Source organism: Bos grunniens, chromosome 2 (genome assembly GCF_055505025.1).
Source record: "Bos grunniens cultivar Pamir isolate PY7600 chromosome 2, Bosgru_T2T1.0, whole genome shotgun sequence".
Taxonomy (NCBI): Eukaryota; Metazoa; Chordata; class Mammalia; order Artiodactyla; family Bovidae; genus Bos; species Bos grunniens.
This window is the reverse complement of record NC_141166.1, coordinates 96,930,705-96,991,652: the sequence shown is the minus strand read 5'-3', so window position 1 is coordinate 96,991,652 and position 60,948 is coordinate 96,930,705. Positions and strand designations below refer to the sequence as shown.

The window sequence follows — 60,948 nt, the reverse complement described above, 5'->3', positions numbered from 1 at the left end:
CATCTGGAATTTCACAGTTCACGTACTGCTGAAGCCTGGCTTGGAGAATATTGAGCATTACTTTGCTAGCATGTGAGATGAGTGCAATTGTGCAGTAGTTTGAGCATTCTTTGGCATTGCCTTTCTTTGGGATTGGAATGAAAACTGACCTTTTCCAGTCCTGTGGCCATTGCTGAGTTTTCCAAATTTTCTGGCATATTGAGTGCAGCACTTTCACAGCATCATCTTTTAGGATTTGAAATAGCTCAACTGGAATTCTATCAACTCCACTAGATTTGTTCCTAGTGATGACTCTGCATTCCAGGATGTCTGGCTCAAAGTGAGTGATAAAACCATCGTGATTATCTGGGTCATGAAGATCTTTTTTGTATAGTTCTTCTGTGTATTTTTGCCACCTCTTCTTAATATCTTCTGCTTTTGTTAGGTCCATACCATTTCTGTCCTTTATTGTGCTCATCTTTGCATGAAATGCTCCCTTGTTATCTCTGATTTTCTTGAAGAAATCTCTAATCTTTCCCATTCTATTATTTTCCACTATTTCTTTCAATTGATCACTGAGGAAGGCTTTCTTATCTCTCCTTGCTATTCTTTGGAACTCTGAATTCAAATGGGTATCTGGTCCCATCACTTCATGGCAAATAGATGGGTAAAAAGTGGAAACAGTGGCAGACTTTATTTTTTTGAGCTTCAAAATCACTGCAGATGATGACTGCAGCCATGAAATTAAAAGATGTTTACTCCTTGGAAGAAAAGACAGCATATTAAAAAACAGAGACATTACTTTGCCAACAAAGGTCCTAGTCTAATTAAGGCTATGTTTTTTCCAGTAGTTATGAATGGATGTGAGAGTTGAACTATAAAGAAAGCTGAGCACTGAAGAATTGATGCTTTTGAACTGTGGTGTTGGAGAAGACTCTTGAGAGTCCCTTGGACTGCAAGGAGATCCAACCAGTCTATCCTAAAGGAAATCAATCCTGAATATTCATTGGAAGGACTGATGCTGAAGCTGAAACTCCAGTCCTTTCACCACCTGATGCAAAGAACTGACTCAATGGAAAAGACCCTGATGCTGGGAAAGATTGAAGGCAGGAGGAGAAGGGGATGACAGAGGATGAGATGGTTGGATGGCATCTTCGACTCAACAGATATGAGTTTCAGTAAACTCCAGGAGTTGGTGATGGACAGGGAGGCCTGACGTGCTGCAGTCATGGGGTCGCAAAGAGTCGGAGACTGAGAAACTGAACTGAACTTCCTTTTGTCCTTTGTCTTTCGCTTCTCTTCTCAGCTGTTTTTAAGGCCTCCTGAGACAACCATTTTGCCTTTTGCATTTGTTTTTCTTGGGGATGGTCTTGATCGCTGCCTCTTGTACAATGTCATGAAACTCCGTCCATAGTTCTTCAGGCACTCTATCAGATCTAATCCCTTGAATCTATTTGTCACTTCCACTGTATAATCATAAGGGATTTGATTTAGGTCATACCTGAATGGTCTAGTGGTTTTCCCTACTTTCTTCAATTTCAGTCTGAATTTGGCAATAAGGAGTTCATGATCTGAGCCACAGTCAGCTCCCAGTCTTGTTTTTGCTGACTGTATAGAGCTTCTCCATCTTCAGCTGCAAAGAATATAATCAATCTGATTTCAGTATTGACCATCTGGTGATGTCCATGTATAGAGTCTTCTGTTGTGTTGTTGGAAGAGGGTGTTTGCTATGACCAGTGCGTTCTCTTGGCAAAACTCTGTTAGCCTTTGCCCTGCTTCATTCTGTACTCCAAGGCCAAATTTACCTGTTATTCCAGGTGTTTCTTGACTTCCTACTTTTGCATTCCAGTCCCCCATAATGAAAAGGACATCTTTTTTGGATATTAGTTCTAGAAGGTCTTATAGGAGTTCATAGAACCGTTCAGCTTCTTCAGCATTACTGGTCAGGGCATAGACTTGGATTACTGTGATATTGAATGATTTGCCTTGGAAATGAACAGAGATTATTCTTTTATTTTTGAGATTTCATCAAGTACTGCATTTTGGACTCTTTTGTTGACTATGAAAACCGCTCCATTTCTTCTAAGGGATTCTTGAATTCTTCTAAGGGATTATATCTAGTAGATATAATGGTTACCTGATTTAAATTCACTGATTCCAGTCCATTTTAGTTCACTGATTCCTAAAATGTCAATGTTCACTCTTGCCATCTCCTGTTTGACCCACTTCCAATTTGCCTTGATTCATGGACCTAAAATTCCATATTCCTATGCAATATTGCTCTTTACAGCATCAGACTTTACTTTCATCACCGGACACATCCACAACTGGGTGTTGTTTTTGCTTTGGCTCCATCTCTTCAGTCTTTCTGGAGTTATTTCTCCACTGATATCCCATAGCATATTGGGCACCTACCGACCTGGGGAGTTCATCTTTCAGTGTCCTATCTTTTTGCCTTTTCATGCAATTCATGGGGTTCTCAAGTCAAGAATACTGAAGGGGTTTGCCATTCCCTTTTCCAGTGGACCACATTTTGTCAGACCTCTCCACCATGACCCACCCGTCCTGGATGGCCCCACAGGGCATGGCTCAGTTTCATTGAGTTAGACAAGGCTATGGTCCATGTGATCAGTTTGGTTAGTTTTCTGTGATTGTAGTTTTCATTCTGTCTGCCCTCTGATGGATAAGGATAAGAGGCTTATGGAAGCTTCTGGATAGGAGAGACTGACTGAGAGGGAAACTGGGTCTTGTTCTGATGGGTGGGGCCATGCTCGGTAACTCTTCAATCCAATTTTATGTTGATGGGTGGGGCTGTGTTCCCTCCCTGTTATTTGACCTGAGGCCAAACTATGGTGGAGGTAATGAAGATAATGGTGACCTCCTTCAAAAGGTCCCAGGCATTCACTGCTGCACTCAGTGCTCCCGACCCTGCAGCAGGCCACCATTGACCCATATCTCCGCTGGAGACTCCTGGACACTCACGACTCCTGGACACTCATGGGCAAGTCTAGGTAAGTCTCTTGTGGAGTCACTGCTCATTTCTCCTGGGTCCCGGTGTGCACCAGGTTCTGTCTGTGCCCTCCCAGAGTCTGTTTCCCAGTCCTGTGTAAGTTTTGGCGGCTCTATGGTAGAGTTAATGGTGACCTCCTCCAAGAGGGCTTATGCCATACCCAGGTCTGCTGCACCCAGAGCCCCTGCCCCTGCACCAGGCCACTGCTGACCCATACCTTTGCAGGAGATACTCAAATACAATTCTGGCCCAGTCTCTGTGGGGTCACTGGGTCCTGGTCTGTTTAAATTATTTCCTGATAATAAGCCAGGTTGCACTTCATAAGGATAAATTAACTCTTTAGGACCCCAGAGTGTAATATGTTGTACCTTGCTAGTAATCTGCTGCTGCTGCTGCTGCTAAGTCGCTTCAGTCATATCTGACTCTGTGCAACCCCATAGACGGCAGCCCACCAGGCTCCACCGTCCCTGGGATTCTCCAGGCAAGAATACTGGAGTGGGTTGCCATTTCCTTCTCCAAGCATGAAAGTGAAAAGTGGAAGTGAAGTCGATCAGTCGTGTCTGACTCTTCTCGACCCCCCGTACTATAGCCGTCACTGGGATTCTCCAGGCAAGAATATCTAGGAGGCAATGGCAACCCACTCCAGTACTCTTGCCCGGAGAATCCCATGGACAGAGGAGCCTGGTAGGGTGCAGTCCATGCGGTCGCTGAGAGTCAGGCACGACTAAGCGACTTCACTTTCACTTTTCACTTTCATGCATTGGAGAAGGAAATGGCAACCCACTCCAGTATTCTTGCCTGGAGAATCCCAGGGACAGAGGAGCCTAGTGGGCCACCGTCTATGGGGTCGCACAGAGTTGGACACAACTGAAGCGACTTAGCAGCAGCAGCAGCAGCAGCAGCAGTAGTAAATTGGGCCCTAGGATACTGGTTTATTGCTTATAACTTGTAAGGTTTCTGTTTTACTGATAACAAAAGAGATGGTGCATATTTCACTTGATCTTAGTGAAGAAAACCACAAAAAATGGTTTGGTTCAATTAAAATACATTGGTGTGAAAACCTATCTTTTTCTTTATTTAAACCATTTCTTTTATATTTTATTTTGAACTTTTTATTTTATATTGGGATATAGCCAATTAGGAGAAGGCAATGGCACCCCACTCCAGTACTCTTGCCTGGAAAATCCCATGGACGGAGGAGCCTGGTAGGCTGCGGTCCATGAGGTCGCTGAGAGTCGGACACGACTGAGCGACTTTACTTTGATTTTTCACTTTCATGCATTGGAGAAGGAAATGGCAACCCACTCCAGTATTCTTGCCTGGAGAATCCCAGGGACGGGGGAGCCTGGTGGGCTGCCGTCTGTGGGGTCACACAGAGTCGGACACGACTGAAGTGACTTAGCATAGCATAGCATAGCATAGTGATTATTATATGCAAAGTCTTAAAGAAACAAAGCCTTACATATTCTTGGTTTATTTAGTTATATTTATATATAACCAGTATTTGAGATTAAGAAAAATCAACAATTTAGAAGAATATGTTATATATTAATAAATGAATTATGCAAATAATAATAGCAGTTCCCAATTACTGAACTTCCACTATTTCTCAACATTATAGTAATAATTTTATATGCATTCATTTACTTACTTCTCATTTACATTTACATTCATTTACATCTCACTTACATTCATTTACTTACATCTCACTACAACCCTAAGGGATTGGTATCCCATCTTAAAGACAAGTAAATTATGACCAACAGCTAATAAGTGTCAGAGCTTAGTTTCAAAATTAGATCCATTTGACTGCAAAGCCCTTGCTCTTAATCTGTACCTCATTATGCTTCAAAAACACACATTTTAGGCTGGGTAGAATCAATAAGTAAAAGCCGGTTATTGTAGGATATGGATTTTTGCCACTCTTGACAGACAGAAAAATGTGACATTTCTACTGCTGGCAATAGGTCTTCAAGAGTTCCTCTTAAAAATGCAAATCTGTACTCCTAGAAGGATAACATGGTAAGAAAATAAATATTTTTAAGCTCTTAACATGTGTGTCCTTGCAAAATCTTAAAGAATGGGACAAAGGGCAGATAAGTTTTGATAAGGTTGAGGAGTGACAGGTATGGAATAAGGGAGGAGCAAGCCTGAGCAGGGGTTTGGGAGCAGTACCACCAGGAAACAGGGAAGCATAAAAGAACAGGAGGGTGGGGGTGGATGGTGGTGTGTGTGTTGTGGGGCTCCTGTTGGGACAAGAGAAGAGAACATCTAAGACAAGATTTCATAGCTCCATAATTTGTACTACGCCAATATTGCTGCTTCTATTAAAAAATTCCACAGCATTACATTAGCAAGTATGATAAAATTGAGTTGCATGAATTCAAAAAGTATAGTAGTTGCTTGAAGCAATGACTGAGTTATAATTGCTATTGTCAAAGAGCTTACAATCAAAGAACATTTTTTCCCTCTTTCACACCTATTTGCTCCACCATTCTTTACATAATATCAGATGTTACCCATAATCTCTTGCAACATGATTCTGAATTAGTCTTATACACAGAATAGGGATGCTAAGAGAATTGATTGCTGATTAGTTCTGTTGCTTCTTTTCATTGCAGTCATATTCTTAAGTTAGTATACTCGTCAATATATGACTCACAAAACTTAACTGCAGTTTTAGTTAAATACTTAGTTACCATCATTGTAATGCTAATATTTGTAAGGATGAGAATGATGATAATAACAATGAACTGGAGTGGTTTTAGGGTTAGAAATGTAAGTCTAAAAATGCTATCCTCATGATCTGCGTTTATCCTACATCAATAATTTTGCATCAGATTTGCTCAATTTACAAATCAAAAATAGATTTTTCTGTCAGCAAAGACTAGGCTTATATCTGAAAATCAAGCACAGCTTGTACATCATCATTAACCATAAAGGCTCTGAAATCAGAACCTAGCTGCCAATTTTGTTGATGATGCATAAGATGAAATCGAGTACAGCTGGCTCTTCTGTCCCATGCTAGCTCTGCAGTACTGACATTAGTGAAAAATCTGTTTGTTTTTTGTTTCAGGAAATTAAATAGCTATGACTAAAATGAAGCAGAGGGAACAGATATATCTGAGTAATAAACAGGTGCTATTTTTAAGTTTATTTCACTTCCATTAGGTGCAACACTACTTTGACAAACTGCAATGACCTCAAAGAAAATATGTGAATCTTAAAAAAAAAAAAAAACTAGAGGAGCCCCTTTATTGATAAATGGGAACCAAATTACAGAAATAATTTATAATTTAAAATCCACCATAAGTAAATATAATTCTCTTAATGATTATTCCTCCTAATAGAGTGTCTATGGACTGATTACACCTTCAAAAAGGAGATTTTATTTCCTGACATGTCAACTGCCTTAGTAGAATAGGCACTTCATGATTTAGGTCCAAGGTGAGTAACTTAGTGGTGGAGAAATAAACCAATTTCTAAATATTTCCTTAAAATGAGGAAGTGAGAGAATTTTCAATGAGGCAATATTAAGTTAATGGCATAAAACTTATTTCCAAATCCCTAAATTTATTGGAAGCTTGTTGAATCAAGGAGATCCTTATCCTCTTTTTCCAGGCAAGCATTAAATATGCTGTGCCAGTGTGGGGTAGAAGGAAGGACTGAACACACACATTAACTGCCAACACTTCAGGAAATCCGGTGAAAGAAATCTTTTTAAAGACACACACACAAGGATAGGGGGAAGGGATAGTTAGGGAGTTTGGGATTGGCATGTACACTCTGCTCTATTTAAAATGGATAACCAACAAGGACCTACCGTACAGCACAGGGAACTCTGCTCAACGTTACGTGGCAACCTGGATGGGAGGGGGTGTAGGGTGAGAATGGATACATATATGTGTAGGGCTGAGTCCCTTCTCCTGAAACTATTACAACATTGTCAATTGGCTATATACCGAAATGCAAAATAAAAAGCTTAGAAAAAAAAAAAAAAACAAGGAGGAAGAGAGGTGACAGCAACATACTTTTGAAAACTGGAAAATAGGTGAATGAAATCTGACAGACTTAGCAGATCTCAAAGAGAGGAAACTAAGTTAGTTAGGGAGAAAGCTGAGAAACACTCCCATTAACACAACAGAATCTTCCAAGAAATGACAGCCCTAGAGAATTCTGAAACTGAAAATGAAGGAGGGACGGTCTCCTGGAGGACTGGGTGAAAGCTGACCAAGGAGCAGTTCTGTCTGTGAATTCCTTTTCAAACTGATGCCGAAGGAAGATTGACTCTCCCCACTTTGGAATAAGTCCCTCGTGTTATTTTGGACTTATAGAGGCCAGGCACAGTTGAAGACCTAATATTCCATTGAAAACATCCCTTCAAGCCCCTTTTCCGCTCAGCTCCCAGGACACTGGCAGCCAAATCTTGACCCTCCACAAACCAGAAAGGTGGACTAATACCTGGCCATTCCACCTGGAAAGATCTAAAACTATAGCTAACCAGGATATCCAACAAATAGTCTTTCCAGATCACCTTGCAATAAAGCTCATGATCAGTGAGTTCCATATGGGTGTATGCATTCAGAGCTCCCAATCAGCTTTTAGTCTTTCATTCTTAACTGGAAGCAGAAAATCTAGGATTATAAGACATCTGAGAAAATCTCTAATGCAGAGGAATGGGGAAGGAAGGAATAGGAGTTGTAATTTAATGGGTACAGAGTTTTAGTTTAGGAAGATGAGAAAGTTCTGGAGGTGAATGGTAGTGATGGTTGCACAACAATGTGAACTTACTTAATGCCACTGCACCATACACCTAATATTGGTTAAAATGGTAAATATGTTATATATATTTTGCAACCATAAAAATAAATTAAAAATTAAGTTTATGAGACTGTCAATTGGAAAATACAGGTATGGAATTTCTTTAAAAATATAACAGAAACAAAATTAAATAAAAACAAGTATAAAAGTGATAAGAAATTAAAGCACTAGACCAGAAGATCTAATGTATAATATATAATTAAGATATTTCCAGAAATGGAGAAAAAAGAAAACATACAAGAGGAAATCATTAGTGAAATAATCCAAGAAAATTCCCCATAACTGTAAGACATTAATTTCCAAATTGAAAGCCCTATTCAGTGTTCAATATGATGGATGAAAACAGAATCACATCAAAGCGTTAACACTGGAAAATTTTAGAATAATGAAGACAAAGGAAAGATCACCAAAGTTTCTAGAGAGGAAAATATCAGGTCAAGAATCACAATAGTGTTGCGTTTCTTAACAGTAAGACTGGGACTGGAGCAACGAGTTTAAATTTCTGAAAAAAAGTATTTCCCACCTAAAACTGTATTATCAGCCAAACTGTTAATTAGGTTATAAGAAAGAATAAAGAGATTGTCAGAAATGTAGGATCTTTAAAAATCTACCTCCTGGACACTCTTGCTCTGAGTCTACTGGAAGATATACTCTGAGAGAAAGAAAATGTATGTTGGCAGGGAGGAGAATTTGGGGGAGAACACTAAGAAAAAGAGAAGTACATGGGCAGAGAGAACAGAGAATCTAACACAGAAAAAGGGGCAGAGAAGCCCTAGATACGAGTACAGGATTACAGGGTAACTATGGCTCACCATTCGCACAAGTCAAACTCCATACCAGATCTCCTTAGACAGTTTTTGGCTGAGGACAGTGCAAGGCTCTTTATTCCATATGCTTCCTTCCCTCCACACAGAACAGCTGTGCACAGATAAAAGTGGTAGAATTACTCTAAATGCTGATGGTGCATGAGGCAATAAAAGAATATGTCCCTGACTTAAATGGTTACACTGAATGCTGTCAGCCATATTAGCAAGAGTCTTATGATCTCTGCAGACTACAATTTTGAAGAAAATACGTATTTTCCTAAATACATTAAATTCTCTCAGGTGGACATTCTCCTGCATAGGAGTCTTACATGTGTGTGCTAGGTGTGTGAGTAAGTCTCTGAAGGGATACACAAGAAGCTGATGACATATTTGTTTCTGGGGAAAGGAAGTGTGGGGTTGGGCAAAGGGGGCATGAGGAAGACTTACTTTTCAAAATTTATCCTTTTGTTCCTTTTGAATTTTTATCACAATTCAAAAAAATGAATAAATTACATTCTTTAAAAATTTATAGTTTTAAGCAAGAAATTCAATGTCTAGGAGTTTATACTAAAGAAATCTCTATCCTTAAAGCAAATGATGTAGGTGCAGGGATTTCTTTGTGTTAGCAAAACTTTAGAAACAGCTTACATATTCATTTACTAGGTACTGATAAAATAAATTATGTATATTCCTGCAAGGGAATAGTATGCAACCAGGAAAAAGTAAAAGCCCTTTATGTATTGATACAATACTATCTCCCAAATAAGCTATTAAGGGAAAACAGATAAGAAACATACTTAAACAAATGTGCAAACTCACATTTGGTTGTGTACATGTAGACTATCTCTGGGAGAAAACACAAACATTTTAAAACATTGGTTTAGCCTGAACTTCATGGCAGGGGAACAGGGATATGATGGAAATTATTCTCTGGATGTAATTTTACCTTTTGAATTTTGAGCCATTTGAATATGTTACCTTTGAAAACCAAATGGAATTACGGTTTTGAAAATGTGGGGCATTTTTAAATAGCCTAGATTCTTTTCATCTCGATTCTTTCTTTTTTCCGTATTGCAAAGCCAGTATGAGATCTTTCATCTAATAATAACACTCTGGTTGTAGTTCTGCAATGTTTAAGAAATGAAATCTGTTACTCCTGCTGGGATCAGAAGAGTTGTCAGCATACGTGGGCAGCAGTGGGCGAAGAAGAGCTTTTGGATTTAAGGCACATAAACTAAATATCAAAGCTGAATGTATTATAACAACATTGTTAATATAGGAGAAATTTTTACCAATGTCACGTATGAAGACATCAGTGATGTACTTCTCTAAGATATAGATAGATCATTCAAGATAGACCAAAGGGACTTTGCTGGTGGTCCAGTGGTTAGGAATCCACCTTCCAAGGCAGGGACACAGGTTCGATCCCTTGTCAGGGAACTAAGATCTCACATGCCATGGGGCAACTACCTAGCCTGAGCTCTCCAGCGCCTATGCAAAGTTAGAGTATTTCAACAAAGACCCAGCATATTAAAAAAAAAAAAGACCAAAGATAGGAAAAGAGAGGGATAATGGGAGCTCCAGACTGGATTTCAAAGCTATGTCTGGGTCCCTTTTCAATAGTATGACTTATTGGGATAGAGGAGCATATTTTCTGTTTCCTTCTTCCTCTTCCATGTTTTTATAAACCATCACACATATTAGAAATGTGGGTATGAATTTAACTTCATAGAAGACTTTTGAAAATGCTATAAATAACTAACTTCCAGGAAATTAAGTGAGCTTTGTGTATAATAAAGCCCCAGATATAATGTGATAAAGACAAGATGTAGTGATAAAGATCCTTGAGCCCCCAAATTGGTCTATTTGTATTCAAAATCTGTGTTCAAAGATCCCACCATGGTCTCTAGCACGCCCACATTACCATCTATAGATTTATCTAGGACCAAAAATATTTGATGAGATTATGGAATTATCTAAAAAACCTTTGACTATATGAACATTTACTTTCCCAAACAAAACTGACAGATTTTCTAAGACATCACATCAAGCTTCTACTGTGTTGCCATCTGTCTCAATACTGAAAACTTGAGTAATCTTTAAGTGGGTAAATCTTTAAATGAAATCCTCTTAGCATGACAAATGACTCTAATGGCATCTCTTAATGAACAAACGGCTACCAGCTTGAAAAACCTATGTCTCTGAAAGAAAAGTGCAACTTTCAATAGAAATCCCAAGGACAGTAAACAAGCAGAAAGAAGGTTTTTACTGGAGGTATTGGCCAAGCACTGGGGAAGGTCAAGGGCCAACACTCTTTAGAAAGACAACCACGGCAGTCCCATGGCAGTCTTGTGGAGCAGAACCTGACTAGGGCAAGGAAGCACTAGTGGTAGGAAACAATATAGGCAGCTGTTGTCAGAATTCAAGTAAAAAATGATAAAAAGTGAAGGAAGAGGGAAGAGATACTCAGATTTTGAGGGGAAGGAAATATGGGTGAGGGGATACAATGTTTAGAGTTAGAATGGACAAGAAGCTCTGACAGCTTTGGCAAAGAAAGTTTCTGCCCCCCTCTCCTGAGTTACCTGTGCATCTACAGCTCTTTCAGGGCCTTGTTCTCCTCTTCTGCCTTCAGAGGCCACCATTCACTTGCCTGCTACTTGCCAGACGTTGGGATCACAATCCTGGCCTCAGGGAAGTGCGATGTGCAGAAGGTTATAATTTGCGGTGCTCTTCTTTGCTTTGATTGTCCCATACTCCCCTCTACGCCCACCACCACTCAAGTCTGTGCAGATGTTAATACTGACTGAAGGTGAGAAACAAATGAAAGAAATTACAACACAAAGCATAGATTATAAACTGTCCATGAAATAAAACTTTCCAACAGTTTAAAGGAAAAGAGCAATAAAAACCTTACCACTTACAGAGATCCCTTTAAGAGCACACCCTGATTCCTAGCCTCAAGTCCCACGGTAATTGATTCAGCTCTTAGAAAATGTGCTGGTGCTTAGTTGTGTCCGACTCTTTGTGACCCTTTGGACTATAGCCCGCCAGGCTCCTCTGTCCAGGGGATTCACCAAGCAAGAATAGGAGTGGGTTTCCATCTTCCTGACTTAGGGGTCAAACCCACACCTCCTGTGTCTCCTGCCTTGCAGGCGGATTCTTTACCACCAAACCGCTGGGGAGTGCCTGTCTTCAGGTCTCTATACTACACATCTTTACCATGGTTTGCCTTACTCATGGTAGTTTAATTTCATGAAAGATCCAGCCCTCTTTCCAATCAATGCAACCCACAGGATATTATTATATTTGCATATTTGCAGCAACACCTTTCCCAAGCCTGAGTTAAGCATTATGAAATAACACTATAGAGGGTCTCTAACAGCACAGCTCCTTGTAGAGTTTGCATTTCAACTTGTGCCCACTGGTAGCAGTGAAGATTTGCCACCTTATTCTTCTTGGTTATCCACTGAATTCTACACAAGCATATCTCCCAAAGGCAAAAAATAATTATCAAAGACAATTCATATTAAGGAAGAGAAAAATTTCCCTAAATATAACATAATCTGCACCGAGTCTACCTTAAATGGAGATAACTGGCTACATTTTTATTCAGTTATGTTGATTCTCACTTTGTTCATCCTCCTGCTTCTAACTATGCCCAGATTCCTATAGGTTTGTAAGAAACAGGATGCATCACAGTAACCTTTTCAAGTGACAGCAACTCCCTTCCTACACAAAGATGTTGAAATCATGGAATTATTAAAGAGTATAGATATAAATGTCATGTGTTTGTGTGTGTGCATGTGTGTTTGTGTGTGTGTGTGCAAAGTGAGGGAGGGTCTTTTTCCAGGTATAATTAACTTGGCTCTTTTAAGTATCTGATTTCATTTGCTATTTGAACTAATGTTTTGGTTCTTGGCTATACTAAAATATTCTATAATCACAAATATTGCATAGTTCTAGGGAGCAATTTTATACCCTGGAGTATAAAATACTTACAGGTATAAAATACTTAAAGGAAAAGAACGTCTTAAATTTTAAAAAGAGAAGCAACTTAGCCAAAGTTTAAAAAGTGAGAATTCTTAAACTTTGTAATATATGGTTACCATTTGCTCAAGAATAAAGAATGCTATCATGTGATGGGTTCCAATAAAATTAAACCTTTCAGTCTCTTAGAATTTATTTCTTTGCTATTCTTGTTACTATGGTAAATGTTTTCATTCACAAGGATAAGGTGGACTCTAAGATCTCAGCTGTAAAAATGTATGACTATTTCTGCTTCCATATTCGTTTATTTAATGTAGTCTATGATTTCCACTATTTACAAATAACTGTAGATAGCCTAATGGGCAGGTCCTAAAAATTTCAAGATAAATTAGAGAGAATTTTTGCCCTTATAGAGGTAAGTTTAAGAGGGGAGATAGAGAAATAAACAAAAAATTGAATACGGGTCACAACAGAAAGATGTACAGAGTATGACAAGTAACTGATCAATTTTAGAGTGTATAGGTGGGAGGTGTAGGGAGCATGGCAGTGTTGGTGTCAGGCAAAATTTCACAGAAGCTAAAGCCCCTGATCTGAGTACTGAAGGGTAGACAGTATGGGAAGTTCATTCCAGCCTGAGGAAGGAGCTTGTGCAAAGGTACTAATACATGAAGCAACACAGGCAACTTGGGGAACCAGTCTTCATTGACTAGGAAAGGGAGCTGAGGCTGGGTGCATCAACAAGTAAAAAGATGGGAGATACATAGGGAACAAAAAGGTTGCTGTGTTTCCTGTCTCCAGGTTTTACCACTATACTCTCTGTTGTGATGGTAGAAGGGTTTAATGTCTCTGTGACAAGAAGAGTCTCATCCTCCCTGGAGTTAGTCGCTCAGTCATATATGACTCTTTGCGACCCCATGGACTGTAGCCCGCCAGGCTCCTCTGTCTATGGAATTTTCCAGGCAAGAATAGTGGAGTGGGTAGCCATTCCCTTCTCCAGGGGATCTTCCTCAACCAGGGATTGAACCCAATGTCTCCTGCATTGCAGGCAGATTCTTTACCTTCTGCTCCCCAGGGAAAGAGGTTTAACCCAAAATGGGCATTCCTATTTGATTTTGACATGCCACTCCCTATGTGACAATATGAAATGCTCCCTCCCCCCTGCCCAGTAACAGTAACATAATAAATTCTATCCTATGTGTATTCATCAATATTAGTCATCGGGTAAGTTCTGTATGTGCACTTCTGTCCCAGCACTAAGGCCTTGAACAGGTAGGTATTAGAGACAAGTATATCTCTTTCCAATTCAAATGGCAGAAAATTCAGTCCCAATTGACTGTAGCTAAAAGAGAACTGATTTACTCACATGAGAATCTGATAGGTCTCATGAGCTTCAGGAACAGCTTGATCCAGGCTTGAGTCTTGAACTCCCAATTCCCCTCCATCTCTTGGATCCATTTTCTCTGTGTCAGCTGCATTGCTAGCAGTTTTGTGGCATTGTACCATTGCTGCATTTGTGGCAGTTTTCATCTTTTCATGCTGAAGTGCTAAGAACAAAAAAAAGGAAGAGATCATTCCTGGTGGCTCCCACACATATCCTGACTGTCCTTGTGGCTACTTGGGGTGCCAATTGGTCAACATAGGGAATAACTAAGGTAAGCACTGGTACAGATGAATGAGGTCCAGGTGGTATTTGTGTGATGATTCATCTGCCACGACACATCTGGATACTAGAACCATGACCTCAGGGGACTCGTTTGCCACCTACCCTGGATTCCGTACTTCCACAACTCCTCCAGTATCAGCTCCCAGCTCCTTGTCTCTTCCTCAGGAGACATCCATCACGCTGTTTCTCTCTCCCCTTCTATGTGCCTGTGGGTATCCTCTTCCTACTTTCAGGGAAACACTAGTCCCCTCTGAAGCTCCGTCAGGATATTTAGTTCTGTCCGGAAACCCTTTTCCCTGAGAATTTAGGATTCTATAAAACAAAGCCGGAAGCATGAATAGATTATTTTGTTTTGCCTTTCTTTTTTCCATGTCTTGGGACAGTGAACATTTAGCAGGAGACCTGCTTACAGACGTGGGAAGGGAAGAGAGAAGCAATAGCAGAAAATACAAGGAGGAAAAAAAGTGTAAACATAATTTAGATTTCAAAATATTATCCCAAGGACTCACTCACATGGCATTTCCAATTGGTAGTACAGAAAGTTCTGGGTTTTTTCCTTTCCTTCTCTCCCCTTCCTTTCTCTCTGATGACAGACCACTGGCAAATAAGCTGGTAAATGAGTAGCCCTTATATAGAATGTGTGATGTAATTGTCCTGACAGGTATCACATGCTACTTTTCTTTTTAGGATGGAATTTATATATCAGTCTCAGCTAAGTATAGCTCCGATCTGACTTATATAAGCTTATAATATTTTGTGTTTATAGTTTTGAATATTGTGACCACGGAAAATTGATTTTTTTTAATGTGTGGGGTTTCTGCTTTTTTGAGGACTGAATCCTTCATTAGTACTTTTAAATAGCACATTTAAAATAAAGAATTTCCAGCAAAAGAAAATCAAGGAGTAAGTTTTTCATGTGTATCATTGATGCCTTTCAACAGGATGTAGAGTCAGGCTCCAAACAGAAACTGCTCTAAGAAGTCAACACAGGGAGAATTTAACTTAAGCAATTTGTAAAAATAGGCGATGAAAGGGAGAAGAGAGCCCCCAAAGAAGGCAGTGACTCTAGGATAAAACAACTATCCTAAAAAATAGGATAAAACAACTATAATTCTTAAGTGGGAGGAATAAAGGGAAAAGGCGATGTTACTGGAGCCCAGGGTCAAGGGTCACAAGGCATTTGGGCTTCCCTGGTGGCCCAGAGAGTAAAGAATCTGTCTGATACCTGGGTGAGGAAGATCCCCTGGAGAAGGGAATGGCTACCCATTCCAGTATTCTTGCCTGGAGAATTCCATGGGACAGAGGAGCCTGGTGGGCTACAGTCCATGGGGTCACAGATTCAGACAGGACTGAGCAACTAACACTTTCACTTTTCAGAGCAGGGGGCAGATGAGGAATATTATGCTTGCCCCATCCTTCAGCTGTCTCCTTTCCTGCTTCCCACTGGTCACACCCAGCTGGCACTAGTTCCTCAGGGAAGGCAAGGCAATGCTGCTTGCTGCTTGCAGGATCAGCTCCTCTGTGATTACAGACCAGAGACGGGGAAAGAAGAACCAGGAATGAATCAGAGAGCACACAAGCCAGGGACCCTGAAGCCTCCACTAAGAATTTTTAAAAATTCACTGTTAACAAATCCAGGTTTGATATAATTTATATTATATCAAATTTATCCAGGAAAAACAAAGTTGTCTATAATGGGTCCCATCAAGGAGTTACCAAAGGCTCTACAACTTGGGGATAAATCATTGAAATCAGAAGAAAAAAAAAAAGAACCAGTTATATATGTATGTTCATATTTTGAACTGACGTTGGAAGCCCTGTTAATTTTGCTGAATTTAGTCAACCTTCTTTTAAGAACACCACCTACCTTTATTTTTTGGCTTTTTAAACGCAGAAAGCTCCTAGATCTATAACCTTGCTTGCCCCTTTCATTTGGAATACTGAGAATCCAGTAGCTTTTTATTGTTAGGCTTCTGTTTATCCATTTAAAGGTTACTGCATTTGCTTATACTAGGACTTCAATGATAGTGTCCAAAATGAATTTTCTATCACCCAAACTATTTTCTATCTCTACTGCACTACCGCACGGGAAACAGCAAATGTTGTGCTCATTTCTTTGAAGCCTCAACCTGGCTGGCACGCCTCTCTAAACATAGATCAGGATTAACTGAGTAATAAGGCAAGACTGCACAATAGTTTCTCTAATAAATTCTTCAATATTGTTACCTTAGAGAAGTCTTTTCAAAGGATTTAATTTCAGGTACACAGAAATTTTGGAAATATTGAGAAATGTCCACATGCTAAAACATTCAGTTTTAAAAAACTGTAACAAGCTTTATGGTGTCAAATTTTCAGTCTCCTACTTTTATTTTTACAAATTTCAGCATGATGGTTCTGGGTTTTTTTTTGCTTTTACTTTGAGAAAACTGTTTCACTTGTACTTCTACCGGTCCTAGAACTAAGCTTTTTTTCACCTCTCTAAAATTGGGCATGTTTCTGTTTTAGTCTGGATACTCTAATTCTCAGTCTGTTAAACTTTTTTTAAAGTTATAATTTATTTATTTTTAATTGGAGGATAACTGCTTTACAATATTGTGTTGGTTTCTGCCATATATCAACATGAATCAGCCATAGATATAGGCATGACCCCTCCCTCTTGAAGCTCCCTCCCACCTCCCACCCCATCCAACCTCCCACCCCATCCCACCCCTTAAGGTTGTCACAGAGCACAAGGTTTGAGCTCCCTGCATCACACTGCAAATTTCCACTGGCTATCTAATTTTACAGGAGGTAATGTAAGATCATGGCATCTGGTCCCATCACTTCATGGAAATAGATGGGGAAACAGTGGAAACAGTGTCAGACTTTATTTTGGGGGGCTCCAAAATCACTGCAGATGGTGACTGCAGCCATGAAATTAAAAGACGCTTACTCCTTGGAAGGAAAGTTATGACCAACCTAGATAGCATATTCAAAAGCAGAGACAATACTTTGCTAACAAAGGTCTGTCTAGTCAAGGCTATGGTTTTTCCAGGGGTCATGTATGGATGTGAGAGTTGGACTATAAAGAAAGCTGAGCACCGAAGAATTGATGCTTTTGTTGGAGAAGACTCTTGAGAGTCCCTTGGACTGCAAGGAGATCCAACCAGTCCATCCTAAAGGAGATCAGTCCTGGGTGTTCATTGGAAGGACTGATGCTGAAGCTGAAACTCCTCATTGGAAAAGACCCTGATGCTGGGAGGGACTGGGGGCGGGAGGAGAAGGGGACAACAGAGGAGGAGAAGGGGACAGAGGATAAGATGGCTGGATTGCATTACCGACTCGATGGACAGGAGTTTGGGTAAATTCCGGGAGTTGATGATGGACAGGGAGGCCTGGCGTGCTGCAATTCATGGGGTCGCAAAGAGTCAGACACGACTGAGCGACTGAACTGAACTGAATGTAAGATGTATGTTTCAACGCTACTCTCTTAATTTGTCCCATCTTCCCACCCCCCCCAATCTATTCTCTTACTCTAAAAGTTTAAGTTCCATTCCATGGCTGCATGGAAAAAGGATAAGAAATAAGCAAGAGAGTTTAAAACTATGTGAGAAATTGGAAGTTTCAGAAAAGTAGCAGTGAAAGAAAAATACCTCTTTATAAGCTCCAGAAGAAAGAACTTTAAGATGGAATTAAATCAGAGATACAGAACATTTTATGGAAATGGGAGACAGATGTGCTTTTGGAACCGGGAAAATACTGGTTAACTTTTAGTTGTGATCACACTTTGGTGGTGTCTATGTGAAGCAAATGCTTTGGCTCTAAACTTGTTTCTTCTGCTTTTATGTTTTCTGCCTTCACCAACCTGGAGACAGGAGAATGAGGTAAATTTTGAGTCTCTGGTGGTCAATGAGATAACTTTTGCTTATCTCATAAACACTGCTGATAGATAAACAATTTAGTGTCTTTCAACTGAAAACTTCCTCCTAAAGACCATACAACCCAGGTTTGAGGGCAAAATTGGAGAAAGCGGTCCTTGAATATTTGCTACTCATAATTTATTCGCTCACGTGGTGTTGGGCCTAAGACATCATCAGACCTTAACTGTGTTTGCTGTCATTTGAACAAAGCAAATAGTGACAACTATTTTTTCCTCTTAATATAGTTTTAGTGGTAGAGATGAATTCATTCTTTTTATTTAGTAGTCCTAATATATTTTCTGTGTACAAAATAATAATGTACAAAATAATAAACTACAGAAGACTGAATAATTCTATATTTGGTTACCTTTTTTCCATAAGACACATTAGTAACTTTACACCTGAACCCAGTAATAGCCTTTAGAATCCTACAATGCTAGTGTTGAAAGGGGCTTAGAAACCACTTGTCCTTCATTTTGGAGATGAGGAATCTGAAGCAGAGACAGACTAATTTCTGCAAGAAGGCATAGAGAGAAACAATGAAAATATAATTAAAACCTGAAAACCGGCCCAGGCAATTCTTCACTATAATATTTGGTCCTGATTGTGAGCCAAGAACCACTTTCTCAGCCCCTTTAATTCACTCTATCCATGCCTGGTCACTTAAAAACTTTGCTGACTTCTGCAAATTACATATCAGCATCCCAGAAAATGTGGAGTTCATACACCTGAGATCTTTTGCTCAAGAAGAACTACTGTTCTTACTAGTCTATTAAATGGTGGTTCCTGGAACAAACAGACTGCCTCCAGTTGTATGTGGGCACCATAATAGAAAGGAGTGTCCGGATGTGGGACAGAATGGCCTAAATATGGTAGCTAAAACACAAAGTCCCGAGGGCAAAAAAAAAAAAAAAAATTACTTATAGAGAAAGCCCCCTTTACATGGCAGCACTGATGAAAGCTAGGACATTGAAAGATTATAGACTTTGGAAAATTCAAATGTTCTATGTTCAAGGCCTATGGTATATTCAGGCCAAAAAAACACGTACAAAGGCTCTAGGACTAAATGCGTGAGTCATGGAATTCACGCCCACGCTGATTCTACTGCACACTTTATACAACTACCCAAATCAAAACAGTAACACAGGCCTGGCCCCATAAAAACATATTTAAGTAATCCCTGTGGAATTTAGGGAAAAAAGCATACTGTCCAGATAGGATGTAGGCAGAACTCAATAAGATGCAAACATACGCGTACACTTTAAAATATGCTAGATGAGGACGTTTAACGGGTAAGTTTTTGTTTTGAATAAAGGATTTATTGCCCTAAACACACCGGACCTGAACTAGAAAGGGGTGTGAGAAAGCGGAGCAAGCATCAAGTTGTGTAAATCAATGTGGGAGTAACTCAGCGACCTGTTAACTCGTTGCCAAGTTCTCGGCGCCAGCCCTTTCCCGGGTGGAAGGAGGCCTCCTCTTGCCCCGGAGGAGAGGCATGGGTCTCGACCCCGGGTCTTCCCGCCGGCTCTGCTAGGTCCTTCCCACTCGCGTGCGCCGCTCCGAGCAGGGCAGGCCGGGGCGGGGACAAGAGAGTACTGAGGGAAGGGCCGAGGGCGGTCAGGGAGGGCGGCGGGCGGTTTTATTGTTTCCTTTCGCCCTCCTCCTCCCGCGCCTCGCCCCGGCGTCACTGGAAAGCAGCCCGGGCCGCCCGGCGGCGGGTTATTTATAGCGCGGGCTGCGCGCGCGTCACGGAGCCCGGCCCGACTGACGGGGCCGCTGACGCGCTTGGCCGCGGGGCCGAGTCCGCGGGGCTGCGCGCCGGGCGCCGGCGACAATGGGGTTCTGTGTGTGCAGCTGCCGTCGCCGCTGGGGGCCGGGGGAGGGGGGCGGGCAGCCGCTCCCCGACCCCCCTTCCTCTCGCCCGCGACCCCCCGAAAGGTAACCGGCCTCTTCTGCCCCTGGCCGGGCCCCGCCAGCTGCTTTTTTCTTTTCTTTTTAAAAAATTTAATCAGTTAAGTTTCCCTCGCCCCAACCGCTTCCATCTCCCCCGCTTTCCCTTCTGGCCCCCCAACATGACGAGACAGGGGGCTTTAGCCGGCCGGGGGCGACCGCTTTGTGCGTCGCGGGGAGCGGGACCCGCCCAAGGCGCGCCCAGCGGGGGACGCGGTGACCGAGGGGCCGGGAGCGCCGGGCAGGTAACGTATCCTGGACCAGGAGCTGGGGCTTTGTTTGGGTCGGGGGAAGGGAGGGGACCTGGGGTGGGTGTGGACGCCGGGCAGCCCTTCTGGGACTCCTGTCTCCCCTCCACTCCCCGCTCTCCGCCCCGCGGGCCGGCGCGCAGGAAGCCAACCTGAGTGTGTGGCGCGAGAAGCGAAAGAGAAACTTCTGCGTGACTAGCTGAGGCTCCTTCGAGAGGCCAGGACGCTAGAGGCCCCCACCCCCTCCCCGCCGCCGCCGCCGCCGCCCCTCCCCCTCCCGCTCTCTCTCCTCGCCGGGGACTTTGGAGCCCTCCCTTCGCCCGCCCCCGCCCCGCGGAAGGAGGGACTGGCGAGGATTTTAGGGACTTCCTGGGACACGGAGACCGGCTCTGAACCATCCCCTTTCAGCTGTCGGAAGCTGGGCAAGCTAGCTCTGGAGCCTCTCGCACGTGGCAGGCAGGCAGAGAACTTGCTGTGCCTTCTAGGAAATTGCAATCGATTTGTAATGCAGTTTCGCTAATTGGGAGTTCAAAATTAAACTTTAATAAAGCATTTGTGTCGTCTCGTCTAATTGTGAAAGCTTCCATCCGTCCTGGTAGATAGACTCTGAGTCTCAAGTTAATGGCGCTAAGCTAGATTTCCCCCCAAGTACAATTCCGTCAGCCGGCGTCGGCGCAGCTGGATTTCCGTTAGGTACAGATGTTGCTAATGGCATCTTAAGCACGGATGGGCAGATAGCATACGGAATGCAACATGTTGCCATATGGTTCCGTTAGCCTTTCACCTCCAGGGATATCAATCACATATATTCTGGGAGGAACTTAATGACTCTCTGAACGGCAAAATGAATTACCTGGTACAATTTATATCCCTTGACCTGATACGTTATAACAACAGGAAGATAGCATCCCACAGTTTCTGTGGTATGAACTGAACTTCAGAGCTACATTTCAAATTTTATAACATCTATTTGTAGTGTGAGGGGCCCTGTCAAACCACTCTGGCTGAAAAATCCCTTTCTGTATTGTCCTTCTTCCCCTCCCCGCCCCCCCCCCCCCCCAACCTCTGGCTTATAGTTATAAAAGTTTAGCGAAACTGTTGTCTTGGTAATTGCCAATCAGCTGACCAAATACTAATTGAAGAGAGTATGGAGAAATAGAAAATACGATTTCCAGAGCTAGTGACTTAAGACCGATCATCAGGAACACCATACTTTAAGAACTCCCCAAATTAAAGGACTCCCAAGAAAAATCTATTTTGTGAATCGTTTCACTATAACTCCTAAAATCCATTTATTAACTCTTTGAAATTTTGTTTTTTTAATACTTCATTCTTAGGAAAGTAACTTACAAAAATGTACTCAGAAATATGAAATATAAGGACCTCCTTAGCAAAATAGTTTCTCTTCCCTCGGCAACTCACCTGAACTTGAATTCTGTATGTGGTGGTACTGGTGGTTTGTTTTTTTTTCTTTGGAACATGTCAGTGACAGCATACTGAAGTCACTGTTAGATCCTAGTAGAATGATCCTGTAATATTTCCCAGGTCTTTTTAAAAATATCCTGGTGATTAATAAAATGTTTGGCTCTAATTTCAGATTATAAACATGGTTGTCTTTTGCTGTATCCCTCCTTTTTCCTTCACTAATACAGAGATGCAACATTGCAAGACAAGAAACTTAAGTGTAAAAACAGTAAAATACTACAACTTTTTAAAAACTTTTTCCTATTAAGGGATATATGAAAGCTGTGGGCATACTATCTTTTAAAAGATTTTGCTTCCAACAATACATAAACCACATTAATTCATGTGAACTGATAAACTAGGGTAATACACAAAATAGACCTGAAAACATTTTCAGTCATGAAAGTTTCATAATTCATTTTTAAATTACAAGATAACGTCTCCTTTTTTTCTTTTTGTAATAGATGATTTTTTACCTAGTGCTTGAGTCCGGGCAATGATTTTGATAATTATGAAATAATATAAGATCTTTTTAGAAAATTTTATACAGAACAAAATAAGATATATCTGAGTTATGACAACCCTTACTGGAGACTGTTTTTGGGTAATCTTTTAATGGCTGAAATTGTATTTCTCTGTAGCATCAGCATTCAATGAGTTTTAACCTTGATCTGTAGTGAGGCTGTTAATCATGACTACATCTCCATGACTTCTGAATAGGTTGTGAGTGTGTCCTTTAATCAGTCACACAGAACTCGCCTTATAAAGCTGTTATTGTCATGAGCAGATACTGCAGGCTTTTGTCAAGCCCGGTGATTATTAACGTTTTCGTTCTTCAAAAGCCAGGCTGAAAGTCCTGCTGTGCTTTATTTCACAATTCAAGTCCATTAGTACGTAAAATCCTAAGCAGCAATATTTGCCTTTTCTCAAGTTAAAGTATTACGTACATCGTTCATAATTTCAGGCCCATTCATGGACAAAAACTATGTGTGTATTTGGTATACATATATAATAACAAAAACAAGATATGCGTCTTGCATCATGACTTATTTGAAGTGAAGATTTGATGGATGTCCATTGTTACTCTAGATGAGGTGGCTGGCTGCCAAGGCAATCCCTCTAGCTTTGAAAGTACTGGCATTGTTATTGTCTATCAGGGAATCACTTTCTAATTTTTAAGCTCCCAACTTCACCTCCCTCTTTCAGTATGGCCCTTCCATACTGCTAATCTGAGAATTTGTTTGAATGTGAAAACTTTTGAAAATGTGTTTGTTTTGGCCAAGATTTTCATCAGTATTTCTGGTTGCCTGCTGGTTTATCTTGAGCTGGCAAGTATGTTTTTAATTGAAAGTGAAGAAATACTATCAGGACAAGGTATATTCCCCATGCTCTGAGTAATTTTAATTGTGATGTAATCCTTGGTGCTTTCTTATCTTTTTTACTTATGAATGTATTTTAAATTATTTAAGATAGGACAGATTTACGCCTTTCTCAAGGTAATATGAGACAAGTCATGGATAGGCGTTAGGCCTCTATTAGAACACGTCATTCGAGTGGGTGGGGGTGGGGAGGAGAGCCCTCAGGAAAGAGTATACAGGCCCACTGCACTGGCCCTGTTTGCTTTTCAAATTTAAAACCCATATTGCTGTGTTGGAAACTTGTTTCTCTTTTATAACCTTTCATTTAATTTTTTTTTTTTTAAACTGTCAATCTGTAAATATTTAACCAGCCAAGCAGGAAACAGTCTTTTATTCTCAACTATATGCAGCTTTGTTTTTATCTGAGTTAGTGTGAGGGGCATGCAAATACATAAAAATTTGATTTGGTTTTCCTTACTTTGAAGATTGACAGAGGCTTCTTTAGTTAATCTTGTTCTATTCCATGTTCTGTATTCAGATATTGAAATACAGTATTTTTATACATTTATAAGATTGTGTTTGCATTTATTTATTTATTTTTTTTTTTAAAGCATGTAGCCTTGAATGTTTGTTCTACTTTTTTTTTTTTTTTCTTCACATCATTACTCTGGTACTGCTTGATGTAACTTGATTAGCTCCCTCCCCAGTCATGATTGGTAATTAAAATAGGCATTAAAATTAGTCACTTAGCAATTTTGCTGTTCAATTGGCAATTAAATTACTTAATTGCAATTAAAGTCCTAATTTTAATTGGCAAAATGATAGATGTAGATTTAAGATAATATGTATAAATACTTTAATAAGTGTCTATATAAGGATTACTTAATTACTCAACTTCAAGTTTATGCTGTTAACTTTAGAACTTTTAAGTGAGCAATGAAATTTATATTACATCTATTCAAAGAATATGGTAATTAGATTTATTACTTATCACTATAAGGGTCCTTGCTATAAGTTAACTTTTGTAATGTTAAAATTGTAGACTTGTTAATTGCAGAATTATGTTGAGAAAGAGGGCATATATGTCTTTGTCGTAATATATCAATAACATGTCTTCAGTTTTTATTAAATTGAAAAGTTGGTGAAAAAAAGTGGTTATTTTATCATTAAAGGTAAAATTAAAAACTAGCTAGCTGTTATATATAATGAAGACTCTTGCAAAGTGTATGTATTTTATCTACTAAAAGAAAATCCTACATAGTACTATGATGGTTACTGATGTTATTAGCTACTTTTACAATTTCAAATGCCCTTGGTGTTTTCTTAGCATATAGCACCTTATTCTCAGAACCTTTAAAGCATTTTTCAGGACTTTGTACTTTTTAATGACTCCCATGTTTAGTGAAATTAGCAATAAAATCTAAAACCAAAGTAACCCTTCCTTGCTTAATCAAAAAGAAGTCTTACATAAGAAAATATTGAAGATTGCTAGGTGTGGGAGGAGGGGAGAATGGAGAATTATTAAATGGTTACAGAGTTAGAGTTTTATAAGATTAAGAGTTACGGGGGTAAGTAGTGGTGATGGGTGCACAACAGGATGACTGTATTTAACACGATTAAACTGTACATTTAAAATTGTAAGATGGTAATTTTTATGTGTGTTTTACCACAGTAACAAAAAAAAGTATTAAGTGGTTAATTTAAAAGTATTTAGGAGATAGTTACTGAGAGTCAAGAACTAGAGAAAAGATGAAGGATTTTTATTATGCAAAATACTTTTTGAGTGGCATGAGGTTTTACCATATGTTCAGTTTTATAATTTTAATTTACAAGTAGATGCTTCTAGAAAAAATGAGAGCTGTTTTCTTCTGCACATCTTTACACATTTCTAGAACTGAGTTCTGTATCAAAGAAACAATTTTTAAAATCTTTGGATTAAGTGATTTGGGATGAAAAACGGGCTGGGTAAAACTGAGTAAAAGCCACAACTACCCAAAATGTAAATTACCAGCTAAGCATTTTACTTATTCTCTAGGCATCTCATAGAAAAGGAAAAAATGATTGGTTGATTAATATCTTTTTAATGCAAGTGAAATGGCAAAGTAAATAACTGGAAACCATCCATATTAAAAAATGATTATGTATTTTCAGAAACTGAGATTTTTTTCAAAGTGAAAATTTCTATCACTAATATAAAACTGAATGACAATAAATTACATGAAATTTGTCCAAATATAACCTAAAATAAATTTCATTTTTATGCTTAACATAGATTCCATTAACTAATGTTATGAAATTTCTTCAAGTTACCTTGATTCTTATAGAATAACAGTTGTGTTTGTTTACTATATTTTAACTGTGAGAGCTAAGGGCTACTCTGAGTACATTTGGGGGGAATAGTGAAATAAATCCCTGAAGATCCCTTTCCCATGCATTATGATAGAAAATCCTTATGGAATTAAGGATTCCATAGAATTAAGAATTAAATCCATATTTGCTTTCTAAATCATACCAAAAATCTCAATTTTATTAAGTATAATCTGCTTAGCCTTGCATAAAATAAAATGCTTAGATTTAGATTTGAGTATGTATTATTTACATTGTTTTTTATGAAAATGTTATATATATATATACACACACACACACCAATATGTTCTGCTTCATACTGGCTAATATCATAAAAGATAATATTATTTTCCTATGTGCTTTTTCTGAGGTCATCTAATACTGTATATTGACAAATAATAATATTGTAATTTTAGTTGGTTTCAAAAAAAGGAGCTCTTACAGGTAGGATCAGTTTTTATTCCCATTTATTTTAAATTGTTAAAAATACTGACCTTCATTTGGGGTAACTTTATGTATTTATACATAGCAGTAATTTAAAGTTATATCAGATTCTGGGCCCTGAAAGAAACATTATTGTCATTTTAATTGAGTTATAAAGTAGTTTATATTCAAGAATCTATTTACGTTCAAGAATCTTATAGGATTGCAGTCATATAAATGCAGAATTTCAGTTTCTTTTAGCCTAGAGCATCATTTGAACATTTTCTAAAAGGTTGTTCAATTCTACATTTTGATTCCATTATATGTGTAATTAAACCTCTGTGCACAAAAGCATTCTCTTATGTACTAGCAAATACACCCACAGGAATCCTCTTATAAACTATAATTTATTTAAACATGTAATCATAGGATTTTAAAACATGCTTTCATTTTTCCAAACTATATGCCAATTTGAACTGCTTGGTGATAAAATGAAAGATTTTATTACCATTTTGATTTTTTTTTCCTCTGTGACCTGACAGTTAAATATGGGTGGGCGGAAATAAAGAAAACCTATTGTGAACCTAATTTCAGTGTTAAACTGTTTCCCTTTTTGAGAAAAATAGAAGAGAATCAAAGATTTGTAGTTATTTATGAATTCCAGCAGAATATGAATGTCTGGGCCTGCTGCAAGATCTCCTGGAGCTTTACCCAAGTAGTAAATAGCTAGGGGTGGGTGTGTGTGTGTGTGTGTGTTCGCGCGCGCGCTTGTGCGTGTATTTGTATGACGGTGTGTGCTTGTGTGTGTTTGTGTGATGGTGTGTGTGTGCTTGTGCATGTATTTGTGTGATGGATCATCCTGAATGTTGTGGAGTCAGGCCCCCTACTGACAGCATCAGTCAATTACAGACATTGGCCCTTCTACTGAGACCTGCCTTTCATGAGAATCTGTTGGGGACACAAGAGTCTGGTGTTTTGAGCGTGGTGGTTCTTTTTTACACTTTCTAATGTCTACCGGATCCTTTCCACCCGGAGCACATGTGAGCCCTACCAAAAACGCCAACCCAAAAAACAGCTTACCCAATAATTGGTTTAAGAGTCTATCGGTCTTTGATTCTGATGTGTCTTAATAAGAAGACACACTTCCTAGCAGCTATTGTAGAATAGGGATTTGAGGAAGAGAGAACTCGTATGGATTGTAGAAAAGAAGGCCAAAAAGCCACTTCTTTCCCCTCGCATGTTGATGTTATATCCGATTCATTCCCAGTTGCTAATAATTGTTAACAATAAGCTCCTGTGAAAACTGCGTTTCGATCTTGGGTGCATAAAAGACTTGAACGAAGGCTCTGTTACCAAGAAGCCAGACTCGACAGGTTGCTGTGACAGAATAATGCTTCATATTACAGTGTTTGTCTTCTTGGAGTTCACTTTAAGAACTCCAGCACACCTTTTCCATTCACTGGGAGAGAATTTTCAAACTGTCCCCAGACTCACCCCGGGCTAAAGCCAAATGTTTTTTAAAATGGTTTAAGGGAGGAGGGGCGTGTTGAGGGAATGCACCTCCTTAAGATCTGCATATTTGTGTTTGGAGAGTGGTGGTTACAACCTTAAAGTTCTCCTGGCCCCCGCCTTCCTAGAAATATATTAAAAAATAATAACTGCCACCCCAGCATGGCTGCGCTTGAGTTTCCGACTGCCTGAAAATAGCTGCTGGGAGCCTGGCCCACCGCTGGGATCAAGGAAAGCACCCTCAGGCCGCGCCCTGCTCCCTTGCGGAAGGGGAAGGGAACCCGGGAGGGCGCCACAGAGCTAGCGCTGCTGCTATTTTGGGCCCAGCTGGGCGGGTGCGTCAATGCCTGCGCCCCTGCGTCACCGCCACCCCCACCCCTTTCCTTCTCCCCGGCTCTCCAAACTCTCACTTTTTCCCTTTCGTTCGCGTGGAATCGCTTCTGCCCACAGGGCGCTGACGCTACCCAGCTCATGCTAATAAGCTATTCTTCCCCCTCCTCCCCTCATCCCCCTACTTGCACACCCTCACCCGCCACCACAACACGCCCCCTCCAACAGACACACACACACATTCGCACACACTTCCTGGTTTTATTTTTTCTCTTGCCCGCTAGGGCACCGCCGAGCCGCTACGGCGGCAGCAGCGGCAGTCGCAACATCTGGGGGAAACTTAAGGTGGTCACGTAGGTTTTCCCAAGGCTGCAGCGTGGAAGAGCCTGTGGCTTCTCGGGGCAGCCTCGGGGCACTGATGGCAATGCCTCTCCGGCCGCCGAGGAGCAGGAGACGGCGGGAGCGGGCAAAGGCGGGGGCTGGGGGTGCAGATTAGGACTGAGCGGCTCCTGGACTTGGAGAGCTCCCAGGCACTCTCGGCCCGCCTGTACTGGGAACCTCAGGATGAGGGGTCCAAAGGGGTCCCGCAGCCTGGAAGTCAGCCACACCAAGAGGGAGGGGCGGCTGCAAATCTTCGCAGGCGGAGGAAGGGGACGCCCCCTCCCTCCCCGGGTGACTCCCCCCGCTCCACTGGAGAAGTCCCAAAGCCCGGCCAGCTCTGGTCCAGGAACCAGGAAGCGAGCTGACTCCCGGGAGAAGCTTGTTTCTTTGCTGGAGAGCGCCTTGTGCCCTCAGTCTGGAGGGTGGATTGCCTTGCGAATTGCAGTCGGCCGAAGCTAGGGCGACCGCGGGGGTGCGGCGAGCTCCGGCCGCCCTCCGGGCCCTCTCCTGGGAGAGCTGAACCCACACACAGTGCGCTTCGGAGAGATCCAGCCAGCTCCGTCCTCTGTGTCCCTGGGTTTAGTCTTGCCCCCTTGGCTCTCAGATTGTGGCTTCCAGAGCCCTGGTGCTTCAGGGGAGGGTCGATTTATTTTCCTAAAACTCGTGAAAAGGAACGAGTTGATGGGCATCCAGGAGCGTCGAAGTATGAGAGTTGGTAAAAGGTGAGACTAAAGCACCTTTTTGCAGAACACACCTGTTGCCCGTTGCTCGGCTGCATTGTCTGCGAAAGGAAAGAGGGCGACGCCTCACTCTGACTTTTGGGGTCCCTGAAGGGCTGGGTCACGGCTACCCTTTCCTTTTCCCTCCCCTCCCCACGCACCACGTCCTCCCTCGCACGTGAGCCCTGCGAGGAAAGAAGGAAACACAGAAAATAGGCCCTCCTTACTCTCTTCCACTTTGGAGAGGGTGTGTGTTGGGGCGCGGGGGTGGGATATGCCAGAGGAGAAGGCCAGGGACAGGAAAAGAGAGAAAAGGGGGATGCACTGGACTAGGGAAATCCCATGCCAATTATAGGAGCCCTCTGAGCGTCTCGTGTCATGGGACATCTGCACTCGCTTCCGCTAACGGGGGTGGCAGTCGTGGGTGGATGAGGTTAGGGCGCTGCCAGGCACGCCCCATCTCGTGCAATTCCAGGTGCTGGTACCTGGCCTACGCTTGGGTTCCCTTCCGCCGGGCTTTTGTTGCACCTTCTCCCACGTGTGAGCTGCTGGGCGGCAGCGGTGGCGCGGGGGTTTGGTGGGGGGAAGGTGAGGTGAGATGTCGAGGCGCTGCGGGTTGCGCGGACCTGAGTGGAGAGGTCACACCTCTTTCGGAAAAAGAAAAAAACCTAGCTGGCTACCAAGGTGAACCCTGAACAGTTCCCACCTTAAAATCGGCCCTGCTCGTGACGTCAGGTCGGAAATATACCAAAGCGAGCGCTGGCCAGGAGTCTGGGGAGAGCGGCCGCGCGGCGATTGGGCGGCGGGCCGCTGACGCGCGCTGACGCGCGGAGACTTTAGGTGAATGTTGGCAGCGGCAGCGCGAGCCACATAAACAAAGGCACATTGGCGGCCAGGGCCAGTCCGCCCGGTGGCTCGCGCTAGGCTCCGCGGTCCCGCTCGCCTGCCCAGCCGGCCGCCTTCCCCTGCTCCCTACCCGCTCTCGGTGCCGCGATTCCCTTCGCCCCTCTCGCCCACCCCTCCCCGGCCCTGCCACCCAGACTCCCGGAGGGAACTACACTTCGGCCGAGTTGAATGAATGAAGAGAGACGCAGAGAACTCCTAAGTGAGTAGGTGCGGCTGACACAGCTCGCATTCTTTTATCCTTCTTTCTTCTTTTGCACGTCTCTTCTTTCCGTTTGTCTGGTGCAGGTTCTCTGGAATTGGGCGCCGGAGGCGCGGAGCGCGAGTGGGGCCGAAGGATGGGGAGTAGGTGTGCGCAGCTCCAGAGGGCATTTTGTCGAAACTCCTGCTTTGCCACCCCGCAGAGGCTTCCTGGCTCCTCATTGGTGGACGTGGAAGGGAGCTTGCACAGTTTGGGGAGCTGCGGACTTGCCCGCGGAAATGTGCGCAAAGTTTGCTCTTAGTGCGGAATTGATTTAGGTCTTTGGACACGTAGACTCCAAGTCCTGTGTATAAGAGGGGCCTGGACGCGGCCCAGAAAGTGACAGGAAGAGAGAAAGTTCTTCAGTTTATGTGTTGCTTGGGAACTGTGTCACCGCGGCTGGACAGCGTGCCCGAGTTTCCTGGGTATTGTTGAGTGAGGAGAGGTGGTTGGTAGAGTGACCTGTTACTAAGTTGCTTGAAAATTTCTGGTTTTCACGTGTGCCGCGCTTGTTTGTGAGTTTGACAGAGAGAGAGAGACAGAATATTTAGAGTAGTTGTGAAGCTGCAGAGTTAACAGAGGGTTAATATCCAGTACAGGCATATCTGTCAAGGGCTGGGAGTTGGGGGTGGTCAAGAGTCCCTTTCTTTCTACTTTTTTTGGTTACCCTCCCTCCTCCATGAAGCAAGACTGTGACTGGGGTGGGGGGTGGGGGAGGAAAAGAGACTTGGATGTTTGGCTTTCTGTTTCATTAGTAATAAAATTGTCTATGCTCTAGAATGCCTTCCAAGTGGGAACATCTGAAAATTACTCGGACAGAAGAATGCCTTGTTCCAGCAAGTAGGCAGATTGTGCAAGGCTGGATAGGGAAGGTGCTCAGCTTGTTATGCTGAGAGGTACTTCTACCACTGGTGCCAATATTGGATAAGCAGTATTTCCCTCTCTCTGCAACTCACCTAAGATGCTCTTGACAAAATATGGTCCCCTCTTTCCGCTCCTTGGCCATTAAAGATGAAAGACATTTCCTGGAAAAGTGAATGTCAATTCACCTGTATCCCCAAACCCAGTGCTCAGTCAGAAGCTCTTAGGAAATCCAGATGCTTCCATTCAGATTGCCTTCAGGGCTCCCCAGGCCTTACTAACATTTTGTACCTTCCTAGGTGTGGAGGGAGAGACTGTTTTTACATTTTATATTCTTGACTTCTACTTTCCTTACCCTGTACTAGATGAAAAGCCAATTTCACCACAGGGGGGAAAAAATCAGGAGAAGGTTCCAATGCTGTATTTTATTAAATCCTAGTTTCTTCTTATTTAGTTCTGAATTAAACTAAAATGGAAATGACACTCCCTCCCACTGTCCCACACATACGCAGCAAAGGGGCTAGTTTATTTCATCATAAGTATTAACTAAGTACATGGAATAACTTTCCTCCTTTAGAATCTTCTCTCTGCCAAGACTGATACAGTCCATGGGTGAAATTTTCTGTTTCCAGCCATCTCTTCTACACATCCATTTTAACTGCTAAGTTTGATAAAGGCTACACACTAATTTCTAATTAAACAATCAAGAAGGGCACAGAGGGGCCTGCCTAGTGATACAGATGTCCAGCCAAATCAGTCCAGAAATTCACCCTAAGGCTTCCTGTGTCTTCATTTCAGGGAGGCGATCTGACAGGCTGGGCTCTCCACTGCTCTTCTAAAAATCTTGGAAACTTTGTCCTTCATTGAATTACGACACTGTCCACCTTTAATTTTCTCCAAAACGCCTGTAACTCGGCTGAAGGTTAGTGCCACTTCATTTCCCCCCCTCCCTTGAGTTCCTTAAACGTCAAGAAACAGGGCAATGCGAGCGATCTTTCCCCGCAAACCCTGTAACTTAAGTTTTTCCCCAACCCATCGCCTTCGGGAACAAGTTTCTCATTGTGCAATTCAACTTCATTTCTGGATTGAGCTTGCTGAACCCGAGCTTCAGAGGAAAGGCTCATGGGAACGGGAATGCTCCTGAAAAGGGTGAAGGGGGAGGCGTTGGAAATATCCGGGAATGGAGACCCTAATAACTTTCCAGTTCAGGGTCTTTATTGGGTCAGCCTTTCCTTGCTCCGCACTGTTCCGATCCGCAGTAATCGCGCTCTCCGCCGTTCCTCTCGCGCCCCTTCTTGCTCTCTGACCGCTGCGGGCTGCCGGTGTAGCTCCAGGTGTACCCGAGCCCGGGAGAAAGTGTTCACTTGACCAGGCTGAGTGTATATTACCCTGTTTCATTTCCAGCCATGCCTTGTGTTCAGGCGCAGTATGGGTCCTCGCCTCAAGGAGCCAGCCCCGCTTCTCAGAGCTACAGTTACCACTCTTCGGGAGAATACAGCTCCGATTTCTTAACTCCAGAGTTTGTCAAGTTTAGCATGGACCTCACCAACACTGAAATCACTGCCACCACTTCTCTCCCCAGCTTCAGTACCTTTATGGACAACTACAGCACAGGCTACGACGTCAAGCCACCTTGCTTGTACCAAATGCCCCTGTCCGGACAGCAGTCCTCCATTAAGGTAGAAGACATTCAGATGCACAACTACCAGCAACACAGCCACCTGCCCCCACAGTCCGAGGAGATGATGCCGCACTCCGGGTCCGTTTACTACAAGCCCTCCTCGCCCCCGACGCCCACCACCCCGGGCTTCCAGGTGCAGCACAGCCCCATGTGGGACGACCCAGGCTCCCTCCACAACTTCCACCAGAACTACGTGGCCACTACCCACATGATCGAACAGAGGAAAACGCCGGTCTCCCGCCTTTCCCTCTTCTCCTTTAAGCAGTCGCCCCCCGGAACCCCCGTGTCTAGCTGCCAGATGCGCTTCGATGGGCCCCTGCACGTCCCCATGAACCCGGAGCCAGCGGGCAGCCACCACGTGGTGGACGGGCAGACCTTCGCCGTGCCCAACCCCATCCGAAAGCCCGCGTCCATGGGCTTCCCTGGCCTGCAGATCGGCCACGCGTCGCAGCTGCTCGATACGCAGGTGCCCTCCCCGCCGTCGCGGGGCTCCCCCTCCAATGAAGGGCTGTGCGCTGTGTGCGGCGACAACGCGGCCTGCCAGCACTACGGCGTGCGCACCTGTGAGGGCTGCAAAGGGTTCTTTAAGGTGAGCCAGGTCGGGGGCGGAGGAGGCAGCTAGGGGCCCCCTACTGCCCAGAGCCTCAGAGTGCTTGCTCCGCTGGGGCGCAGGCTTCGGACTCTAACTGGTCTCCAGCGACTCCCCGGGTCCCTGAAAGCTGCCTTGCCGCCGCCCCTGGGCTGTGGCGGGGGTTTCTGGGTGCCTGAGAAAGGCAAGTAGGAAGGCGGGGAGACCCGGGGTCGCATCTCCTCACGAGGCCGACCCTGGCCGCCCCCCGCCTGAAGTTGCTGGAGCTGAGGTGGAAGAGGGTCATTTGCATGTGCTAGGAGCTGTCTTCTTGGTTCAGATTGAAATTGGTTAGGACAGAGAACCGTGTCTGAGCTAACCAAGTGGAACAGAATTCCCTGTGGTCAAATTAAGTGATCTCTTTATTTCGCCATCCTGATTGAATAATCTTATCATTTTAAATAGAGAAGGTCTCTAAGGAATGTAAATAATATGAATGCCCACGAATTTGTATTTACTGAGCGTCTCCTTCTCCTTCTCTTGGCATATAAAACACAGCAAGGAGCGGAAGGTTAGCTCAAATGTTAACGCTATCAATTTTCTTCTGTTAAATGCCCTGGGGGAGGGGAAAGAAAAGAGAGAGAAAGGAAAAAGGAAAAAATAAAAAGGAGTTGTGTATGTGTTTGTTTATGGTGAGGGAGTGTGGACCCTGTCCTCTCAGAAATTGTCCCTGGATTCCCTGAATTGTTGGATTTTCAAGAGAAAAAAAAATTTTTTCCCGGCCTATATTGTCTCCTTTTGCAGCGCACGGTGCAAAAAAACGCGAAATACGTGTGTTTAGCAAATAAAAACTGCCCAGTGGACAAGCGGCGCAGGAATCGCTGTCAGTACTGCCGGTTTCAGAAGTGCCTGGCTGTTGGGATGGTCAAAGAAGGTAGGTTGGGACAACAGCCCACTCCCCAGTCTTCGCCTTTGGGAAACTGCTGCCCCTATCCTAACCCCGCTTTCTACTTCCCAGAGCCGGGCGAGGGGAAGTGGAGGGTGTCTCCGGCTTTCTCCCACCCGCCTCTGGCCTCTATGACCAGGCAGCTGCATGCCAGCCCATTCTGCCCAAGAGAAAGCCGCCAGGCCCTCCTCGCCTTTAACTATACGACCCATTTGGAAGAAGACATAAAACAACCCCGCATTTTTTATGCTTCTCGTCAGTAAAGGCTTTACAAGCAGTGGGGCCCGGGCGCTGCCCGATGCAGGGGCGCCCCCGGCGGCTGTGGCCTTCCTTGGGGAGGGGTCTAGGCGGCAGCTGGGTCCTGCTTGGGAGAGCCGCGCTCAACCGACTGTTCCTTTGCAGTGGTTCGCACCGACAGTTTAAAAGGCCGGAGAGGTCGTTTACCTTCCAAACCGAAGAGCCCGCAGGAGCCCTCTCCCCCTTCGCCCCCGGTGAGTCTGATCAGTGCCCTCGTCAGGGCCCATGTCGACTCCAACCCGGCTATGACCAGCCTGGACTATTCCAGGGTAAGAAGCTGGAGGGGGTTTCATTTGGACAAAGCGACAGATGGGCAGGACCCCTTCCCCACACCTGTCAGTAACCCCTCAGGCCCAAGGGACAGAGGAGGCATGCAAGGGTCTGGCTTCACTGCTCTGGGCAGGGCCACAGAAGACGGATGGTGTTGCTGGGGGTGTGGACATGAGGACAGGGCAGGGGAAGAAAAAGAAGATGAGCCACAGTGGTCAGATCTCTTTAAGGCCCCTTCCCAGTACCTGGGTGCACACCAATACTCAGCACACCAATGCCTCTGATGCCCAAACCAGAGGCGATGCAAAAGCTCCCACTTGGGTTCTACCCCAGTCCTCCAAGGAGAAGCTTTAACCCCCACCTTCTCTGGTGCTGTCAGGGAGAGGGACAGCTGCTTGGGGTTGGGGAAGGGGAAGCGAGGAGGTGTCAGGAATGGCAGTGGGTGGGGGAATCAAGTGGTCAGATTCCTCTTTTACCCCAGCTATGAGGAATGTGTGGACTTTAATTGGAGGAAGTATGTCAGGCAACCTAGACGGCACTGCAATTTTATGAAGATTTGCAAAGGGTGACTCTGCTCAAGAACCACTCCGGCACTGGCATGAATACTAACGTGTCAATTGTTTTGTGGAGATAAGAGTGAACATTTCCCAGGGCTGGTTGGCACTGTATTTAGTCTGTATGAAAATGGTAATTTACATATTTAAAGCAGCGACCTCATAGCACCATCCCTAATTGAATTAATTGCCCCGGAACATCTAATTTCCTTACTGGTCAGAGAGAGGTTTAATTGTTATAAAAACCTGGCTCCCCTACTAGAAATGAGGTTAGCAATTTCACGGGTTATATATTTTAGAGAACCTCATTAAGTGCTTTTTAAAATGAAATTCCAGTTCCAGGCGAACCCTGACTATCAGATGAGTGGAGATGACACCCAGCATATCCAGCAATTCTATGATCTCCTGACTGGCTCCATGGAGATCATCAGGGGCTGGGCAGAGAAGATCCCGGGCTTCGCTGACCTGCCCAAAGCCGACCAAGACCTGCTTTTCGAATCGGCTTTCTTAGAACTATTTGTGCTGCGATTAGCCTACAGGTAATGGAAGGCTGGGAATGAAGGAAGAGAGGAATCAAGGAAAAGAAAGAGGAAAAGGGGGAAAAGGGTGGAGGGAGAAAGAGAGGAGAACAGATGTGAAATAAAAGAGAAGATAGGAAGGAAAGGGGAATAGATAAAAGGAAGAGAAGGGAAGCAGTGAGCATAGAAGCCTTGTATGAATAGAATGGAGGTGGGATAGGGGGCGTTCTTGATTGTTATGAAATTAGACCCTTTCAAGGTCCACTGGTCTACGTTTTATTAACTCTTGGGTAATTAGGTGCCTCTTAAATCCCTCATTTATTGCTCTTCAAGTAATTAGTTGTTTAGCCTTTTTTTTTTTCTCTCTCTCTCTCTCTTTTTCTCCCCTCTCTCTCTTTGGTATTAATTGCAGGTCCAACCCAGTGGAGGGTAAACTCATCTTTTGCAATGGGGTGGTCTTGCACAGGTTGCAATGTGTTCGTGGCTTTGGGGAATGGATTGATTCCATTGTTGAATTCTCCTCCAACTTGCAGAATATGAACATCGACATTTCTGCCTTCTCCTGCATCGCTGCCCTGGCTATGGTCACAGGTCAGTACCACAGGCACAGGGCATTTCTCCTCCTGAACTTTCCTTTCCCACCGATACTCCCTGGTCCTGTCAGCTAGCTAACTGCTTAGTGCATTCCTCTTTTGTTTCTGATTGTGTTTTCTGCAGAGAGACACGGTCTCAAGGAACCCAAGAGAGTGGAGGAGCTGCAAAACAAGATTGTAAATTGTCTCAAAGACCATGTGACTTTCAATAATGGGGGTTTGAACCGCCCCAACTATTTGTCCAAACTGTTGGGGAAGCTCCCAGAACTCCGTACACTTTGCACACAGGGGCTACAGCGCATTTTCTACCTGAAACTGGAAGATTTGGTACCACCACCAGCAATAATTGACAAACTTTTCCTGGACACTTTACCTTTCTAAGACCTCCTTCCATGCACTTCAGAGAAACTGGAAAGAAACCTAAAACTGTCCAGAGGGGGCAAGTGACAAGGGCAGAGAGATCCCCCTGAGCTGTCTCAGCTCTAGTCAGCCCCCTCCCCTTCCAAACACCCTGACCCTTGATCCCTAAAGAAAAAAACAGAAACAAAAAAACAAAAAACTGTTGCTATTTCCTAACCTGCAGGCAGAACCTGAAAGGGCATTTTGGCTCCGGGGCATCTTGGATTTAGAACACGGACTACACACAGTACTGTGGTATAAACTTTTTATTATCAGTTTAAAAATCATTTTATTGTTCAGAAGGAAGATTGCTAATGTATAATGGAAAACATTTGGCCACATTTGGTTGTTGCAGTTAAAATAAATGTAATACACATACACACACACACACACACACGTTGTAAGAGGACCCACAAGTATTGCCCTTTAAAAGATTTCAAAGTTTTCTGCTGTAAAGAAAGCTGTAATATATAGTAAAACTAAATGTTACGTGGGTGGCATGAGTTGAAGAAGGCAAAGGCTTGTAAATTTATCCAATGCAGTTTGGCTTTTTAAATTATTTTGTGCCTATTTATGAATAAATATTACAAATTCTAAAAGATAAGTGTGTTTGCAAAAAAAAAAAAAGAAATAACTACTCAAAAAAGGGACAAGCATGTTGATTCTAGGTTGAAAATGTTATAGGCACTTGCTACTTCAGTAATGTCTATATTATATAAATAGTATTTCAGACACTATGTAGTCTGTTAGATTTTATAAAGATTGGTAGTTACCTGAGCTTAAACATTTTCTCAATTGTAAAATAGGTGGGCACAAGTATTACACATCAGAAAATCCTGACAAAAGGGACACATAGTGTTTGTAACACCGTCCAACATTCCTTGTTTGTAAGTGTTGTATGTACCGTTGATGTTGATAAAAGAAAGTTTATATCTGGATTATTTTGTTGTCTAAAGCTAAACAAAACTTGCATGCAGCAGCTTTTGACCATTTCCAGAGTGCTTATAATATACATAACTCCCTGGAAATTACTGAGCACTTTGAATTTTTTTTTAACGTCTAAGATTGTCAGTTAATATATTATTTTATGTTTGAGTAAGAATTTTAATATTGCCATATTCTGTAGTATTTTTCTTTGTATATTTCCAGTATGGCACATGATAGGAATCACTGCCTTTTTTTCTATGGTGTATGACAGTTAGAGATGCTGATTTTTTTTTCCTGATAAATTCTTTCTTTGAGAAAGACAATTTTAATGTTTACAACAATAAACTATGTAAATGAACAGAATTTTGTCTTCTTTCTGGGTTAGGTAAAAATGATTACTAAACAGCAATATACAATAGACAGAGTTGGAGATTGATTTGGGATAGGTCATTTATTCAACATTTGAGTTTCAAACTGACAGCCTAGACCTATTCTGGCAAAAGGAACTGGAAAATTGAACTAATTATCCAGAGAATTCAGAACAACATTTTTCCTTAACCAGAACTTTCCAGTGTGGCAGCATGCATTTATCAGAATCAGGTGAGAATATCTCAACTCTTCTATTGACTTTGCTCTGAAAGCTAAGTGCAACTTTCATAGGAGAAGTTCAGAAGACCCAATAGCATTTGAACTTTTCCAGTTTTGAAGTCCTGTTGGGTTTTTTGTCTTGCATGATGTTTAGAAAGTATCTTTTTAAGACTCTGTCTACACAGATTTGAAGTGTATTGTATATAATCTCTGATTTTTTCCAATTCCTTGTAAAGGGTCTTGGAGGAAGAGTCAAGCATTTTGGTCCCTTTGGGTCAGTGGTCTTTGGCATAGAACAGAACTCAGTTAAAGACATTTCTTACAAATATTTTCCTCCTTCAGTGAATAGTGATGAGGTTCAATTTGCTGTCTTAGAATAATATAGCTGTCTTAAAAGTTTCTCGGATAAAGAATAAAATATCAATTTGTCAGGCTCTGGTTCTTTTTAGGTACAAACAAACTATATCACAGTATCTAGGCTTCCACTCAGTACTAACTTTTGGCAAAAAAAAGTAGTAAAGTCACTTTTGGTCTCAGCTTCCTCTCAGTGACCTGGTCCAGCTAGTCGTAAATTCTGGGACGTGTAGGACGGGGATGATTTTCTTCCTTGATCCTAGTGAGTTACAGATGGACTCCTGGTCACTGAAATTGACAAAAAGAGTAATTATTTTTTTAAATGCAGAGTTAGTAAATTGCCAGGAGAGTTCTCAGGTTTTATTTTTAGTTTACCTTTGCTTACTTTTTTTTTTAAGACATGTTTTGTGGGTCGAGCAACAGAGAGAAGGCAGGTCTCGGTGGTAATTTGAGGTTATTTTCATGTGATGCGCTTCTCTACAGGTAACTCTGAGAGGCAAAAGTTGGTGGCCACATAAAGAGATTAAAAAATAAGCGGAATGTTTGACGCCCTTGCTTTCTTGAAAAGATGAGGCTTGCCATTTCCTTTTATTTTTCACAACTTCTGCCCACTAATAAGCTGAGAGAAAGAGAAAGCTCTTTAGAAATGTTGGAGTCTGCAGAGCCGTCAGCAGTCTTCTCCCAGGTGTCTGCAGCCCGGAGACAATTACATCCCGACTCGGAATCCTCTAGAGTTGAACCCAGAAACGAACTCTGTTGCAGGTTCTCCCTTAAGGCAGCGGTTTCGCATCACCCGAGGCCAATGGGGTATCAGGTAGTGCGCCTCCCGAGAATTTGGGGTGAAAGGAGGGAGGGGTGACTCTCTCCCGTGTCCGCTTGCAGACTGAACCGGCTCCGCGTATATTTAGTTGTAATTCCTAAACTGAAAAGTGGCTAGCGCTTTTTCTGCTTCACAGTTACCGAGTCCGTTTCCAACTCCCCGCAGCGCACCGGGGTGTGCGGGGGAGCCTCGGAGATGTCTCGCCTGCTGCTTCCGGGATCTATGAGGTTGAGGACTTTGCTTGTCTTGGTCTTTCTAGGAGTAAAGGCCAGGAAAATCAACAGACACGCTGTTTTGCCAGAGACAGACTTTGTGTGGAACTTCTCTAGAAAGAGATGAAAACTTTATACTGGGGGCTTCGTATTCCCCTCCCCTTCCCAAGTCCCCTTAAGAATTTCAGTTGTTTGTGTCGTTTTAGCAATGAAACATGTTTTATCATTGTTAGAAGACATGACCAGACCCTTCTCAGTTCTGAAAGAAGGTCTAATTTCTTAGTCTTCACAGTTTCTAGACCCACGGTGAAGGGTTGCTTAGAATGCCCTGAATTGAAAATCCCATGGACGGAGGAGCCTGGTAGGCTGCAGTCCGTGGGGTCGCTAGAGTCGGACAGGACTGAGCGACTTCCCTTTCACTTTCATGCATTGGAGAAGGAAATGGCAACCCACTCCAGTGTTCTTGCCTGGAGAATCCCAGGAACGGGAAGCCTGGTGGGCTGCCGTCTATGGGGTCGCACAGAGTCGGACACGACTGAAGCGACTTAGCAGCAGCAGCAGCAGCCCTTAATACCAAACACGGATGAGCAGTGCAACAGCCTGTTACTTGGTGGGCTCCGCTTCTTTACCGTCCAGGCGACTGCCGAAGTCTCTCGATCCGACCTTGCGCTTTCGGAAAGGGATCAAGAGAGGGAAAGAGTGTTTGAATTTCTGGTCCTGATTCTAACAAGAGAGATAGCCTGGTCCCGGAAGCTCATAGCACCCTGCAGTGACAGCGGCACCCAACGACCTTATCCTGTGTATTTCTTTTTGCTGCTCCACTCCGTCCCTCGAGAGTCGATGTGCCCCCTCCCCCCAAAAAAACTTATCATAAGTCTTATTGGACACTGGTTCTCAGAGTGCAAGGAGCCGGCCAAGGAGAAGCAGATATTCCTGCCAACTTAAGAATGTCGCTTGAAGGCTCAATTTCACTTTGCTATGAGACTTTTGGCTTTATTTGCGCTTCAACGCTAATAGTCAATTATCTAATTGTATTTTAAACCTAGGCATCGGCAATGAATACTTTCAAGATACAAAGTCTGTGAAGGAAAACTTTCATTTCATTGTAATATTTTGGTCAGAGTTTTCCAGTTAAAGGTATATATCCATCCCCCTAGGCCCTATCCCGGATAGCGATACCAGGACACTTCCAAGCTTCTCCAGAGTTGCGCATCTGTGCGCCACCATCTCCACGCTTAACTCCGTATTGCGTGGGTTTCCTTTTTTATCCGCGGCGCGGTAGCGCGCGGAGAGTGAGGGCTCGGGTCTCCCCGGCCGGCCTTGCTTCTCGGTGTGAGAGAGGTGCTTGTTTCTGTCTCCAAGCCGTGTTGCCCGCCGTCACCTCAAAAATGGAGACAGGTTCTGTTAAGGTTGGGGGGGAGGGGAGAGAAGGTATCTAGTCCTGAGGATCTAAAAACTTTTTTTTCCCCCAGTATTATTTTGTCTGCTGAACAAGAGGTCTGGGAGTAAGTATCGCAAACATTCTCCTCCGAAAGGGGTTTTAAAGCTTCCTCCAGCCACACCTGTGCCCGCTATTCATTCGGGAATAGGAACTGTCACTGAGTGGGCGCGCCTGGAAATTTCTCAGCCGTCTAAGTCTCCTGTACACACCGCGAGTGGGACTTGACTCGGTTTTAGAGTCCCACGGGGGAGGGATGGAGTTTGGGGTCCCAGCCAATGCCCATTCAACCGACCCATCCCCCCACCCCGAAATGGGTCTCAGCCAGGACTAAAAGGAGCGCATCCGGTTGCAACAGTCTTCGAGGAAAAGTTCTGCCTAGCTCTGTGCATCGGGCAGAAGTCAACCAGGGGATCTCATGTTGCGAAGCTGCGTTTTTTTGGGTTCAGTCAGTTCAGTCGGTACTGGCTGACTTTATAGTGAAGCGAGATAAGAATTTGAAACAGGGCCGTCATTTTCTGGTAATTCGTTTTTAATAATAAAACAAGCACATGCAAACCCGCTTTTCATTTTTACTTTTAAATTTTACCAGAAATCCCAAATTGGATATTACGCAGAACCATTTAGGATGGTGAGGCTGTCATTTAAATCCATTTTCACTCGGTCTTTCCGTTTCCTGAGCACGGCTGGAGACGACAGCTGGGGCTCGAAGGATCTTTGCTCCGACTTTAATTTGGCTCTTCTTTAGGGAAATTCCCGCTTCCGTCCGAGGGCGCTTCGCGGAGCATGACGGCGGGGCTCCACCCCACGCCAGAGGCGTAAGGAAGTGGCTGCACCCCTATCTCCTAGCCGGGATGTGCGTTCCCTGCCTAACAGACAAGAGGCGGGAGAACTCCGAAGAACGAGATTCCAGCCGCTTACTCCCCACCCCACGCCTTCTCACTAGGCCCCCCTGCCAGCGTGGTCTGATTTTGAGGTCCCAGGATTACTGGAGAGATGCGTGTCTGTCTGTGGTTCGGGGATGCGAATGTGGGTAGGCACGCGCTCCAGCTCTGCCCGCTGCATTTTGGAGACAGGATTTGACTCCGCCGGTTGCACCAGGAGACTTTGTCCGGGGAGCCCTGGACCAATTAGAACGAACTCGCCCGGGTTAACTCTGCTTCCTCCGTTTCCTGGCCTGCCCTCCCCAGCTGCTCCCAGCTTCTTTCCCAGCTGTTCCGTGTTCCCCCAGGGCCGGAGACCGCAACAGGTTCCAGTCGCCGCGTGGCCAGGTCCAGTGCGATCGGGCGAGAGCACGTGCGGCCGAGCGTGCCCCCCCCGGCTTTCTCTACTCCCACAGATCAGTGGTCAGCCTTGGGTCTCCCTAGTTGTGAGCGGGGCTGGAGCGTTCATTCACCCTCACACTGGGGAAAACCTTTTCACCTAGTTGTGGAGCGCACAAATAGGCGTGGCAGAGGATCCAGTCAGAGGCGCATCCGCGCTGCGAGCCACAGGATCGGGGAACGTCCCCCTCCCCCGCCCCGCACCCGCAGCACACGTGTGCCCCGCACGTGTGCTCTCAATTCCGAAGCTCGGAAGAGTGATCGTGCGCATCCGGCTCTGCTTACAGGTCTCCTGGCACCACAGGTTATGAGCCTTTGGCCCGCGCGCTGGGGGATGCGAGTCGTCAGGTGGCCAGAGGATTGCGGCGCCTGAAGGGGCCTCAGGGTAGCCGGTCCGCCTGTCTGCCTGCGGCAGGAGCCCTTCTTCCTCCCCTGAAGACGGCGACTGCCGGGTGCGGGCTGCCCTCTGCTCGGTTTAGCCGAGCTCTGTCGTGCTCAGCTGGACCTGACATAGAGCCGAGGAGGGACCCGGATATTTGGAGAGATTGGCCTCCACGCTTTCCGCCGCGTTTCTTCTTCCCCGGGTTGATCTCTTACTCTTGTTTCTCTATATTCCTATCTAAACTTGTTTTTAGAGCAACTAGAATTTCCAGGGTACGTCCCACCTGTCCTAACAAACAGTGTCAGAGTTTCTGATACAGATTCCCCGTCGAGGGGCAGCTGCGCGTGTGGGAACTCCATCTGACGCTAGAAGAGCTTCTATAGGGACTACTCCTGCTAAAAAGGTCGTGTTAAAGAGCTCAGATTTTCAGACCTTTGAAAAGGCTAAGAGGTAGAGGTAGAGAGGATCTCAGTAAGCTACAAGTAGGTCAGTGTTTTGCAAACTGAGGGTCCTGACCCATTAGTGGTTTGTAAAATCAATACAATCAATGGGTTGCGATCAGAATTTTCTTTCAAAGGAATATAATAGCAGACAAGCAACCACGAGTGCTTTGCACAGAATGTAGCCGAAGGGTAAAATGTCTAAGCACTGTTGGCTGAAACTTTGGATAGGCCACAAGTATAGACTGTATTTATGAATGTGGGTCTCAGGCAAAAAGTCTGAGAGCCGCTGCTGAGGGACCCGTCTATGCCGGAAGTGAAGGAGGGGTGTTGCCTTTACTGAGAGATGCTGATAAGGAAATTTCAGCACTGTGGTTTTGTGGTTAGTCTTCACTTCTCTGTATATTTTATTTTTTGTACCCCATCTCCTCCCCAACTGCACCAAGATTCCACATTTCTTTATCCCCTGGCTTGATAAGTGCTTGGAGCCCCGTTTGGGCATTGTAAGGACCAGGAGACAGGCCCACAAAGCCACTCCCTTTTCCTTTCCCTCTGTCATTTAGCACCTGGGAAGAGAGTGAACAATGAAGTTTCCTGGGGGAAGCCAGAGAGAGGGTAGGGGAGTGACCCTCACATTGTCCATTCACCGTGTGCCTGGGCTTTTCATTTATTGCCCAACACTAGGAAAGAAGCAAAGCTTTTGAGGGAAATAGGTAGAGACAGGGATGGGTAAAGATAGTGAAAATACTGAGAAAGATCAGATAAGCGGGGACTGAGGGGATGGAAGAAGAAGGAAAGTTTGAGGATTTATTTAATCAGAGTGCTAGAACTGAAGGCCAGTAGAGATGGGAAGGAGAGGACTAGAATGCCCTAGAAATGCGGGATGCCAGGGAGCCAACAATAATTGTGGATGGGCTTGGAGAAAAAAGAAATGATAAATAAGAGCAAACAGAAAGGGCACATAAAGGAGGCTGGGGTGGGGTGGGGTGGGCAGATCTAAGGAAAGTTGAATGTTGAAGCCATAATAAAAGGATTATGTAAGGGGAGGGTGGCTTTAGGTGTGGGAAACCTTGGGTTAATGGGGACCACACAGCAGTTTCAAGTTATGTCAGAAAGAAATTAAAAGAGGGGAAAAAAAAAAACAACAAAACATTGGCATAGAAAAGTACTTGCCCTGTTATTTCATTCTAAGGAGCTTCGAAGGCAGGGTTGTTTCCAAAGGGGTGCTGCCATCTCCAGGCTGAGGGGATATGGATTCCTTTGAAGATTCAGGCCAACGTGAAAGGCAGAGAACCAAATGGCAGATGAGTAACTTCCACGGTTACTGAGTTTCCTCAATCACAATGCATAACTGCTTGTCTTGCTGCAAGGCTAGGTCTCAGCTCATGTAATCCTCTCAACTCCAACCTGTGAGGTTCAAATTGTTGCTTCCATTTTACAAATGAGATAAGGCTCAAAGATATTGTTAAGTATCTTGACTTCTAAGTACTTGGAATAGCTGGAATTTGAACTCAGAACCAAGACTGTAATCCCAACTGCCTTGCTCTTGTGCTACCTGGGGAGAAGGACTGTACCATTTCCCTCAGCAACTTTAAACAAAACTATGAATTTCTGCTGAGAGTTGAAGATATTGTATTTAGACTTCTACAGGGGAGAACTGACTAAATCATAGTAGGGTAGTGATAATAGTGCATTGCTCTTCTTTCTTATTTACGAGAATAATCCCGATTATTCTGACTAGGTTTTCATAGTTAATGTGTGAAGGAGTTTTGAGTTGCTTGCTTTGCTGCCCATGAAAAGAATGGGAATGATTGCTGTATTTGTTTATGTCACTGAGAAAGTCATATTAAAGGTAGTAAAGAGGAAAAATGCTTTTGCTCCTCAAGTTGTTTGAATTTCCTTTTATTAGTCATTTGATTTTTAGCCGGCTTCTACGTTTCCTTTCAGAAAAACCAAATTGCACATCAGTAAGCTCACCACAGCCACAGCCCGGAGCAGACCACTCTGTAAAAATGGGCTATACACGAGCCATTCACTTTTTCTCCTACTTCTCCTGTATTGTGGTCTGCAGTGTTTAATCGTTATGAACATTTTCTTAAAAGCTTCTCTCACAGTCCACCAAATGGCAAGAATAGATTTTGCTTAGAGTGTCCAGTGTAGCATGATATTTCTCCAGAAGACTATCTGTATCCAACTTGGCATGGCCAAAGGGCTGCCAAAACAGTCTTATTCTATTACACGATTTATTAGACTATAGCACTTGACAAACAAAATATGGTGGATTTAGATCAGCTATTTGCTTATACAATAGATTTTGTTTGTCTTTGACATTTAATTTAAACTTCGCTTATCTGAGGGCTGGGAATAGGATAAGTATGTTCTGCATGTGTTCTGCTTCTTGTTTTATAAAACTTGCCTGTCTGAAGCTATCCGGAAATAATTCACAATCAGTGACTTAGGACAAGGAAGCCTTGTGACATGTTCTGAAAGTGCCTTTCTGAAATGAAGTTGTGAAAAGTTGAATTATGGAGACCCTAACAGAGGGTTTTATATTTGAGGAATGAAGATAGCTACATTTGCTTTCCTGGTCTTTTGCTGAATTATCCGCCCTGTACAGTGAATTGATAGAGCTCAAAACAAGCTTCCAGAAGTCCATAATGAATCTATTTGATGCCACAGATCTGTGTTCTGTGTAACTGTCCCACTCTCAGTAGCGCTGGGCAGAATGTGCCTGGGCCACATGTGTGGAAACATCAAAAATGTTTGACAGATCAGTGACTTATTTTTAATATATCGGAGAAAAATAAAGTCTGTTGCTGTAAAATCTGCACTTGCAGATGTGTTAGCCCTAAATAACCTTTAAAATTGGTCGTGGCGTGGTGGGAGATCTTGGTATTCATGAGTGTTTTGACATGTTTGACATTTTATGTATGGTGTATTGCTCTGTCTGTCTTGCATTTTTTTCCCCCAATAATGCATGTTTTCCTACTAAAATGCAGCTCTTGGTGTTTATATTTGGCATCTATAAGTTTTCTTATTGGATGGTTTGTTATTATTTATGCAAATCATGTTTTAATGAATTAGGTTAAAACTACTTTCTTTATTATGGCCATAAAAAGAGAGCCATATAAAGAAGAGATAATTTGATTTTTAGTTTTTAAAGAAAAAATATATTTGATATATGTCAAACATACCAAATTTGCTACAGTCCTGGATTATAACATAAGGAAAAGCTATTCTATGGGATGATTATGCTTTCAGAAGCTGAGGAATTTGTATGCCAGAATCTGGTGTAATGAATAGAGGTTTTGAAGTCTGTCTGAGAAGCATTTAAAATTGTCCTCTTATTTGTTTATTTTTGGAAGGAATGTAAAGGATTCTTAGTAGGGAATTACCAACTGAACTGAGCAATTTAGGTGGCCTTTAGGTAAGTATACTTTAAAAAAAAATCTACATACTTAAATATAGAGAGAATCAAAGATTTGGACAACATTCTCTGAATAAGATATAGGTTTGATACTCATGGTCATCTTTCTCTTGTATCTTCTATGTTAGTTCTGCAGGTAGAGCTGAGTTCAAAAGACTTAGCTAATCTTTGGCGAGGCATTTTTCAAATTTATGAATACCATGTTAAGAAAAGATTTGAATTTTTTTTTTTTTTTGAGTGTTGGAAAAGGCAACAACTTTGAAAAGCTTTTGCTACCACTTTTCACCTTGTGTGATAAACATGGGCGCTACGCAAACTCTGTTCTAATGTCTGTTCAGACTTGTTGAAGAGGATGGCTGGATTTGGCTCAAAGTATTGTAATTTTGAACTAACAAATCTCGAATTACCTTTTCCCCCCTCTAAAGCTGGTGTTGCTAATAATGTGACTTCCCTTTGAATGTTATTCTCTTTAAGACTGTTACTGACTCTAAGGCTTTGACATTTTTTTGTCCCAGATATTTCTCCTGTTCTTAATCTTCACCTGTTGTCATCTGCTAGGACCGCACTGTACCTCCAGGAGGAGGACAAAGGGGCAACTTCCTCTGTCCAGGATGTCATTGCTGCTTTTCTTTTGGAGTGGAAGTTTTATGTGCACTTTCCTATGTTCCCTCTCCCTGGGGACTAGCACATCACTTCCATGACACGCACAACAATTGTGGCCTGGGGTTTGACAAGAATACCATAAGTTTACCTTCAGTTAGCACAAGTATTTAATGTTGCATCTTGCAACTCAAGTAGTATCAAGAGACCAACTTGCACACTATGTTATCTATCGGGATCCTCCAGTTTCTCCTCAGGACTCTCAAAGCCTTAGGTCTTTCACATCCTTTTGAGGATTTTTCTGAGGAAAATTTCTCTCATAAAACACAAGACAACAGAAAACTTTAACATGAAAGGTGAAATGCTGTTCTTTTAAAAATAGTATTTTGACTTGTAGAGCAAAGTGAATGATAGAGACTAACACTAACAAGATTGTGAATCTCATTTCCAATGTTATGAGTTAGGAAAAAAATGCAAGGCTCATCTTCAATGTGCAGTGTTTTGTATGCTTAACATTGCTTTCATCAAAATATGTATTGTTGATTCATTCATTACATATCTTGTATGTACTTAACAAAAAAAGCAAGAAAAAGAAACTCAAGTGCTTGTCTTTCTTTGAGGTAATTTCCCTTAACATGTATTCAAATTAAGCATTCCAATGTAGTATAATATAAAATAGTTATGGAATTTGATGACGATAGGAAAGTTGGTGTGAGTGAGAAATGCACCACTCATTAGATTGCAAGTAGCAATGTATGATACAGAAAAAGCAAGGTACTTTAAACAGGAAGCTGTAAATAAGCGTTTTTTCCTTTCTGTAACTAGAATACAAATACTTGCATTATGTAGACATATTCATAAATTTTGATGATAACTTAGTGAAACAGGACCATAAATATGGAAACTAGGCATATTATTAAACGTATGTGATTTAGCAATGAATGCTTATTATTTTTAAAAGTCTATGTTCCTATAGCTTTTACTTAGAGAAATCAATCTCCCACTGTTATGAATAACCTAATCATTTTTTTCCTTTAGCTAATAACGGTAACTTCCAAAAATGAAGACTGAACAGCAGTCGTCAAACTTAACAACCCTATGATCAAATTACAAAACTGATGACTAAAAAGAGCATGAAACCTGTGATACAATTTCACAAAATCTTTTTTGAAAGCTTATTCAGATTAACATGAACACTGTCACATGTGCTGAACATTGACTGAAAGAACATAAATAAAATGAACTGTTGTCTGGTAGTAAGCTGACTTGTGTGGTGTGATTCAGTGGAGGTGCTGTTATAAGGTTTTTATTTAACCTTATTATTAATAATCCTTATAATGGGCAAAGATCACATTAATTACAGTCACAAATGTACTGAATGGAGAACTTGGTGAGACCAGAGAAATACGGAGGCACAAGGAGAGGTCAGACATACACGGAGAAAATGAAGCACTTCTCAGCTGAGAAAGATAAAAGCAAATATATCCACTACATGTCTCAGCATAACGGGTTTGAAATACAGATTATGAGTGCAAGGGAAATATTTGTAAAACGCTAATGCTTGGAGCGAAGTCTAGATAAAAAATTTGGAAAAAATAGTCCACATAAAATTAGAGCAAAAAAAAAGAAATCATATATGCTTTTAAAGCTGCATGTGCAGGGACTTCTCACCATCAGAACAAGAGAGGTGCTAATCTTTTCCTGAAGAAAGCTTTAAGGAGGCAAGGCCAAAATCCTGCATGCAGTCCTGAACCTCCCAGCACCAGAGGGATGTTGACAAATTGGACAGGTTTCAAAGAACCACAACAAAAATGATTAAGGGCTGGAACAATTGACTTTAGAGAAAAAATTAAAAGAACCAATTATGTATTGCTTATCCAAACAAGACAAGCAGTAGACTGGGGAGGAGACACAAGAAAACCATGTATGATTATTTGAAGAGTATAAATATCAAGGTAGAAGATGAACTGTTTAGGTTGGTCCAAGGTGGTGATAACTTTGAGATAAGGGGAAGAAAATAAGTAAAGAGGGATTTAGAAAAATTATTTGCTTAGCGTTATTTATAAAATGATGGGACCAATTTTGAGGAATTAGTAAACTGTATTGCATTATTATTATTTTAATGCAAAAAGACCATTTATTCACTACTAGGAAAACTTTGAGATGAGAAGAAAAAAACAATAGTTTACTTCAATTTAGAATGGGAAGAATTTTAAATGTAGTTTAAATGAAATATGACACATTTGAATAAAGGTCAGAGTGAATCTTAAATGAAGCTATCCTAAAAATAGAATCTTTCCTACTTTCAGAGGTCTTCTGAGCAGTAGCTGATTTACTCTTCTTATAATATTCTAGACTAGGGTAATCTTACCTTGGTCGATGGAATAAGAGGATTTTAATAAAATATTCCTTTCATGGAATTGTTTCGCCTTATAATGGAAGCAATGTTGATGGAACACAGCGCACTAAACCCACAGATACATAAAAGAAACAAGAAGTGCTCTCTTTGTCTTTTATTAGTATTTTTTCTGGCGTGTCCCTCTGAAATTTGGTGCAGCTTGGAAGGGAAGAGCATGAATGGAATGAAGTAGCCACTTTAAATTATAAGCAAGGAAGTGAGGGAGAGAATACTACAAAACATCCTGCTCTAGAAGCCAAGAAAGGAAAATATTTCTTCCAGCATCAGTAAGAAGTAGAAATAGATCTAAAAACATTAATAGTTAAAAAAAAAAGAAGTAAGGTAACTCAAGACTCAAAAGGATTGCCTGCTTTCCCTGCCATAGGAAGGGAGTGATTTTTCTGTGCTGAAAGATGCAGTCTGTGAAGTAGAGAGAGATGCAGAAAGAGAATCTCATTAACATGAGCTCTCCACTCCCCATGCACTTTGAAACTGCCTGCTGTCAGGCTGCTGAGAAGCCAACATATGCAGGCTTCCAGGGCGTGCCTGCTGCAGAAGGCTGCGTGTAATTATTTCTGGATAGGATCCTATATATGATTCCATGATAATACTGACTTATAGTCTGTCTTTATTTGAACTGATAGTTCTTATATGCCTAAGCTTCTGGCACTAAGGTATCATGTTGGGAGCACACAGGTATTTTCTCTTAAGCTGCCTAGTAAATGTTGATGTCTGAAATCTGGTACATTTAGTGTGCTGATTGGAGGGGGGAAAAAAAGCCAACATTTATTTTTACATTTTTGGAGATGTTGTTTATATCCAGTACGTGATAGTTTGTGTCAATTATAGTGGGTTGGTTTTATCTGGAGTACCTTTACATTTCTAAAGTGTATCTTTTATACCAAAACTCACCACATAATTTTAGTTTCAAGATAGTATATAAAGTGTCTATGTGGTACCTTCTCAGTCTGCCGCAGAGGATCCCAACTACTTTTCTTTATTATTATTTGTTTTAAAATGTTAAAAAAAAAACACATTCCCCTAATAAAAGTCAATGAACTATATTTACTGGACAGTTTTATTAAGTGAAGAGGATGCTATAAGATTTCAGTATATTTTTTAATTCATTTTGTAAGTGGTCATAATTTCTGTTTTTATTTTAGCAAACTCCTTAGCCCAGAGACTTAAGTTAATCATTTTTGCCTTAAAAAGTGATAGAAAAGAGATTACACAGGTAGAGTATGCTGTAAGCAAACATTTATAATTGCTAAACTGCTTTACTTTTGTTACTGTGCTAATGATTTAATGGAAAAAATGACCTTACTTTTGCACAAAAAATTAATTAAAGTAAATAAAGCTGCTATTATTGACTTTTCTTGTAAAACTAATGATAAACTTTTCTAACAAGGAACATTTCTGCTATAACTGTGCATTTAAAAATACCACTGTGGATAAAGGAGGGGTTGATTTTTATTTTCAGTGTTGTGATAAGCTTATTTCAAATACTCTTAATTCTTCTGATCATTTATAGGAATGTTGAATTTTAGATTATTCTATTTAACCTAGGTTCTACAACTAATGTCAAAGTCTGTTTATTATTCTAATTTATTTAATAGCCAAGAATTTGTTCTAAGTGCTATTAATGTTCTTTTTAAATGAATTAATCATTTATTTTTCCTTTTTAATCTTGTAATGGCTCCAAAGTGGAATCTCAGTCCTAACCCTTCCATTTGCATGCTAAACCTTTCATTTAGTTTACTTTTTACATGATTTTGAGCTCAGGTTTTTGACCATAAATCTTCATGAATTTTTCTTTTTCTTCATACATTTTTCTTTTTTTTTAAAGAGTTTTCTGGATGTGGACTATTTTTAAAGTCTTTATTGAATTTTTTACAATATTGCTTCTGTTTTATGTTTTGTTTTTTTGGCCATGAGGCATGTGGGGTCTTAGCTCCCCAACCAGGGATCGAACCCTCACCTCATGCATTGGAAAGCAAAGTCTTAACCACTGGGTGACCAGAGAAATCTCTGCATTTTTTTTCTTCCTGTGCTGTTTGTGGTTCCTTTCTATCTGTCGTTTAAAAGCAAAGGATAAGTCCAACCAGGGCAGAGGGGTCATGTTAAGGAAGCTGAGGGGCAATGACACTGTATAAATGAGTTGTCTAGATCCTTGCAAATTCATTAGATCATTGCACAGCATGTACATTTTCTTTGGGTACAAGAACATTATTATTAACCATGACATGGCATGCAATATTTATAATGTCTATTTTGTGAATTAGATTGATTTTTGAGATGATTAACATTTGTTGTCTTCTTAGGAAGATAAGCACTTGTCTTTTTATAGAATTATCAAATGAACTTAAAGTGATCCCACAAGGTTATCTAAGGTCACCTTTCTCTGGGCCAATCTTGTCCTGTTTCCCTTGCATGTCAAAGACAATATTCTAGTTTATATCTAAGTACACATAGGGATTTGTCTTGGAATGGGGATTTGAAAAAGAATTTTATGAGCACTTTAATATTAGATGCTAACTACTTTGAATATGCCATTAAAAGCAATGAAAGATTTATCTTTTGATAAATTTCTGGGACCCAGTGAAAATCCTTAGGCACTCAAGTATTTTACCCCATAGTGCATTAACACATTTATATTCCAGATAAACGTCTCAGAAATGACTGTTTTTAGGCCCACTTTAGGAAGGGCATATTTTGCATATAAAATATTATGATACAGTGACAGAATATTATAGCATTTAGTGAATGATTTTGTGAATACTCTCCCAAGTGTTTTTAGGATGCCAAGTGTATCTAAATTACATTATGTACATTTGGCTTACTTATACAAAATGTATTTATTTATAGAAAAAGTAGTTTTTTGAGATGATTCTTTAACATATGTGAATAACTTCCAGTGATTTTTTTTCCAAGGAATAAGATTTGAGTTGGTATGAACATGAGAGTTCCTGACAATGGTAAGCTTTGTTGCTTAACACTTTCTTTGTGGATTTATAAATAAAGACTTATGTTCTAAAGATGTGCACAGTGCAGAGGAAACGCTTGAGGCAGTAGACATATACTATTACATATACAGATACCCAATTGCTTTGACACTAATTAGGGCGTAAATAATGGCATACCTAACCAAAGGCAAGCAAAACATTTGTGTAGTCATTAAAGTAAAATTTACTTCTTCACAGGTTCAAAGTTCATGTTTAAAGCAGTCTAGGTCAGTTAGACAAAACATAAACTAGTAGACGTATGCACAGTGCCCAGCTGTTCGTTGTACTGAGTGCACTGAACTCCCATTGAGAGTCTAGGATCTGGAGCCTTGTGGAACTAGAAAGTGTTGACGTATTTAACAGGACAATCCTTGTCTTAGAGCTTTTTATTTTCCGTCAGTGTATATAAGATTATCCGTACCTATCTTGCTCCCCTTGTTCATTTCTATTTAGAGTTTTTAAGGGAAGAATGAACCCATATTATGCTGATATCAGGAGCCCTTCAGGAATTAGATTAGTTGCTTAGTTTAAAGCTCTCTATTTTAGAAAAATAAAGGGAAGAAGCACGCTCCCATGAAATGATAGCTTTAGGATCCTTTAGGAGTACCCTGGGGAATAGTTGTGAACAGTTGGATATAAATGTGAGAGTTGACTAAATACCAGATGATTGTTATCCCATCACTCAATAATTTAATGCATTGTTTCATGTACAAGATAGAGTGAGATTCCTGGCACTTCCTGTGAGCATTGAAATAAAAGTAGCAATCGTTGTAACTAACCAAACACTTAAGTTTGCTGAGAAGTTGCAGACTACTAGCTGTTTTAATTTTGAGCAAAGTTATCTAACCTATCTATGCCTCAGTTTCCTTTTCTGTAATTGTGACAAAAAAGTAGTCTGGCATATGATGAATTCCCAGTAAGGTATGGTTACTTCTATTGCCACCATCTCATTAGGTCCTGAGAATATAAGCAATTTTAATTTCAATTTCATCTTCCACTCATTCTTTTTATAGTTGTACTTGGTAGTTTGTAATATTGTTCAATCTGAAGGGCCGTTTTTGTGTTTCTTTAATTAACAAATCTTGACAGCAAATTCTCTATGTTGCTACTCTAGGAACACAGAGAATACAAAGAAGAAACTCCATAGTCACTTCTGTTAAGTCTCTTACAGTTTAATAAGAAGGACATGCAGGAAAACAGGGCTTCCCAGGTGGCTCAGCAGTAAAGAATCTCCCTGCCTACATAGATGTGGGTTTGACCCCTGGGTTGGGAAGATCCCCTAGAGGAGGGCATGGCAACGCACTTCAATATTCTTGCCTGGAGAATCCCATGGACAAAAGAGCCTGGTGAGCTACAGTCCATAGGGTGGCAAAGAGTGGCACGACTGAGCACAGCACACAGCACAAGAATACAAACACTTTCAGCACAGTGTTAATGGCTCTGAATAGGGACCTCTAAGCCGTGTGTTGGGATGGAGTACTCAAGTATTCCTGGGAGCACCTCTTGCAGAGAAAGTAAGTTTACTTCTAAGGCAAAAGAAATGTAAGATTAAAGACCTAGAAATACGAAAAGTCCTAGGGTTTTCTGGAAATGCTGGCATATAAAATCTGAAGGAGAATATATTGGCAGACACGGTTAGATTTGATAATCAGAACCTGGGTTCTGCAAAGCCATACAAAAGAATTTATATTTTATACTTTCACTAATTGTCAATCCATGAAACTTCAACTGGGAAGTGAAATCGTTGGATTAACTTTTCATAAAGATCATTCTGCCTAGACATGGAGGATGGACTGAGGGTGAGAAGTTGCTTTAAGAAATAGAGAATGTTGCATATATCTAGAGAAAAGATGGGTCTCTGAATTAAGGCAGTACAGCAAAGGAGACTGGCAGGCAGTCTGTCTTGGTCCTCTGAGGTGCAGGGGTGATTCAGGCTCCCCTCCTCTATTCTAGAATTCTTTCAGTGGTGTCTTGTTCCTGAACAAATGTTAGCCATTCTTGTGAGGGGGAGCAAAATCAGGAAGAATCTGTGTCACCATCTTGGTGGTGTCACTCTCCTTACTCTTTTGAAAGTGGTTACTTATGGGGAGATGAATAGTGTTGAGAGAGGGTGAAAATTTTTTTTCCATTTTATTATACATATTTCTGCACTGGTAATTCCCACCCCCGCCCCTGCCCCCACCACCCAGGTGCCATGTACTCATTGGTGAGTTTTATAAATTAAAAAAATTGATAAAGTTTTCTCACTATCAAATAAAATTAACCAAAAGGCACCTACTCCTCATTGTTTTCTTGTGGGTTTGGAATGTTTTTGTCACTGAAATGTATACCTTGAAAGTTGTGACTATCTTAACTTGAGAAATAATTTTATAATCATCTAGCAAGCTGTATTTTATTTCTGATTGTTTTATACGTTATCAAAGACATATTTGTCACTTGCTACTTAATAACATTTTTTGCTTTTCTTAAAGAATCTATAGAGTACCAAAAAATTCATCTATCAAGATTATCACAACAGCCTTTGGCTGTGAGAATATCAAGAAATGACTAATAATTAGTTTTCATTAGAGAGAAGAGAGAAGCAAAGAAGAATAAATCTGCTACCATATATGTGAGTCAATCTAGAATTGAGGGTTCTATTTTTTCTTCCATGTGAATGACCTCATTTTTTTTAATTATAGTTCTACTATAGAAAGATAAATAGCACATGAATACTTCAGATTTGTAACATCCTTGAAAACTTTATTAAGGATAAAATTTGTTCATTTAAAGAGGAGCAGTATTTAAATTAAAAATGTATACTGCTGCAAAGAGTATAAATTTGTTTTAATGGGTTATGGAAAAAATACTTGTTCTTCGTGACTTACATGTATCAAGAAGACAAGAATTTTAATGGATCTTGGTGTTCTTTGTTGTTGTCTTAAACATTATGTTAGTTTCAGGTGTACAACATAATTATTTGATGTGTGAATATTTTGCAAAATAAATATATACCCATATTCTTTCTTCTCATTGCAAATTATTTGTGAATAACACTAGGTTCTTTGAAAGTATACAATGTTTCCTGGTTCCCTTAAGAAAAGGCCTATTCGGGGTTCCGTGTATCACCTCTCAGCTTTAGACTCTAAGTTCAGAGTCAGGTTTGTCTTATATCTTGTTGCTGACAAATCTTATGCAAAGAGTAACCCCAGCATCACAAGTGATGATGTGTTCTGTTTTTAAAGGCAGTTTCTGGGTGTCTAGGTCACATTTCAAAGCATCAGTTGCATGGTCCACTCCAAGGCTATGAATTTGTCTATGGACAGATGTTTGTGGAATATGACTTCTTTTTAAAAATTTTTGCTGTGATTATTTCTTTGAAGTTCCTACAAAGGTAAGCAAAAAATCAGGGTTGTGGACTATTTGGGGAGAAGAGTCATTGTTATTCCAATGATATTTTATTTATAAGTCAAGAAATGTATTTTTTATACCATTCTTGTTTGAGTTGTTGTTTAGTTGCTAAATTGTGTCCAACTCTTTTTGCAACCCTGTGGACTATAGCCCGGCAGGCTCCTCTGTCCATAGGATTTCCCAGACAAGAATACTGGAGTTGGTTGTCATTTCCTTCTGAGAGGATCTTCCCCATCTACAGATTGAACCCATTTCTCCTGCTTGGCAGGCGATTCTTTACCAATGAGCCACCAGCAAATCTCCCTTTAAAAGGAGAGTGATGTAAATGCTCAATCTTTTTGAAACAAAAGAAAAATACACGTGCTCTAAGACAAAAATTACACATTTAAGTTATGAGCTTTTATGCTACGGGAAAGGTATACAAATGTTGATGCATATGAAAATACAACTCATTAAAATGAGCATTTGTTTTTACAAATAATTAATACAATAGATTTGGCAAAAATAAGGATTTCATCCTTTAAAACAATAGGTCTGTATAAATCATAATTTCATGGAGAGGTGTAAAGCACCCATGTATTGCTAGAAAGATGCAGCTATGTCTGTGAAAAACATACTTTCATATTTTATTTACATTTTGTGTATATTTTACTGAAAACTTAGGGGTAAAAATCAAAGGTATTACCTATTGTTAAAAAATCATGCTTGTAGCCTCCCAAATATCTATTTCAAGGTTATAAATATTTACTAAAAAAAGACTCAATCTGTAATCAAAATAAATTATAACTCAAGGACAAGATACTATCATGTTTAGAACTTAACAATCAAAAATCAGACAAAAGTACCATCGCTGCAGATGCCCTTGAAGAGTGAACTGTGTGCTTTTTTTTTACTGATCCCAACCAAGCAAAGAATTTTTACCTAAAATAAGTTTTTTTTCAATTGTAGGTTAACTAGGCATGGCAACCCACTCCAGTGTTCTTGCCTGGTGACTTCCATTGACAGAGCAGGCTGGTGGGCTGCAGTCCGTGGGGTCACAAACAGCTGGACACAGGTGAGCGGCTTCACTTTGGGCTTCCCAGGTGGTGCTAAGTGGTAAAGAGCCCACCTGCCAAAACGGGAGACTTACGAGAAGTGGGTTCCATTCCTGGGTCAGGAAGATCCCTGGAGGAGGGCATGGCAACCCACTCCAGTGTTCTTGCCTGGAGAATCCTGTGGACAGAGGAGCCTGGCGGGCTACACTCCATAGGGTTGCAAAGAATTGCAAAGAGTCAGACACAACTGAAGTGACTGAGCACACAGTCTTGAAGTTTTTGTTTTTAATCCTTGTGACGATTTCCTGGTTAGCCAGTTCATAAAATGCAGCCCACTTGGGACATTGTGAGGTAGAGAATGACAGGATATGGGTCTGGAGACAAAAGCAAGAGCTGGATCATCCAGGATCTTTAAGTGGCATTATCCTTATCCTGAGGGCAGTGGGTCTCCAGCAACATAAATTACCAGTAGATATTATCATTCTTATTGGAAGATGATGGCTTCTTTATTAAAAAATTTTTTTTCAATTAATTTTTTAAAATTTAAATTTATTTATTTTAATTGGAGGCTAATTACAATATTGTATTGGTTTTGCCATATATCAACATGAATCCGCCACGGGTGTACACATGCTCCCCTTCCTGAACCCCACTCCCACCTCCCTCCCCATACCATCCCTCTGGGTCATCCCAGTGCACCAGCCCCAAGCATCCTGTATCCTGCATTGAACCTGGACTGGCGATTCGTTTCTTATATGATATTATACATGTTTCAATGCCATTCTCCCAAATCATCCCCCCCTCCCTCTCCCACAGAGTCCAAAAGACTGTTCTATACATTTGTGTCTGTTTTGCTGTCTTGCATACAGGGTTATCTTTACCATCTTTCTAAATTCCATATATATGCGTTAGTATACTGTATTGGTGTTTTTCTTTCTGGCTTACTTCACTCTGTATAATAGGCTCCAGTTTCATCCACCTCATTAGAACTGATTCAAATGTATTCTTTTTAATGGCTGAGTAATACTCCATTGTGTATATGTACCACAGCTTTCTTATCCATTCATCTGCTGATGGACATCTAGGTTGCTTCCATGTCCTGGCTATTATAAACAGTGCTGCGATGAACACTGGGGTACACGTGTCTCTTTCCCTTCTGGTTTCCTCAGTGTGTATGCCCAGCAGGGAGATTGCTGGATCATAAGGCAGTTCTATTTCCAGTTTTTTAAGGAATCTCCACACTGTTCTCCATAGTGGCTGTACGAGTTTGCATTCCCACCAACAGTGTAAGAGGGTTCCCTTTTCTCCACACCCTCTCCAGCATTTATTGCTTGTAGACTTTTGGATCTCAGCCATTCTGTCTGGCGTGAAATGGTACCTCATTGTGGTTTTGATTTGCATCTCTCTGATAATGAGTGATGTTGAGCATCTTTTCATGTGTTTGTTAGCCGATGATGGCTTCTTTAAAGAAGACTTTTTTCTGGGGTCAAAAGTGCCTAAAGAAGAAATTCACATTGAAGATAAGGTATTAATTAATTAAGCAAATACTTATTAGATTTCTATTAGTACCAGATAACATGAGGGATGTAAAAATGAAAAACACAGATGTTTAGTCTAATGGAGCAGTAACAAAAAGCAACAAATATGCTATATAGTAAGCAGTGCTGGAATAGATGTATGCATGTTGTGTCACAGGAATGCAAGGACACATGTTTATTTCATGTCGTTAGGAAATGAAAAAATCTATGAATGTATATAGTTTTTCTATACACATAAAGCTTATAGAAATTATTTAAAAATACTTTTAGTGTTTGTGTGTGTGTATGAAATCCTCAAAGGTGTGCAAGGCTTTTCTTACAAAAAATATTATACGAGTGAACTTGATCTGAGCTTGACACATTCATTGTTCTGAGTTGGCCTAAAACATTTTAGGCCTCGATATAATTTGATGTATAGAATGACTATATTACAAATCCCTCCACAGAAGAAATTGCTGAGACAAATATACATTTATCTGCTCTGTTACTCAAGAGTCTTAGTGTTAATTCATTAAAAAATGTATTGAGTACCTAGTATGTATCAGGCAATATGCTAGGGCTGGGGATTAAAATGGAAAAGAAAGACATAGTCTTGGCTCCTCCAGAAAATACAATCTAGTGGGAAATATAGATAACTAGATAGTCAACCTCACATTGTTGTGTTTTTCTAGTTGTCGAACATTTCCTTCTTCACTGGTAGTTGTTACTTCTCAGTATTGAGTTGTTTCAAAATCTAATTTGAGGTGATACTAATCAGTAGTTGTGAATGAGTAATACTGTCTTTTCTCATTCAGGAGCAACCTGCTTCGTTTATTATTCCTAAAACAATAACATCGTAAATATGGAATTGGTTTACATATATAATGTCTTATTTATTCAGTTGGCTTGTTTAAACCTTTTGGGAACAAGCCAGTTACAAATGAATGAATAATTATTTACAACTGTCATTGACGAAGTGTTTTCTATGTATCCTTTACATTCAGTAATTCATTTAATCATCAGAACAACCCTGTGAAGAGGATCTTATATTCTCCATTTTATTGAAAAGGGATCAGAAGCAATGAGAGGTTGAATAACTTGCCCAAACTCATGCTGCTGCTGCTGCTGCTAAGTCGCTTCAGTTGTGTCCGACTCTGTGCGACCCCATAGATACGGCAGCCGACCAGGCTCCCCAGTCCCTGGGATTCTCCAGGCAAGAACACTGGAGTGGGTTGCCATTTCTTTCTCCAATGCATTAAGGTGAAAAGTGAAAGTGAAGTCGCTCAGTTGTGTCCGACTCTTAGCGACCCCATGGATTGCGGCCCACCAGGCTCCTCCATCCATGGGATTTTCCAGGCAAGAGTGCTGGAGTGGGGTGCCATTGCCTTCTCCGGCCCAAACTCATACAGCCAACAAATTGGAACCAGAATTTAAGCCCTGGTATCCAGGCCCCAGAGCGTTTGCTCTGAATCAATATACTATACCAACTCCAGCATGAATTAATGTATAAACATTCCATCGTATATAAGGGAAAAATTTAAATATCAAGAGTTCTAAACTATAAATATTTGATTGTCATTGACCATGATATAATCTGATTGTCACAAAAAGATTAGGGGACCTTTAAAATTATTTCATTTGACTGTAAGTATAAAATGGAAAAAAGGTAAAGTCAGTGATAATGACATATTGTAAGAGTTTAATAAATATTTGTTGAGTGACAATTATGAGACATGTATCAGATTTACCTGGTAAGGTCTAAGCCAGTGAAAACTTAGGGCAGTTCAAGAATACTATGATTTCCCAACTTTAACGCTTATATTTAGAGTCAAAAGTAGGCAAAACTGACATAGGAGATACACTTCTTTGTATCTTCACAAGCTTTCTTCTCTTCCAGGAATTATAAACATATTTCAGGGCTATTCTGGTACTATCCTAAAAGGATTTTCTTTCTAAACTGGACATCAGGTGTTTGGAAATCAGCCTAAAACCAACAAATAACCCCGTGCTTCAAAAAAAGGAAAATTTCTTACTTTGAGTTTATTTCTAGATTCATATGCAGTTATAAAAATTAACAGTAAGATATCTCATGTATCCTTTACTCAATTTGCCCCTTTGATAACATCTTTCATAACTATGGTGTAATATCACACCTAGGAAATGGACATGAATATATAATCCATTGACCTTATTCAGATTTCACCGGTTTTACATAAACCCCTTTGTGTATGTGTGTGTGTGTGTATTTTATTCTATGCTGTGTTACCACATGTACAGATTTTTAGAACCACAGTCAAGATAGAGAACAGTTGCTTCAACACAAGAATCTGTTGTGCTATCTTTTAATAGAAGCTTCGCTCTCCCCAACCTGTG

The 60,948-nt window shown here is 41.6% G+C and overlaps 3 protein-coding genes across 29 annotated transcripts; 2 read left to right on the top strand and 1 right to left on the bottom strand.

The window, feature by feature from the left end:
• Positions 1 to 4,447: 4,447 nt before the first annotated feature.
• On the bottom strand, positions 4,448 to 20,642 carry LOC147378376 (uncharacterized). 5 transcript variants are annotated; one of them, XM_086369228.1, is made up of 6 exons: positions 20,516 to 20,642; positions 14,369 to 14,578; positions 13,967 to 14,147; positions 8,623 to 8,728; positions 6,813 to 6,852; positions 4,448 to 4,995 (listed from the first exon to the last, which is right to left on the bottom strand). In XM_086369228.1, exons 3-6 carry the CDS (start codon positions 14,112 to 14,114, stop codon positions 4,831 to 4,833), a joined length of 459 nt encoding a protein of 152 aa, XP_086225354.1. In that variant the 5' UTR covers positions 14,115 to 14,147; positions 14,369 to 14,578; positions 20,516 to 20,642; the 3' UTR covers positions 4,448 to 4,830. The 5 variants fall into 5 exon arrangements, 4 of the variants coding, with proteins under 4 accessions (XP_086225354.1, XP_086225363.1, XP_086225373.1 ...); XM_086369237.1 differs by lacking the exon at positions 20,516 to 20,642 and adding an exon at positions 19,582 to 19,934; XM_086369247.1 differs by lacking the exon at positions 20,516 to 20,642 and adding an exon at positions 14,780 to 14,875.
• On the top strand, positions 19,232 to 20,915 carry LOC147378375 (uncharacterized). Its single transcript, XM_086323893.1, has 3 exons — positions 19,232 to 19,235; positions 19,766 to 20,103; positions 20,250 to 20,915. The coding sequence occupies exons 1-3, from the start codon at positions 19,232 to 19,234 to the stop codon at positions 20,517 to 20,519; spliced, it is 612 nt and encodes a 203-aa protein (XP_086180019.1). The 3' UTR covers positions 20,520 to 20,915.
• NR4A2 (nuclear receptor subfamily 4 group A member 2) lies at positions 20,225 to 38,014 on the top strand. 23 transcript variants are annotated; one of them, XM_086369158.1, is made up of 8 exons: positions 20,225 to 20,360; positions 31,697 to 31,820; positions 32,481 to 33,168; positions 33,952 to 34,081; positions 34,496 to 34,659; positions 35,551 to 35,753; positions 36,145 to 36,323; positions 36,450 to 38,014. In XM_086369158.1, exons 3-8 carry the CDS (start codon positions 32,494 to 32,496, stop codon positions 36,704 to 36,706), a joined length of 1,608 nt encoding a protein of 535 aa, XP_086225284.1. In that variant the 5' UTR covers positions 20,225 to 20,360; positions 31,697 to 31,820; positions 32,481 to 32,493; the 3' UTR covers positions 36,707 to 38,014. The 23 variants fall into 23 exon arrangements, 18 of the variants coding, with proteins under 18 accessions (XP_086225284.1, XP_086225263.1, XP_086225217.1 ...); XM_086369137.1 differs by having other exon boundaries at positions 32,303 to 33,168; positions 36,199 to 36,323; XM_086369091.1 differs by having other exon boundaries at positions 32,303 to 33,168.
• The last annotated feature ends 22,934 nt before the right edge of the window (positions 38,015 to 60,948 follow it).

What these genes read in the sequence shown, in the direction of transcription:
- LOC147378376 (XM_086369228.1), bottom strand. Translation starts at nt 14,114, where the DNA reads ATGCAGCAATGGTACAATGCCACAAAACTGCTAGCAATGCAGCTGACA. An exon ending in GAGACCTATCAGATTCTCAT is followed by an intron (nt 8,729 to 13,966) that starts GTGAGTAAATCA and finishes ATCTGTGCACAG; the next exon opens with CTGTTCTGTGTGGAGGGAAG. An exon ending in AGAGTTCCCTGTGCTGTACG is followed by an intron (nt 4,996 to 6,812) that starts GTAGGTCCTTGT and finishes TTATCCTTCTAG; the next exon opens with GAGTACAGATTTGCATTTTT.
- NR4A2 (XM_086369071.1), top strand. Translation starts at nt 29,968, where the DNA reads ATGAATGAAGAGAGACGCAGAGAACTCCTAA. An exon ending in CCAGCCTGGACTATTCCAGG is followed by an intron (nt 34,660 to 35,550) that starts GTAAGAAGCTGG and finishes ATGAAATTCCAG; the next exon opens with TTCCAGGCGAACCCTGACTA. An exon ending in GTGCTGCGATTAGCCTACAG is followed by an intron (nt 35,754 to 36,144) that starts GTAATGGAAGGC and finishes TATTAATTGCAG; the next exon opens with GTCCAACCCAGTGGAGGGTA.
- LOC147378375 (XM_086323893.1), top strand. An exon ending in CGCCCGCGACCCCCCGAAAG is followed by an intron (nt 20,104 to 20,249) that starts GTAACCGGCCTC and finishes ATGACGAGACAG; the next exon opens with GGGGCTTTAGCCGGCCGGGG.